At 39.5% G+C, this 56,832-nt stretch overlaps 3 protein-coding genes across 4 annotated transcripts; 2 read left to right on the top strand and 1 right to left on the bottom strand.

Annotated features, from left to right (window-relative positions):
• Positions 1 to 801: 801 nt before the first annotated feature.
• Positions 802 to 17,258, bottom strand: mvb12a (multivesicular body subunit 12A). Its single transcript, XM_084711294.1, has 10 exons — positions 17,130 to 17,258; positions 14,476 to 14,565; positions 12,072 to 12,155; positions 4,406 to 4,505; positions 3,491 to 3,620; positions 3,192 to 3,332; positions 1,845 to 1,948; positions 1,700 to 1,758; positions 1,539 to 1,592; positions 802 to 1,436 (listed from the first exon to the last, which is right to left on the bottom strand). The coding sequence occupies exons 1-10, from the start codon at positions 17,247 to 17,249 to the stop codon at positions 1,350 to 1,352; spliced, it is 969 nt and encodes a 322-aa protein (XP_084567420.1). The 5' UTR covers positions 17,250 to 17,258; the 3' UTR covers positions 802 to 1,349.
• A 5,798-nt stretch (positions 17,259 to 23,056) lies between these two features.
• Positions 23,057 to 40,519, top strand: LOC146330956 (pre-B-cell leukemia transcription factor 1-like). Of its 2 annotated transcripts, XM_084711283.1 has the most exons (8): positions 23,952 to 24,084; positions 25,527 to 25,672; positions 27,158 to 27,231; positions 35,831 to 36,075; positions 37,297 to 37,487; positions 37,617 to 37,752; positions 37,900 to 38,047; positions 40,447 to 40,519. In XM_084711283.1, the coding sequence occupies exons 2-8, from the start codon at positions 25,539 to 25,541 to the stop codon at positions 40,485 to 40,487; spliced, it is 969 nt and encodes a 322-aa protein (XP_084567409.1). In that variant the 5' UTR covers positions 23,952 to 24,084; positions 25,527 to 25,538; the 3' UTR covers positions 40,488 to 40,519. The 2 variants fall into 2 exon arrangements, with proteins under 2 accessions (XP_084567401.1, XP_084567409.1); XM_084711275.1 differs by lacking the exon at positions 25,527 to 25,672 and having other exon boundaries at positions 23,057 to 24,084.
• Positions 40,520 to 44,385: 3,866 nt separating this feature from the next.
• Positions 44,386 to 55,814, top strand: sid4 (secreted immunoglobulin domain 4). Its single transcript, XM_084711263.1, has 8 exons — positions 44,386 to 44,543; positions 45,574 to 45,720; positions 45,811 to 45,945; positions 48,332 to 48,504; positions 52,081 to 52,267; positions 52,367 to 52,546; positions 54,802 to 55,068; positions 55,169 to 55,814. The coding sequence occupies exons 1-8, from the start codon at positions 44,495 to 44,497 to the stop codon at positions 55,171 to 55,173; spliced, it is 1,143 nt and encodes a 380-aa protein (XP_084567389.1). The 5' UTR covers positions 44,386 to 44,494; the 3' UTR covers positions 55,174 to 55,814.
• Positions 55,815 to 56,832: the final 1,018 nt, after the last annotated feature.

Genomic DNA, 56,832 nt, shown 5'->3' with positions numbered 1-56,832 from the left:
ACATTGCCTCTTGTTTTTGCCTTCTGCTGCATGTTACTATACTGTGCATTTTCAAGCTGTATTTCAAATTGATTTTCTTTCGCAAATATTCCTAAATATAGTGGTTCTGTAAGGTGGCATGCATGTAAAACCAACGTACCTGAAGTAGTGTTTCTTAGGTTTTTATTTTTTCCATTCAATAAAAGATTGCTGTACAAACCATAAAAATGACTAAATGTAAGTTTATATATTGTACAATGACAAATCATAAATATTTGGCTCTTATTCTGCCTGACAGTTAAAAAAAACAAAACAAAAAATAGATTCTCTCCCCTTTTCCTCCACATATCTTGTTAAGTATGACTGACACACAGAGCAAAATATACAATCATCCTCCTTTCACCTTAAAGCAGGATATAATATTTTTTGGAGTAATACAAACCTGTGAGAAGGCTACTCTCCATACAAGAAATATCATATACCCTACATGTAGCTAGTGTGTTCTGCAGTAAAGTTCATCCACCAATATTACAATATTACACCTCCGCTTAAGGAATTCTTAATGATTGCAACAATTAAAAATGTGCTACAATGAACAGAGCAAGTAGCCCACGTCTTCAATGGGAAGTGCACCTGCATGTTATAATGAAGCATTTTTAAGCAGACAGTTGGCATGCTGCAAATGAGTAGCCAATAATAACCTTTGGATTTGTAGCTTTGTTATGTCTTAAACCCTGCAATGTCTTTAAAGACTGTATTCTCACAAAAGCTGAACTGTATAAAAACACATTAAGACAATATAATTACAAGCATGGTTCCATTTAAACAGGCCTTTCCTTTGCAAATAAAAACCTGGAATGTCTGAAGATGGCACTGGACATGATAGATACATAAAAAGGAATGCAAGTATTATGTGAAAATGAAATAACCAAACAATGTTAAAAGGGTAGTCTGGATTATGTGACGTGGGGTTGTATGAGGTGGCAAAGTAAGGCGGTGAAAATATTCTAAATATAGCATAAATTTAAACTAACATTGATTCTTTTTGCAGTGGCTTGATCTGCAGCTTAGCTTCCTATACTGCTACACCCTCTGTAGCTAATACACAGACTATGGATAAGTAGCTCATACAACCCAACTTCAAAAAATCCAAACTATCCCTTTAACTTTTAAGTATGATTGTCAGTCCTATGTACAAAGGTAGTACCCACAGATGACCTTTAAATTAACCCTGCTATGATGAATCATTATAATTCCACTTGGACACTAATATTATAAGCCCACAGTGCACGTATATTCATGACCACCTTCATCTGTACCATGATGTGAGATGTCATGCTCAATATTGCTGCTTTGTCAAGGTTCACAGATTACTGAGCTGCTGGAGTGCCTCCTGTCACCACTGATGGTCTGGTCCTCTTGGCGGCAGATTCCTCCACGGCAAAAGTGTAGTTATACTGATAAAAAGACAATCAGTGAGTATAATCTTTGTTGGAAAACGTTTATGTTCTTAATTTAAGAATCGCAGGACTCAAATTGAGAGTCAGATGTGAGCCTACCTCGTTTTCAATGTCTCGGAGAGATTTGATGCGAATGTTGTTCAGTTGAAGAGTCTTAAAGAGAAATATGACAAAGAGAAAGCAATGTGACAAAACAAGAATTAAACTAAGGAAAAAAACGGCAATGTAACCCATCACTTTGGTGAACATGTCAAACATACCGTGCCGTTTGCCTGGACATCAAACTTTGGGTGAAGGCTAAAGGGAACTCCATCCAGAGCTACAGAGAGTGGAGGTAGGTAATATTTGAGTCAGTCATTCTGCAGAAACAGTAAGACGTTTCCAGTGTATGAAAACTTGGAGTACCTGTGATTCCCTGGATACTGCTGTCAGCAGGTTTGTCCAAGTCCTTGTTCAGACTGCAGCGTCTCTGACTCAGTTTATTATGTGGCAGTGGAGGAGGAGGGTTGCTGCAGAGACAAATGAGTAGATACTGACGTCAGGAGTAAAACATCTCAAGGACACACACTGAGCTATACTGTAGGGTTATTAAAATGCATTTTTTACATATTCTAATCTATCATAAAGAGAAACATACATTTTTTTTCTCTTTCTCTCATCTAAAAGTGTAAAATTTTGTTTCCCAATCTGTTACTGTCATTTGTTTCTCTTTGCTGCACTGTAGGACTTCTCTACACTCAGTGGCCACTTTATTAGATGCACCTGTACAATCTAATTGAAATAAAGATGAGAAATAGAAGCATCAATAAAAAAAAGTAAACAAGCAATATAAACAGCAATATGAATGAGAAGAAACAAGAGGAAATATAAAAATAGGAACAATAAAAATGAATGAATTCTAGTTTTATGAAGTTTATAATGCTCAATTTTTGTTGACAGAGCTGCAAATATGTAAATTCAACTATATCTTTATTACTGAGGTCATAGTTAAAAGGACAGTTCACCCCAAAATCAGAAGCAGAAGCAGAAGCAGAAGCAGAGGGAAGCGTGCATCTACTCATGGACAAGAGGTTACAACTCAGCTGAAGAGGACACATTTAATGGTTACAATCTCTCCTCCATGAGTAGATGCACACTTCCATCTGTGTGATGATACAGTTGGTGGATGTAGCTCAGTAAGAATAAAACAACTCTCACCAAAACGATCTAGATCAGGGGTCTTTAACAAAGGGTCCCTGACCCCCAGGGGGTCCTTACCCCCCCACTAAAATTAAAATATGCCTGAAAATACACATTGACATGATTCCAACTTTTTTTTAAATCAAAATAAATCAAATGAGATTCCTAGTGTAGGTGGATAAATAATAGGGGTTGTGAATAATAGGAAGGTGACCTTGTGGGTAACCTGAATCCTAATATGTGATCCAGATGGTTATTGTGGAAAAAGAATCTCACCTGGTGCCAGCAAGTTGCTGCAGTCACACAACAGTGCATGCTATAAGGGGTAGTTAAACATCTGTACAAGGAGTTTTGATTATGAAATGGTTTCAGTTTATAACTGATGCCTCTATATGATCTATGCAAATAAGACCATCCAAAAAATACTGGGAGAACTGCTGATCCTGCATTTGATTTTGAGTGGATTTCGATATTGAAATTGACTGAGCTGGTGTATTGGATTACTTTATCGATTGTTCGGGCGTACCTAATGAAGTGGGCACTGAGTATATTAAACACTGATAAGTCCAGTACCTGGGTCTAAGAGGCAGAGGAGCAGACGGCTGGTCCAGTGAGAGTCCGCGGAGGTCCAGGCTGACACTGCGGGGTTTGGCTTGAGGCACGGGGCTAGAAAAGTAACCCTTTCTGCACCACAGCACGTAACCATGGATGTCTCTGAGGACAAACAACATTTAATGATACTGTATAATAACTGACTTAAGTACTGAATTCACAGTTAAAAGCAAGTGATCTGAAGAGTGACCATGGGATTTAAGAAATGCCATGATAAAAGAGATGCAAAGCAAATGTTTGTATATGTGAATGCTACCAACCCCACATATGTGTGGTGCTGCAACATCATTTTGCTTTTGGCTGTCAGTTTAATATCCAACACAGCTGTGTCCACACTTCCCACTGGGACGACGCGCACACACACCCTTTTCTTCTTCGAAACAGAGGCCTCTGGACACACAAACATGAGACAGCAAATTAAATCGGGAGTGAGTAAATAAGACATCAAATACCAGGAGTGAATCAAATATCAGGAATGTGCGTATGTGGCTTGTATTTCTATCATTGTGAGGATCAATTTTAACATAGTGAGGACATTTCTACATTGTCAGGACATTCTGGCTGGTCCACACTATTTCAAAGCACTGCTTAAAGGTTCACACTTGGTTTGGGTTAGGGTTAAACAATTAGGCTTTGTTCAGACAGCTCAAATTAGAGACAGACTGTCCATGCTATCATTTGTAACTGATCAGATCAGATATGTGCGTCTAGACATCAGCAACCTATCTGCATGGGTTGCTGTGGTAACGCTGTAGGTGTCAGTAACTACGTAGTGGTGATGCGGCTTCATCATCTCGCCTTCCAAACAATCATGCTGTGAAGACAGTCGTTCTCTGTGTTGTCCTCCAACACACTTCCATCACTCCGGATTTGACGTTGTCTTTGTGTTCCTTCTTGTGAGCGACACAAAAGACATTCTATCCTATTCCTATTCCTATATCCTATTTGAGCAAGTCAGAGAATCTGGATTCAGATGCATCTGTAGACATCTCTTTGGAAATACACGTGCATGTGTTTTGTTTTTTTTTTGCTGTCCAGACTTTCTAAAATTAATATGACTACACTCTGGATAAGCCAAGAAACAGATTTGGGCTGGCAGTCTGAACAAGGCCTTAATTATGTAGTTAAGGTCCTCACAAATATAGGAAGTATAGAAAATGTTCATGTGTACTCACTTGGTTCGAGGTGCTCTGCTATATAGCAATAACCGTGAGGAATAGAGTCCTTGTCTGAAATAAGCTGGATGTCTGACACAACCATACCACCTGCCAAGTCCTGTGGAGAGAGAGAGTCTGTTTATGCCTGGTGTACACTAGAGGATGGGGTGGAAATAACCAAGAGCAACTACTTAAAATCACAACTGAGTACTGAGTACAATTTGAATGAATATCCAAACCTTTCATCTACATTTTTTTTGGGAATGAGACTATCCAAATGCAAATGTGTCAATTACAACCACGACATATAGACAAAAAACCCAAAACACTGCAGCAGGCACAGGTCTGGAGAGGTTACCGCCGACTGAAGATTTGGAGGAATAGACACCGCTTTTATTGAATGGCTGCTACTAGGGATGCAACAATTATAGATTTTGATTGTATGATCATAGTCTGAGGAATAATCACATTTTCACGATTATCACGATTATTATGCATTAATTGATTTCACAACACTACCAATGAACTAATGTATAAAATCACATGAACATTCTTTAGAGATTTTAATGTGTTATTTACTGCTGTCAGAAATAACACAGTAATTAAATAATACAGTACAAAATAATAAATAAAGATAAACAAAAAGTCTGTATCTTTCTTTGGAATTACATAAAAGTGACCTCTGCTCTGTAAACAAGCATGTCAGTATTTCCCTTTTGAACAAAACAGATGGAGTCAAAGGCTGCAGGATCTCTGTCTGCACAGCTCTTTTGATCAAAAATATCACTAAATTATTTAGTATTTTCAGTTTGTGTATTCTTTCTACATTTCTTTTGGACCTGAGTAGAGAACTTAAAAAGATGGTGGAAAAATATGTGAAATAAAGTATTTTAAGTATTATTATTAATATAAGACTAAGATTAACTTTACTTATTAAATGATTAAATCCTGTCTGTTATTGTTTTTTGTTTGTTTGAAGTTTTATAATAATAATAGTAATGGATTACATTTATATAGTGCTTTATCACAGACAAGCACTTCACAAGTTTTAGTAAAAATAATAGAAATATGCTTAATCAATAAGAACTGAAATGCAATTAATTAGATCCCATGGTAGAGTGCTGGAATTTTTATTTTTTTTAATTTTTTTTTTATTAATATGTGATAGAACAAGAACAGTGACATACTCAGTTGTATACTTTAGTACATCAGAAATAATGGGACAGTCACACCTCCTTTTCAAGTTCACATAACAAGATTACTGTGGTAAGAAAAAAAAGGGTGAAGAATAAATAATAAAATAAATAAATAATTACAAATAAATAATGAGTGAATAATTCAATAAAGAAAGAAAGAGAAAACCATATTAATAGATGCAAGGGGTTTAAGATGAGTCAAATGTTGTTAGCAGAGAATACAGTTTAATTGCATGGGGGTTGTTTATTTGTTTTAGACATTGTTGTAATAAAGAAAGTTCATTTCTAAAAGCAGGCCATGAGGGGGGTGATTTAGCATAACGACACTTGTGAATGTAGTATATTGAGAAAATGATCAAATTATTAACTAAAAATTAATTATTTTTATTCTTGAGGAATACACCAACTTGAATATCTTGAAAGGTCCAGAAATCTATGCTGATGGAACTGGATGATATGAAGTCATGGAGAGATTTCCATATATTTTGAATGGTATCACATTCAAAAAATAGGTGCTCTGTCGTCTCTACATTCGTTTTGCAAATATAACAGTTATCTACAGCTAATTTAAATCTTTTGTTAATGAAATCATTTGAGGGATAAATATTATTTATGGTTTTAAAATGTATTTCTTTACATTTGGGAGGAATTGGGAATTTTAGGTATTTTGTATAAATAGCTGATATTTTAGATTTATCATAATATTTAAGAGAAAGTGTGCTTTTTGCAATACTTGGATAGAAAGTGTTTACTAAGTACTGTCTTAAAAATTTATTGTTACATTTCTCATTAACGAGGTCCATATCCTCTATTTTAATTTTGTGTAATTTTGGAGTTGGTATGTTTAAAATATTGTTCTTTATTGATTGAATGAGGACTTTTGGAATATTCTGTGTGACTTTCCTGTAAATCTCAATAGAGCAATTAGTGTTATATTTAGCATTAAAATCATCTAGTACAAGTATGTTTCCATTCCCATCCATTAAATGAGTAATAGACCAAATTTGTTTTGCCATCCAGTCTTCCATAAACATAGATCTCCTCCTGCTCAGTATAACTCTGTTGTTCCACAGTGGGACATTATGGGGGCCGAAGTTATGTTTGAACATCATTTTCCATTGTAGTAAAACCTGCTGATGAAATTTAGATAGTTCAATGGGTAGTTTGGATATTTCAAAAATCACATACTAATAGAAGTTCAATACCTCCAACTTTGTTGAAAATAAGATTGGGTAAGGAGAACCATATCTGATCACCATTTCTTAAAAAGGATTGGAGCCAATTAATCTTTAACATTCCATTCATAATTTCGAAATCAATTGCTTTTATGCCACCATCCCCATAGTCCTTTATCAAGTCCCCATTTCTGATATAATGATGTTTGTTTTTCCATATGAAATTAAAGTTTATTCTATTAATTTCTTTTATAATCCTCTGTGGATTGCTAGGGAGAATGCTGGATAGATTAACCTGGATAATGATTCAATTTTGGTTAACATCGTTTTACCAAATAACGTTAAATCCCTTTGCAGCCAATTGTTCAGAATTTCTTTACATTTATCAATGTTATTTCGGATATTCTTTTTTTCACTAGTGTCAGAGAATTTAGTTATCCAAATTCCAAGATATTTTATCTCATTTTTGACAGGCATATCATACAGTGAAGACTCAGAACAGTTATGTATACTCATGAGTTCACACTTATCCAGATTCAGATGCAGACCCGAGGCTTGGGAGAACAGCTTAATTGTTTCTAAGGCCAACGGAATTTTTTGTTTGTTTTTAGAAAGATTGTTGTATCATCAACAAGCTGACTTATGATTAATTTGTGATTACCTATGTCTAATCCATTAATGTCTGAATTTATAACAGTTATAGCTAGTAATTATGTGGCAACAATGAATAAAAGAGGTGAGATGCTGCATCCTTGACTAATGCCTCTTTCTACCCTGAATCTGGAACATGTACCTTCTGAAAGGGAAACACAGCTGTTCATATCAGTATATAACATAGCAATCATGTCAAGAAATGCATTACCAAAACCAAAATGTTTAAACGTATTAATAATAAAAGCATGTTCGATAGAATCAAATGCTTTGTGGAAATCCAGAAACAACATGAAACCATCATCTTTAATTAAGTGATTATAATCAATAAGATCCACAACCAGGCAGATATTATTATGGATTGACCTTCCTTTAAGAAATCCTGATTGAGTTAAGCTAATTATCTCAGAGATGCCTATTTTTAATGTTGTCGCCAAGACTTTTATAAAGATCTTGTAGTCTTTGTTTAAAAGTGTTATAGACCTTAGGTTGCTAAGAATTTTCTTATCTCTTCCAGGTTTTGGTATCAATTTTATTACACCTTGTTTCATTGTTTCCATTAGTTTTTTTTGGCTAACACATTGAATTAAAGCTTGGAACAACAGGAGTTTTGTCTTCCCAAAAATGTTTGTAGAAGTTTGTTGTTATTCCATCTGGCCCTGGTGAGCGGTCAGATGCCATGTTTTTAATTGCGCAATCAAATTCTGTAATTCTTAACTCCTTGTCACAAGTTTATTTAAAGTTATCATCAATTACTGGAATCAAATTACTAATTTTGTCGAAGAAGTCTGTGGCATTTTGTTTTGAATATGAAGATTTATATAGGTTACTGTAAAAATCAAAAATCTGTGCATTCCTCTCCATTAATTGATAGACTACATATTGAATTATATTCTTGTCTATGTTTTTCTAAATTGCAAAAGTAGGCTGTATTTTTTTCCTCTTCTTCTATCCACCTGGCTCTGGACCTCACATATGCAACCTTGGCTTTATTCAAATACATCACATCCAGTTTGGATTGCAAGTTATTAATTCTTTCTTTTTCTTTCTCAGTCCAATTCAACTTACTATAAAGATTCATGAGTTCTTTAACTATATTTGTTTCTTCTGCTCTTCTGTTCTTTTCCATCTTTTTACCAAATGCTATTGAGTACTTTCTAACACTAAATTTTAAATATTCCCATTTTAATATTGGTGTACTTATTGTGTTATCATTTTTTTTAATATCCAAAATTAACGCTTTAATAGAGTTACAGTATTCCTCAGTCTTTAATAACTGAGAGTTAAATTTCCAATAATCTTTAAAGATATTATTTTTATCTCTTTTTTTTAGTTTCAAATTAATGGTACAATGATCACTTAAAGGGGAATTAGAGATTGTTGTTTCTGCAACATGTTCTGATATTGAGTTTGTTACCAACCAATAATCAATTTGTGATCTAATTTGGCCATTAGGTTTGTGCCAAGTAAATTGTTTAACGTCTTTGTTCAGAATTCTCCAGATGTCATTTAATTTATTATTGTTCATGAAATTTTCCATTAATGGGTTTTTGTATTCCCCTGAAAGTCTTGAGGGCCATCTATCCATCTACTCATCAGGAGCTAAGTTGAAATCACCTCCAATCACTATATACTCAGTGGGGAATTTTACCTGTAGTTCTTTTATAACCAAAGAAATCTGATGCAACAAGCTCCTATTTTTTTGATCATTGTTGTAACCATAAATGTTGACCAGGATAATAACAATGTTGTCCATATTCAAAGCACAGGCAACCCAATGTCCATCTTCATCTGCCTTGTTACACAAAATTTTACCAGGACATCTATTAAAACATATGGCAACTCCAGCCGAACGATTTGTCCCATGACTAAAAAGGATTTTGTCCCCCCATTGCTGGGACCAAAACTTAACATCAGAGTCGTTAGAGTGGGTTTCCTGGAGAAAGATGCAATGTGCTTGTTGTCCCTTGCAAAACAGAAAAACAGATTTGCGCTTAATTGAGTCTTTAAGTCCCCTTGTATTAAGAGAAACAAAAGAAATGTCAGTTTTTAACTGGAACATAGAACACATGAACAACGTTTGGAAAAGGTTTAGGGAGGTGGAGTAGAAAAACCTTGAGTGGTCCCATTTTCAGAACTGTACCACTATGTATTCCTTTTCAGAATCAAAAATCAGTCCATACCTGAAGTCTCTTCCACAATTCGCTTGCCTTCAATGAACCCAAATGGGCCTCTAAAGCCCGCAGCCTTGCCCTCCTTTCTAGCCTGCTCGATTTTTGGCCATAGTGCTTGTCTGGACCGCCAGTCCTCCCGGAGCAGGTCTTCAGCAAAGTGAATCCCTTCTTCTTTACATGCCAGTGATGTCCTCGTACGTCTCCAGATGTCGTCTCTCGCTGTGCATTTCACAAACAGGATGATAATTTGACAATGTAGGTTTTCCATCGCTCTCCCGACTCTGTGGACCACGTCGACCTCTTCGTCCATCTTCTCCTTTAGGTCCGGAGCAATTTTTCCCAGGAGCTCCACCACTTCAGCCCTAATGTTCTCATTGACTCTCTCCTTTTTGCCTTTAATGTGGAGGCACCATTGTCGCCTGTATCTTTCTTGGTTCAATAAACGATCCTTAATGTCATCCTTTTCTGTTGTGAGTGACTCGATTTGTTTTTCCATGTGTTTAATTTTTGTTTTGCATTCTTTTAGCTCCTCTGAGTTAAACTGCACCGATTTAGCGATGGCAGACAGCATGGAGCTATGTTGTTGCATTTGTCTGCTAACTTCAGCCATGTGGTCGTCCACACGTTTTCCCGAGGGAGTCGATGGCTTTCAATATGGTGTCGGTTGATGTGGTGCAGTTGTCTTCTTGAGACATACCTTTCGGTTTCTTGTCCATGTGTGTTTTTTCAGGTGTGTTAGCCGGACTTGTTCCCCCTCTATCTCGTTTGTTGCCGCTAGCATTTGCATTAGCCAACCTTGTTGAGTAGTCGTGCTCGTTTGTGTTCAAACGATTTGTGAACGGGAGGTTTTTCACTGCCGCAGGCTTCGTATTGTTGGTTTTGTTCATCATCAGGCTGATTTTTTTTTTCTTTTTTCTTCTTCCTGTTTATGATAGTGGACTATATAACTTCAAGAAGTTTTAACTTCGGGACCCCATGCGGAGCTCAGGCAGATGCGACTGCACAGTTCGCCATCTTGCCGGAACCCGAGTGCTGGAAGTCTACAAGCTCCTGATGTTATGTTAGTGTTTTACACCTGGTATATTAACCCACAATGCCTAGAGTTTAATCAACACAGACAGGAAGAAGCAACCTGTAATGTTAAATGGTCACTGACTGAAGTCCTTGAGAAGAGCACTTTTATCTTCCACAGAAAAACGAGCTGCTTTGCTGCTGTTTGTTTACGCTGAACTTAAAGCTCAACTCTCACCGCTACGCCACTGATTGTAAGTGACATGTTTATATTTAACTCCCTACCAGCTCAGTGTTTCATTTAGTAACTTAACAAACGTAATTTAACAAATAATAATTTATTATGTGTTACCTTTTCTTTGGCGTGTAAAGCCGGGTGGTGATCCCACAAATGCTGCATCAAGTTAGATGTGTTTTTGACCCTTTAGCTGCAACTTTTTTTCGGCAGGTTTTGCAGACGGGTGATCCATCGTCTTGAATGACTCCCTGGTCATTCTTGGTGTATCCCACATGTTCCTACACTGCCGCCTTCACTCTTTTCTTCGGTAGAAACAAAGCTTTGCTGCTTGGTCCTTCTGCCTTTGCTAAGCTAATGTAGCATAGCTTCCATGTCTCTTGATACACACCGCACTGTAAGCAACTGCACCTCTGGTGTAACCTTGTTTTCGTTGTGCAGGTTGTGCCAAAAATAATGTACCAGCATAGTGTAAATTTTTTGCAAGTGAGAACAGAAAAACTCTGTGTAGCGGAGCCTTGGGGATTAAATAACCACGATGTCTTAAAGCACGGTTAATAGTAAAATCGGTTAATCGCTGCATCCCTAGCTGCTACTGCTAATGCATTAAACATCAATGGCTAAAAAGTAACTCCAACACCACACTAGCAGTTTTACTTGTACTTGAGTAATATTTCAGTATTATTTTAGTAGTATTTTAATCCTAACAATTTCAGATTGGTGATTCCACGGACTTGGCATCTCACAGAAATTCGCATGATCTCATTGAACATGGAGGAGGACTGTCTGGGAAGACAGAATCTGCATGGTTTATACTTCGTGCAGTGAAAGCTGAAGGTGACTTGGAAATAAAGATTTATTAACATCTGGTTTATGACAATTCCTAGTCAGCTCATTCTCGGTGGGTGGGCACCTGCTCAATATTCCATCACTGTTCTGTTCACAGATCAGGAATCTAACATGTTTGACATTTGACTTACAAAAATCAATCATATCAAACATGTTTGATATTTAGGATTTGAAATCAGCACTGATCCAGCTGGTAACATTAAGACAGTATGTCTGTGAACCCCTCACACTACAAGATTGTTTGGGCAGATAATCTGTTCAGACCAGCCTCAAGTAAGGAACGCCTCCGCAATTGTAACAAGGGACCTAAATTCTGCCTACTTATCCTCTATTGTGGGAGATTTGAGGGACATGTGCAGAGAACAAAAGTTTATGGGAAACATGCAGCGTTACCTTGCTGTAACAGAGGTAATATCCAGACTTCATCCCAAAGCTGCGTGTAAAGTTCGCTGCTGCTCCGTCTTCTGTGATGCTGATCTGCAGGAGAAAAGTGCCACAGTTAGATACACCACAACTGACATCACAAACATGACTGAGAATATGTTTATTTATTTTTTTTTCAAAATTTCAATAGCTATCATGATAATATTATTATTGTGAATGCCTTTGGCCATAATAATCTTATCGTGAAAATCTGATATTGTGACAACCCTAAAATACATATATCAGATCACTGAATATCACTGGGTTCAATGGAGGCTAACAATGATGGACACTAAGAGAGACAAAAACTTAACTGTGAGCACGCATGCATACATGTGTGCATGCGTGCATGTGTGCGTATGTGTTGGTGAGGAGTGGTAGCCTACATTTGCGTTAATTTTGGAATATTTGAAACACTTCATTCTATTATATATCTCTTCTCTTTTATATATTTTCCTTTGGGTTCACATTAGTGAGGCAGTGCTCTCATCTACAGCAGTCAAACTCACCCTAGCCAACAAAACAAAAGTGTGGTTGTACCGACCAGGTCCTCAGTATGTCGCTATTTATCAGACGCAGGCAGCACTTAAGAAAAACAAGTGCTCAGTTCACTTGAGGACAAGATGGCTAAAGTTAAGTGTTAGCTGAGTCAAATTCTGAGTTTAAAGTCAGAACCAATGGGTACAATTATGCCCATAATTATAATTAAATAGCGGGTTATGATGCTAGTCATTACAGTGCTCAAACACATACAGGAGGCTTTTACAAATTCAGTGGCTATGCAATTTCCTGTTTTCACCCTGGAAAAGAGTTTATGTCACTCCTAAACAACCACTCTGTTTCTCAAGGCCATGTTTCCTTCTCATCAAAACACAACTGTCCTTAACATTTCCAACAACATCTGACAGACTACGAACACAGCAGCTCCCATTATCATACCACCACTTTCGTAAGCCCGTCTGGTCCTCTTGTGGTGTGTTTTCTTTAATTTCAAGATTTTACTCTTTAAGCAGAGATTGGTTTTGGCTCCACAGTGCATGACAGTACAGAGTGGGGGGAGGGTCTTAAAGTGTGTCACTTATTTTGTAATTCTCGGACAACTCCGACTCCGACACAAACTGTTTGTTTAATTCTGGAGTTAAATGTGAAATTACCTGATCCCTTTTTATTTAGTAAGTTTCTAAATGGTTTTAACATTGTCACACCGATGGAAACAATGTACAACCCCAATTTCAAAAAAGTTGGGACACTATTTAAAGTGTAAATAAAAAGAGAATGCAATGATTTGTTAATAATTTTCTACTTATATTTAAATGAATGTAATAAAAAAGACGTATTTCATGTTCAAACTGATAAAATGATAAACAGATAAACTGCTGATTATGATGCCTGTAGGACATACAAAGATGGAACAAGGGCATGTTTACCACTGTGTTACATCATCTTTACTTAACTTCTTCACTTAACTAATTGTTGAAATTTTCTAAGTGAAATTCTTTCTCATTCTTGCTTGAGAAACAACTTCAGGTGTTCAACAGTCCGAGATCTCTGTTGTTGTATTTTTTTGAGTCCTAATTTACCTTTACGTTTATACGTTTATATAGGGCACAGTCCAGGGTCTGGACTGCATGCAGGTCAGTCTAGTACCTCAACTCTTTTACCATGAAGCCAGGCTGGTTTAACACATGCAGAATGTGTCTTTGCATTGTCTTACTGAAATCTGGAAAAGACATCTAGATGGCAGCATGTGTCGCTCCAAAACTTGTATGTACCTTCCAGCATCAATGGGGCCTTCACAGATGTGACAGTTACCCATGATGCCATGGGCACTAACACACCCTTGTACCATCACAGATGCTGCTTTTGAAGTTAGTGCTAGTAATCTGGATGATTCTTTTCCTCTTTAGCCCCGAGGACATGAAGGCCATGATTTCCAAGAAACAATCTGAAATGTGGACTCATCAGACTGGAGCACACTTTTCCACTTTGTCTCACTCCATCTCAGAAGAGCTCAGGCCCAGAGAAGTCTGCAGAGTTTGTGGATGATGTTGATATATGGCTTGCTCTTTGCATGGTGCAGTCTTGTATGTGTTGTAACTGTTAAACTGTTGGCTGTCGCAGTTTTTCACAAAGTGGTGAACCTTGCCCCACCCTTGCTTGAACAAGCCTTTTGAGAATGCTTTCATATCCAGTCACAATACAATCATCTGTTACCAATTAACCTGTGGCATTTTCAAAACAGGGTTTTTTGAGTATACAATTGAGTATAGATTGAAAACAATTTGCAAATCATTGCATTCTGTTCTCATTTACATTTTACACAATATCCCAACTTATATTGACATTTGTATAAATCCTTCATTTCTGTTCCTACTAGGTTGAAATCTTTGGGGCAGGTGCTGGTGTTGGAGGTCCACGCCACTGCCGTAATTGGGCGGACACCACCGCGCTCGATCAAAGACATCTGAGGAAAACAAAAAGACAAAGATTACAGTAAACAAGGACAGTACAGGGCGCCTGGAAGGGAGGATAACAATATAAATGTGGGTGTTTTAATAGTGGAGGCAAACGTAAATGATGAATCAAGACCTTTCAGTCTTCTCATTTACAGAAGAGGTTTTTAGACAAATTACACCTCAGTTTTTGAGAGAGTAAGAATGTTTTTTGCTTTGGGATGTATTGGCATTGTAAGAGCCAACTTGATATGTCCATGCGACGAAAACTGAGGACTCACACAGGTAAACAGGCTCCCATTCAGTCTAAGAATTCATGTTATGCCTAAGCTTCATTGTCTAGGACAGAAAGACCTTATTCAGTCTAAACAGTCAAGTTATCTCAATATGTTCAAGGACAGAAAGAAATAAACTATTCAGTGCATGAATTTATTCCTAGCTACAGCAGTGAACTGGAAGTTCATGCTGAGTTTCCATGTTTATTTTTTTTATGTTTTACCAAGCAAGCATCTGTATTCTTGTAGAATGTAGGGGTGGTTGATATGGATAAAAGCCATAAATAAATCATATATAATTTTTTATCACAATGAAGGTTGTTAGAAATATCACTACTTTTTCAATATCATGTGATTAAAACAATCTGTTAATTATGGTATCAAAAGTAACAAAGCTGTACATTTTTTAAATCTAAATGCCTATTAAAGACCTCAGTTCATTTTTTTGTCGTTTTTTAATACAATTAATTGCAAATGTTTTTTGGCAAATCTACAAAACAACATATCTGACAAAAGGGCTGGACCACAGGGACAAAATCAAATGTTACAATATTTTGGACCAAATTCCTAAATATCAGTTGATATTGTGACAATGCTGTGGAAATGACTATTGGTGCTGTCACAAAATTTTAACATTTTGAGATCTGAGATAAATAATAATCAGTAATCTGAATATAGTGACAGGATGGGTGTTCAGAAAATGACATCACATTACTGTAAGGCAGCCCTCAAAACCAGGAAAAGGCAACATTTATGCCAAATCATGATGTAATGATACCCAAAGTCTAGGATTTTCTATAGTCTCATATCACAATGTCAACATAATATTGATATATTGTACAGCCCTACCTGAAACTCAAATTACCATATTAAGCTGATGTAAAAAAAAATAATAATCATGCAATGTACAGCATTGCTGCTTATTGCTGTATATCATTGGTCACAATGGCCTAATACACCCAGAGACATTAAAGGCAGAACACTACACTATACACGGTAAGACAAATTCCCATTGTCTCATGGTACATGATCATATAGCCAACCTCTGGTAGAACCTGTTTCTGTCGCCTGAAGCTTTTTTTTCTTTTGAGTCCTGTAAAAATAAAGAGATATCTACTCTTGGCCCTCAACAAAAAACTTTGTTACATGGTGAACACCACTGGCTTGACTTGACTTAAGAATAAAATATCAATAAACTGACTACTGTCCGCAGTTTTCACAAGAGGTAAACCCAAAACCCAAAACAGCATGAGTGATGAATTTTAAATGACCATTTTCAGAAACTTCTGAATCGTTTTTTTAATTGAGAGAATCTCATAAATCATTTATCATTCTTGCTTAAAATCAACTATTAAGAAAGACAAGTACAAAACCAAGAACAAAATTCAAAATCAAGCTAACTATATAAAAGAATCTGATGAAAATAGACAAAAGGAAAACAAAAACTACAACAAAAAAGAAGAACAAGAACAGAAATGACACAGGTGAGGAGAGATTTAGGGAAAGCTCGAAAGAACATCTTTCAATTTACATTTTTCAGTAATTCACTTTAGACCTCTAATATGAGAATTATTTTGTCTCATATTTGCAGCCAAGACATAAATTACAAAATAAAATAACCAGGTCCTATGGTATTGGAGTACTGTACCCATTTGGCCCTGTACAACTGGAATCTACTTACTTACAGCTTTAGAGAAATGTCAGCTTTTTCATAACATAAATAGCCTTAATAATTTCAACAAATTCTTGTAGTACAAGTGATTCTGGCTGTAACCATTTTCTAATTATGGCTTTCTTACTTTCAGTCAAAAATATTTAAAATAAATACTTGCGTCTTCTTAAAATCATGCTTTTAGAAGCATTAAGTGTGAAAAATGAAGTGATGGTAGATTTATTGATTTACTCACTTACATCTACCTTATACTGACGTCACATGCCTATTGTTATTGTGTGACAACTTTAGTATCAGGGAGGAAAATTACTACCAGACAGATGCAGGTAGCTGAACGAGCTTTGACAGTTTTACAGCTTTAACAGCAACTTAAACATCAACTTCTACCTGTCCTAACAAGTTTACGTGTGTTGTACTACAGCAATTAAAGATAAAACACGAGTAAATTATTAACCAACACTAGTCTGGAGACATTTTCCACGTACTTAACCTAAATGACAAACCGAGCTTAACTTACAATAGTAGCTACGGTTCCATTGACAAACGTCGCTGCTTTTTGTTTAAAATGAGCTTAGTTCCTTTTGTTTCGGAAGTTCGGAATTAAACAATTAAAATAATTAAAACTTACTCTGTCTCTATGTTCCCTTCTTTCTCTTCGAGGTAAAACGATTTGGCAGGCGAACAACTTTTTAGTCAAGAGCCGAAATTGTTCTGTCTTCCTTGTCAAAGCAGGAAGTACCGAATCCATTCTGACTCCAATTCCCGTCAAACCACGGAAAACACGTCAGGTCAGAATTATATGCCTACTCATATCTGACCACAAGGTGGCAGCATTACAACACTCAGGGGAACTACAGAAGGGAACCCCAGACCCGCGAAAGATCTCGCGAGAGTGATGGTCATTTTAACCCAGGGGGGTCAAACTCATTTTGGTTCAGGAGCCACATACAGCCCAATTTGATCTCTCTTGAACCAATAAAATTAAAGCATAATCTATTGATTATTCTGCCGATTAATCTAGTAATCAGATAAGAAATATTGCGTGTTCTGCAATTTTTCTATTACATTTCTTTTGCTTTATTCAAGAACAATGGTAATATACAAAAAAGAGAAGATAAAACAGGTCTATTAAATGAACAACTATAAATTGCTAAAGTAAAAATACTCAGTAAAGTAACTTCACTTTTACTGTAGATTTACTTTTACTGTTTTTACTTTACTTTCTACTTTTTTTCAAGTACAAAGGTAAAAGTAAAGGTAGTAATGTCTGCAGAAACCACAAACAGAACTAACTCTTTTAACTGAAACAGTCACCAGAATGTTTTGTTCACATGTTAAAATCACAACATTTTTCTTCTGGAGCAGGACAGACGCTCCCAGACCCCCAGAGGACAGGGGACTGGTTTACCAACATGTCACCTTTTTCTCCTCTTATGAGTTTGCAGGTCTGTATTTAGTCATCAAAAAATAACAATGATAATACCATTAAAGTACAACAACAGCAATAAAAATGTTGATTTTTCAAAAAAGGAAACAATAACATGCAAGATTTTTAAATTGTAATGAAGTATTTTTACATCGTGGTATTAGTGTTTTTACCTAAGTAAAGAATGTGACTATTTTTTCCATCACAGCAGGTCAGTGATCAGTGTTTTTAATCACATTAAAAACATCGACACCACGACATGATTTTCTATTTTTGGAGCTGCGCACATTTTTCGGTCGTGTCTAGAAGGTAACTCTTTACTGAAGAAAATAATTTCACTTAAAAGTGAATATAACTTAAGTCTGTCTAAAAAAGACCACCAGAATAATTAATCAGGTCATGCAAAAGCATTTTGAACTGACAGACAAACTGCACAAGCCATACATAGGATCCAATCTAAAAACTGTACTATTTTAACCAAAGCCAAGGCATTAAATAATCGTTTCGTCGAATTTTACAATGACGTTTACAAACTGAAAGGAGAGGTAGATACTGCTGCATTAAATGAGTTTTTAACAAACGCTGGGCTTCCTAAGCTAAGTGAGGAGGCTAGGGATTTATTGGAAGGGGATATCAAATTGGAAGAGATAAACAGGGTTATCAATCAGTTACCTAATAATAAATGTGCAGGACCAGATGGTTATAGTGCTGAATTTTACAAGGCGTTCCGGGAGACATTCAGTCCTATAATGCTTTGCATAATCAAACATTCCAGACTCCACACAGAAACATTGCCAGAAAAACGATATTGAAACTCCAGAATGGATCTGTATTGAACAGGCTTCCTGTAAAGGGACATCTCTGTGTGCATTGATTAATAGCCCATCTACAATGGAAACAAATCTGTATAGTGGAAATATTGTTATTCTTAATACTTTGAAGATATGGAAACGGATCAGGTCATGTCTGAAATTCCCTGATACATATTTGAACAGTCCAATATGTAATAATCATGCATTTATACCTGGTATACAAGATAGAGTTTTCACTCGGTGGAAACAGAAGGGTCTAGTGACCTTGCAGGATCTGTATGTTGCCAATAGTTTTGGATCATTCACTCAAATTAAACAGAAGTATGACCTTCCATCCACCGACTTTCCACGCTAGGAGACATCTCCATAACTTTGAAAGGATCAATACTCATTCAGTTATTGAAAGCATAAACATAAGCACAGACAAACTTAAAGAAGAATGGGAAAGAGGGAAATGTCTACCCAGATAGCTGAGGAAACCTGGGAGGAATGTCTTGGCAATATCGGTGGGTGTTCCATAAATGTCAGGCATGTATTAATCAAATTGATGATGTATCCAGCAGTATCTCCTGTCTGTGGTAAATGTAAGATATATGAAGGTACACTGCTCCACTCACTGTGGTCATGTCCAAAAATTAAACCATTTTGGAGGAAAATATTTGACTTTTTGTCTGGAGCATTTTCCATCTCCCTGAAGCCAGATCCACTAATAAGTGTCTTGGGGGCCACATTTAATAAGGCTGATGAATTCCAATCACAAGCAGGTTCATTTTGTAACAACTCTTGAAGGTTGAGACTCAGGTGCAGAGAACACACAGGAGGCAGAGTGAGGTTCAAAATAAAAATCACTGTCTTTACTAGAGTCCAAAAGGCAAACAAAAACAGACAGGAAAAAAGGCACAAAACTAGAATCCCATAAAAAGGCGAAGTCCAGACAAAGTCATGGAGCCAAACACAGCAAAACAAGAAGCAGCACCACTGACAACAAAGACAATCTGGCAAAGACATGTGGAGCTGGTGGGGGTATAAATACACAGGGAAGGCAAGGAGGGTAATCAGGGGCAGGTGAGTTAGTGGCCTCAGGTGTGGTTGATGAGAGGCAGGAAAACACAGGAAACTGAAAAGACACAAGAGGTAGAGTTACAAAATAAAACAGGAAATGACATGATGAAAACCAGAATGTTACACATTTATTATGTTATTGGCAAAGAAGGCCATTCTTAAGATGTGGAGAGAGGAGTCAGCGCCCACTTTTGAGATGTGGCTCAGGGACCTGGGCAGTGTATTACATCTGGAAGAGCTCAGATACCATTTATGCAAGAATATTTGCAAAAATTTGGAATCCAGTTAAAGCCTTTATCGATAGTAATGTATGATCACCTTAAAACCCACCAGTTATTTTGGTTTTCTTAATACAAATGGGCCTTGCTCATATTAACATCCCTCTATGTCTTTGTTTGTTTTTTTTCTTTAATGAGCCTCCTGTCTGTTTGTGCCCTGTGTGCCTATACTGCCTTCAGATGCCTCATAAACATTGCCAATGGGATATGTCTGCCATCCAAAGCCCAAAGCATTTTTAGCCTCTTTGTTTGTTAGTGAGTTTGTGTGTTTGTTAGTTTACGCCTGTTGGTGTAAACATTTTATTCCAGTGGGTTAGAAGAAGAAGAAGCCTTTTTTTTTTCTTTTTGGCCTTGTAGGTAACATTTAATTGTGCACTTGCAATCTGTTGGACATACTGAAAATTTCATGTAGACAGTGAGTATATTGGGTGTGTGTGTGTGTTGGGGGGGTATTCTGCAAATACATTTTTTTTTTATTTATCTAAACCAACATATATGTATTCATGTCAGTTAAGTTTGAATAAGTTGTTCACATAACTTCACTTAGAATTGCAAACTACAGGGTCCATTTTTTGGTTGTGTACCCTGCTGTAAATGTTCTTTGCGGAAAACAATTAACATGTATAAAAAAAAAAAATATATATATATATATACATATATATGTATATATATATATATCCTTCAGCTGAAGGGAATTACAATGATGCTGCGTTCACGTTTCCTGATGTGTTAATCTTACTGCAGTTCATAGAACTAGAATATTATGCCCATGTATCGATATGATATCGAAATTAAGCACTTGTGTAAAAATGTACTTAAATAAAAGTAAAAAGTATTGCTCTTAATGGTATTGCATCACATTTTGCATCACATATCTGTTTCCATCACATTATGCATGCTTTCCTGAATAACTGCATTTGTATGAAATGTGAATGGACACACTGGCTCACTCCAGCTAGACTGAAGACTGAAGAGCTCAATACGTCATCAGGAATAAGGCCCTTTATTTGCTATAGACAGTACACACTCATAACAGACACAGGCACTCCTCTTAATCTACTTTGATGTTGTGTATATGTGTGTGAAATTGAGAAAAAAAGGTACTTGATTGGAGTATCCAGAGGTGCTCAGGTCCCTGTTGGCATGGCAACATGCAGAGCAGACCACAGGGGGTGGTTTTATGGGGGGTGGGTGGACTATTCCATGTCTGTGAAAATAGAAATTAGTGTTTACTCAGAGCATTTAGCTTTATTGGCTGATTGGTCAATTAATGAAAATGAGCCAGCTACAATCCACTGAGACAAAAGCAGACGAGAGAAGAGGCAAATTGCTAGTGAGTGCTTCTGTGTGTGTGTGTGTGTGTATGTGTGTGTGTGCGTGTGCGTGTGTGTGTGTGTGTGTCTGTGTGTGTGTGTGAATGCCTGTACATCTGTGTGTCTGCTTGGTGGGGGAGCATGCAGCTGCCTGTGTGTGAGTGGTAGTAAATATGAGAGTGACAGACTGCGTGACAGAACACGTTCAGGCGCTCTGGTGCTTCCTACTATGATTCATTCATCTTTTCCATCAAGTCAGCTTCCTGTCACACACACACACTCACTGAGCTCATGTACAATCAAACACACACTCCTCAACAGCACAAAGACTCAGTCACACTGAAATGAAATAATCTACACCAAGTTAAAGTCCTGAGGCCTCATTTAGAAAGTGGACTTACAATTATTTTTGATCTTAAAGGGATAGTTCACCCAAAAAGGAAAATTCTGTCATTATGTACTCACCCTAATGTCCATTGAAAGTTGGGTTTAGTTTTTTAATAATCACAACATTGCTGGAGTTTCACGGGAAAACAGTGGTCCAGTTTCAAACAGAGAAAAGCAACGTTTTAAACTATTAATTGTTAAAAATCTGAAAATCTTCTGTGGGCCAACCAAATCTTTAATCACGGGTTTGATTGTACCAGTGACAAGATATCAGACACATTCTGTTGGGTAATTAAATCTACGGCAATGTATTATATTCTATGAGATAGGTCAACAAGAGCCAAAAACGCAAAAACCAAACAAACAAGAGCAGCCCTGTTTTCAGCTTTGTTACGATGTATTTTCCAGCTAATCCAAGAAGGATTTAAAATAGTTTATTTATACTTTATACTTGAATAAATGTAGTTACTTTGCACTGATAAATCAATTGCAAAATCATCTAAATCTTTGGGAGCTGGTCTCTTTGGACGCTTTCAAGTGATTCTAAATTATTTAGAATCAGGAACATTTGGCTCTGTGTGTTTTGATATCTTAAAATTCTGTAATTTGTTCTTTATTTATTAATTTTGTATCCTTTTTGTTTGTCTCATGTCTGAAACATGCTATCTGTGCTGTGCCTGTCTTAGCCAGGACCCTCAATGAGTCTTTTATTCGTATTTAAAAAAGGTTAATAAAAATAAAATAAGTGAATTATTATGAGTAAAATTAATAATAATTTAAATAATTTAAAAAGTCATGTCTATTACTTCTCAGTGATGGGACCATTGTGTGCTTTGAAATTCTGCTATCAAAACAATCTTTGGATGAACATAAACATAAACATGGCTTGTCCTTGTCATTATTGAACTTGAGCTTTCTCTGTTTTTCTGTGTTAAGATGTATTAATTTGAAAAGTTTGAGCGGAAGTCGTCCCATTTCATCTTGTGCACCTTGACAGAGGACGGCAGTGCTCCGTGTTGGTGTTTTTCTCTGGGTCGTGTCTAGAAGGGAACCATTGATTTGCAGAACTATCGCGAGATTTCTCCGCATTGTCTCTTTATTCTGTACCTTGTACAAAAAAAGATTATGTTTTTAAAAGTGATGACGCAGTGGTTAAGATCTGTGTATGATTAGAATCAGAAAGCAGACGGTTGGAGATAGAGAAAGATCATGGTTTGGGTTATGGGTTTGGGTATGTTCGCTCTCGCGAGATCTTTCGCAGGTCTCGGGTTCCCTTCTGTGCGCTGCCGTTTTTACTGGGAGGAGTGGAGCAGCAGGCACAGAGCCGAGCAGAAAGAAAACAGCAACAACTAACTGTACACACCCCGTACAAACCTGGCAGTGTGAGACTTGGACGGGACCACATAGATGAAGAAACTACACCGTCTTTTTTAGGCGACCGCGTCGATTCACACTTTTAATGACCGAGTGAATAAAGGGAGAACAGGCGGAGGCGGCGACGTCAAAGGGGCTCCCGGGTCATTGTAGCTGCACCGTTGGCTCGTCTACAAGGTTTTTTCTTTGTTAATTCTCTAACATTTGTTGAGACTGCGCTTTGGAAAAGGGCCGAACAACGTCTCAACAACAGGAGTGAGTTTCATCTTTCAAACCAGCCAGTTGTTGTAATTGCGTTTTGTGGCTCATATTAAGCCCAGTCTCCATCCCCGCTGTTTGCACGTATGACCACTCAGATACAAACAAATACCTTTCGTTACCTTTTGCAGCTTTTCTCCCCTTCAGAGCCTCCTGGTTCAGGGGATGAAAAGATGTGCGCAGGCGCGTCAGGCTACTCTATAAAACAACAGTATCTTACTATAGGATAACCGTGCCCTCTCATACCAAAGAGCCCTATCCGAGTTTCGTTTATATAATTTCCTTAAAGAGTAAATTGTAAAACCGCCACACTTTGTCTCCTTTAGTGGTCAGATCAAGACAAGCAGGTCTCTCCAGTTGAGACAACATTGTCCTCAGTTTTTGCTTGTTGTTTCTTCGTGGGAAACTTTCAGCCTCACGGTTTTCTAAGTGTTGAAAGTTGGAAAAAGAGTCCCTTTGTGTAGCCCTTCTTCCCCTCCCATCTCTTCATGGAGGACCAGGCTCGCATGATGATGGGTCACACTGGACCAACTGGCCTGTCTCCGCAGGATGTGTGTGATCCTGACAACATCAGGAAGCATCACAGCCTCGGTCAACCACAGCGGGACATCGGTGACATCCTCCAGCAGATCATGGCTATCACAGATGAGAGTCTGGATGAGGCCCAGGCCAGGTAATAAAAGGGGGGCCTGACAGAAGACAGAATATGTTTATGAGCTGGATTCTGGGTCTGCACGGGGGGAAGTCATCATCATCACAGCATCTGCTAAAGCTTGCATGGTGTTACACACACATCACACTCTGTAACACACTGTTATAGCATTCCCCTCATCCCCAATACTGCTGGACGTTTTGTACCCACTCCTCCAGTTGTGCACCACCACCCTTCACCCCACAGGCCAGAGTACAAAGCTGAGCCGACACTGACAGAAGGTGATCTTAATGAGCATTGATTTTGACTGAGGGTCTTCACCGCATTTGACCCTGAGTCTGCTGTAAATATCTCCTGTGACCCAGAACCCCATCCCCTCACACACAAACACATAGAGTCATTCATAGATCTTCACTGGTGTTTTTAAGGTGTAGCATTTACCATCCCTTGAACATTACAGTAAAATTTTACTAATCCCTGTGACACTGCATCATGACCAGACCTGTGGGTCAGTGCTATTAGACCCTGAAATCATATGATAACTCATACTGCTGGGTAATAATTTAATGTGATGCAGTTTTTCATGTTATCTACTAGGGATGCAAATTGCAAGCACTTTCCTTCCTCAATCATTGATAACATTACCGATCAATTCTCGATTAATTGTAATTAAAAAAACATGTGGAAACTCTTCCTATAACAAACAATACCAAACCTGCTTTTTCTACTCAAGCAAAGCTTTATTTCCAGAACAACATATAACATATTCTCTGGTAGTTTTTCATCATGTATCAAACAGATAAAGCCGTAGGCCTGCATATTAAAACTCATATAACTGGATATCAACATGTGTGATCATAAAAACAATCTCTGCTAAACAAACAAATGTAAAACTGCAACAGGAGAATAACAAACAGGCTCAATGTACCGATATCAGCCTAAACAATAACAAATGCGTTTTTTTCCTTAATCAAGGTTTAATTTCCACAGCAACTTCTGGCGGCATCTCATTGTCTGTGAACCATATATAAATGACGTAGAGGTCTATATGTCAAACTCATATATCGGAAAATACGCGGAGCGCGATCATAAAAAATGATCTCCGAGAGATGTAGTCATGTAAAAAGATGCTCAAAATAATCAAATATAACACTGCAACAGGAAAAATAACACATCAGACTCACAGTGTCCCGTCTTTTGCCTACTTGTTCTTGTTGAGGAAAATTAGCATGTAGACATGGTCTGGGGTCAGACGGGAGTGCAGCCTGGACTCAATTAGTCCAGCGGCTGAAAACACCCATTCAGATGGTTCTGATGTGGTGGGTATACAAAGGTACTCGCGTGCCAGCTTTACCAGCCAGGGAAATCTCCCTGCATTGACTTTCCACTGGTCTGTCGGCTGTGTATCCAGTATGGGGGAATGTCCTGTAAAAAGTTCTCAACTTCCATGTCCATGCTAACAGGTAATGGGGTAAATGCTGCTGATGGAGCCACTGGACTCCGTTGACATCACTGTTGTTACACACTTCAGCGCGGCTAAAACTGGTGCTGTGTCCTCAATGAGTCTCCAGTATTCCTCTTTCAACTCCAGCGCCTTAGCGCTTACCAGGTTGGTGACAGTCCGGTCGGATAGGATGGCAACCACGGTGACATTTTTCCCTCTCAGTTGGAAATGGTCCCACACAATACTTCTCTTCGTCCGCTTCATTCTCCAGAGTTGCCGCTGTCCGGAGTCAGACTCTAAGATGGCCGCCTCACTTTTTTGTCATAAAATAGTTTGATTCTGCCCTCTGTTGGTGACTCATCGAAACAACATGCTTTGAAAATACACCTTTATTCTGATAGCTGGAGGAATGTAATAGGAGACTGTTATACGTTGTTGATCTCTTTTTTCATAGGTCGATTAAGTCTTACATGATTGAGAAAATCCTTAACGACCAATTAGTCGATCTTTGATTAATTGTTATCATCCCTATTATCTACCTACATTTTAAAAATAACAGGGTTTCCCCCAGCAAAGTTGTTAGGTCCACTGGCAAGTATCTTTTGACAGCGGCTGGCAGCCATGTGTCTTTTTATTGGCAGACTGGTGCATTTCAAACTAGAAGAGGTCACTCAGTAGAGTGCAGATCTCTGCCAGGCAACCCGAAAAGAATATGTGGATGTAATTTGTAATTACCAACATTTTGATTAGTTACTGTAATTTAATTAGATATTCGGAGCCATGGAAATGTTTTTCAAAAACTGTGAATCACAGAGGTCATTCAGTAACCAATAGATGTTGCTAGTGACCTTTCCAACCATTATATCTATGTTTCCACTCTAACTGTTGTTTAAAAAAAAATCTTAAAAATAGATCCCCTGAAAATAGGATTCCCTGATGTTTAGGCCAGGTTGGGGGTCAACTTACGACCTGGTGGGCTACCAGACTTTCAATACACTGAGAGAAACCCTGTGACAGTGGCAGAGGAAAGTCCTCATTAATGTTATGATAATTTTAAATGTATTGCCCAGCTCTAGTAACGTACAATACAATGCTATCACAATAGTTTGCTCAAAATAATATCTCAGTACTACAAGAGGAAGCAGCCCTGTTCTGCACAGCACGGTGAGAGAAAACATCATGTACAATGTTTCACAGAGCATTTTTAAAAGCAACAGAAGTGTGTGACAGTATCTATGAATTCTAAAAAGTCATAAATTTGCAAAAAGTTGAACTGCCAGAAAACAGCACATGAAGAGAATGAAACAGTAACATAACAAAGTGTTGTGATACTGGTGTCAAAGAATCAATATTGTGTCCTAGAAAACAGTGATTATTTGGTCTCTTCCCAACTGCATGTAGACACAGACTTGTTCCCTGTTAAGTTTTCCAAATGTTTCTGCATGATTGTGTCTTGTCTCGTCTTGACAACACATATGGTTGATGATCTGAACCCGGTCTGTTCAGCACTGACCTGTTATGTGTTTGTCTACATGATCTATTGTTGATATCAGTGCCTGTAACCTACAGAATAGAATATAAACTTGACAGTCTTCAACCTTGTAACTCAACGTTTCTGTTTTTCTCTCTGTCATTCATTTTCCATAACAGGAAACATGCTTTAAGCTGCCACAGAATGAAGCCCGCCCTCTTCACTGTCCTGTGTGAGATCAAAGAAAGGACAGGTAAGTTGTCCATTTGCTTCTTGATGTTGACATCAGCCAGTGAGGAAAAAAGGTTGAATACTGATAAGAAAACTTGTTTTCACTCTTAAAGTGCCTCCATGATTACAATTGAGGTTAAGCACAGATTACTTTGAACTCACCGTTGCTTGTAGCATTTTCATCATTTTAGGCCAAATGTAGAATATAAGGATAAGAGTTTTTTTTAAGGGGAAAACAATATGTCTTTTTTTTTTACATTTTATTTATTTCCCTAGCTTTGACCATGTTGCTACTTGTAGTTAATGCATTGTCTCTCGTTCTCCCTCTCTTGCTCTTGTGCTCAGTCTGCCACAGTCTTTCAGTTTGCGATGGCGTGTTTCTAAAAATTATTCTTTGTCATCTCACTTAAGAGATTTTGGGTGATGCTCTCTACCAGAAACACTCACACTTTAGACTGAGAAATGCAAGAGAGCAATAGAATCAATAGTCTAATATCGGAATGTGTGACAGCATTTAGGAAGATGTAAGATAAGATAAGATAGAACTTATGAATCCTGAAAGAAATTCTTGTGCCAGATTGTGCCAAAAAAGTACAGTAACATAAGAATAAAATACTATATTAAATACAAAGTGAAATATAAAATAAAAAGTGTGTAAGGAGTAAATGCAAAGGGACAGTACCCAATAGAATAACAATAGAAGTAAGGTAAGTTAGCTAAAACAGAAAAAGTAGTACTGGGAATTATACTGGTTATTATTATTGGTATTGATATTGAGAAGTAATAAAAAGTTATATTGCACCAGATATAGAATAATGAAAGTAATATTCCACACGATAATGAAAACTGCACATGATATTAAGTGTATAATGCTTCATAAATAGTAATAGCAAGAAAAATAATATTGCAGTGCTGATATAGTTTAATTGCTTGTGAATTACATGAATAAACTAAGAAGTAGCCGGATGGATTTTAATCTTAGTTGTCCTTATTCAGCCCCTCTCCATTAGAAAGAAATCATCTTTATTTTGCTCTGCACTAGGGAGGGAGGGAAGATGTACAATACGTTCAGTAGAAAATAGTTCGGAAAGAATCTGAAAAGAAAAAATTTGTAATTATAAAAGAGCGATCAGATGTTTCTCCTGCCTTTCTCAAACAAAGTTGCATTTACAGCTATAATCCAGGTGTTATTTTACCCCATGAAAACTTGTCATATCTGAGTACTTCCCTTTCCTTCCTGTAGCTCTCAAAGCCCATTAGTTCCTACTGAAGACGTAAATCTTTGAAATCAGGTCACAAATTATAGTTTAATTTTTTAAAAGTTACTCAAGCAGACATAAATGCTTATTCATTCATTCATTTTCTGTAACCGCTTATTCCGTAAGGGTCGCGGGGCTGCTGGAGCCTATCCCAGCTGACATAGGGCGGGAGGCGGGGTTCACCCTGGACAAGTCGCCAGTTCATCGCAGGGCTGACACATAGACAAACAACCACTCACACTCACATTCACACCTACGGGCAATTTAGAGTCACCAATTAACCTATGGAACCTTGGACTGTGGGAGGAAGCCGGAGAACCCGGAGAGAACCCACACAGACACGGGGAGAACATACAAACTCCGCACAGAAAGGCTGCTGGGGGATCGAACTCAGGACCTTCTTGCTGTGAGGCGGCAGTGCTAACCACTGCACCACCGTGCTGCCCCATAAATGGTTATAAATAGTACATTTGTTGGAAAACCAGGCTTGTGTGAGTGGTGATGACCCATATTAACCCTTAAGCATTCTATATATGAGATTTTGAACATATAGTAGCAAACAGAGTTTGTGATTGTTGGAGCAGTGGAAAGATAAAGCAAGATGGTTTTCGCAAGTTTGTGTGTTGTGTTTGTGTCTTATGATGATCCATGAGGTAAAATGACTGATTTTGTTAATGGAGTCTGGTGGCTTTGAGCAGATCAATGCAGTGGCTCTTTTTCAATATAGTCTGATTGGTAAAATGTGCTTTGAACTAGGGTTGTCACAATACCAGAATTTCATTAGTTGATACCAATACCTGTGAATTTTCACGATTCTCGATACTAATTCGATACCACGATAAAAAAAAAAAAACACAAATGCAGAAACTCTCCTACTGCCCTATTCAGCTTTTTTACCTCAGTTGAATTTGAGTCATATTTTCTGTGCCTTTCAAAAGCTTCAGTGATTTTTGGCTGTGTTAGTGTGCGACTTTCCTCCTGCTTCTCCTGGTCTGGCTCACACTGATACTGTAAAGGAAAAAAAAAACTTTTAGTTTAAATAACATAAGAGACTGTCAGACAGTATCTCATCATAACACCTTACGTATAATGACGCAGACCGTATCGTTACATTACGTTAAACGTCATCTACACGAGGGAACGACTGAGCGAGAGAGTAGAAGCCTGCACGGCTGCGCTTCAGCTGACTTTCATGCCAAAATGACGGAACGTAGCAGGCATATTCGGGTTAACGTATAACATGACAGTGACAACAGTGATTGTAAACAGAAACTCACTCACTTTTAATTCTCTAAACAAGTCGGGGTGCCTGTCTTTGAGGTGTTTGGCCAGGTTTGATGTGCTTCCTCCTTTCGTTTGAAAACTTCTGAGGCACTGTTTGCATGTCCGCTTGTTTGAGTCTAGAATTGCTCCATATTCATCCGCCTCGAATGCAAAATATTTCCACACGTGACTCTTAGTACCTGTCTTGTCGACAAGCCGACGCGTTGTACCACTCTCACTTGCTGAAGCTATTTTTTTCTAAGACGGCAGGTTTTATTCTTAAGCGCCACTGACTGCTCCGTGCTGCTCACGGCCCCACGTCAGTTCCGCCAAGAATCGACATGGCTCGCCAAGGGAGAAGTAGTATATTCGGTTCTGACGGTACCAGAAAAAAGCAAGTATCAAATTATTTTTTTCGTGTTGGTATCGAATTGGTATTGGAAGTATCGGTTCTTGTGACAACCCTACTTTGAACCCTTCGTCAGTGTCTTGATTCTTATGGAATTTGTACATGTTGATTCACTCTCCTTCCTCTTGGTGTTTTGTTGCTCCTTCACACTGATTTGACCAATTTCATTGTGCCCAATAATTAACTGAAAATTCTTAGAGCAATACATTTATCTCTGTGGTTTTCTGGGATTTCAGGGGGTCTCTGTATCCAGATTGTTGTTGAAATTTAAAACATATATCACTCATTTCTCCCTTTGTCTGGCCTGAGCTTGTGCTGCCTCCCTCCGTCTGCTGTCATTCTCTTCCTCTCCATCCCAAGTTAGAGCCATTAAAAATAACTCTGACTGACAGCAGCAGTCCAAAACACTTCTGCTTTATGAGGACACAGTATAGCTTTCCTCTGGATATATCTCTTTGTCATCCTATATCTACCTCTCCATCCTGACTCCTTGTCACGCTATTCACAATACAACTCTCTATTTTTACCATCCCTATTTTCTGGGAGTTTTCGTGAGTATTTCAACACATATAAGAGGACAGAGACAAAGCAACAAAACAACAAATGACTCACGAGGCAAAGGGACGCATAGCTGCAGATATGGGAAGTGCAGAAGAGAAGAGAAAAGAAAAGTGGCAAGGGAGGGACAGATTGATGGATGAGTTGGAATGGGAGGCTGCAGTAATGGTTGTGTTTCATGGATTGGCAGGCAGTCGATAATCTCCAGACCCCAGAGTGTTGTCAGCCTTCACTACAATCACAATCTCAGTTGGGGACAGTTTGCCACCCATGGCCTCACCAAAGCTGGATTTACTCTGCCAGAGCGCTCTGCTCCACAAGACGTTATAGAGTACAGCTCATTTATCTTGTGCATTGTGTGTGTGTGTGTGTGTGTGTGTGTGTGTGTGTGTGTGTGTGTGTGTGTGTGTGTGTGTGTGTGTGTGTGTGTTAGTGTTTGTACATTACACACAGTCACTGGACAATCAGAGAGGCTTGGACACACTCTGGACTAATTATGAATTAACAAAAATGGAACCTGGCCCCTTTCTAATATAGTTGTCTGTTCTCTCATCCACTGTCATTGACTTTTACTTTTTTTTTTTTTTATACTTAGCAAGTAAAACAGCCTTGCACTGCTGCCCTCATGAAGGTTATGATGTTCAGTGTTTGTTGAAACGGTTTAAGAGAGATGTTGATTGAACACACATTGATTAAAGCACTTATATGTAACATTTCTGCAGTAGACTATCTAAAAATGCAAAGACTTATGTATTATATTTTAGTGAGTTGTGTGCTGACATTATCTCAAATGTTTCCAACAAAGGTCATACCCAAAGAATTACATCATTTATTCTAGGTAACGCTGTGTTTCCTTCAAGCTGCTAGTTGCTATAACTAACACAGGATACATCAGATCAGAGACTGTCTTGTGGTCTGTGTGGGTCAAATTGACCACTTTATTTTTTTCATGCAGATTACCATCTAATTTAACATGTCCATATAAAGTAATAAAATGGGCATCTTTTGCTATTCTTCTCTCACCAAGGGCACACTCAAGGGGCATTACTTGAACAGGCTTTAACCACAGCTGCTTTCACCATGAGGGTTTGTTTATTTGTTGGTTTTCTTCTCCTTTTTTATTGTTTATCCAATAGCTCTTAAGATGTTAAGTGTGTGTGTGTGTGTGTGTGTGTGTGTGTGTGTGCATGTGTGCGCGTGTGCGTGTTTGTCTGTGTGTGTTAGTACACTCAAGATTTAAAATAATTTTCTTGGGTACTTTCATACATACAAAAACAAAAGCTGCCCCCCCCCCCAGCCCATTTCCCGATAAAAAACAACAACAAACACAACAATGCAACCAAAACATATTCAACTCAATCACATAGATTAGTAGCATGGATCAATAAAGTGCATTATGTTAAAATAAGTGCATGTTATAATTTTAAAAGTCCATGTTTGAGTGTCATAACTCTGTATTTCAGATTTAAAAGTCCACGTTTCAATATAAAAAGTGTGTGTTTCTGCTGAAAAAGGCCATGTTTTGGTTTAAAAAAGTGTGCTTTTCAAATTAAAAAGTACATTCATTTTAGGGGCTTGCCTAGGTTTGGGGGTTAAAGGAACTCTCCTTGGGTGGGGTGGACATGTTCATGGAGAGGCCCAGTGTATTGGTAATCCTGACTGCTTGCAGGTAAAGAGTGTTTATCATTCTGCTGGATTTGGCACAGATGCTCCAGTGTATTATACTCACGTGTAATATTCCATCCATATTACACATATTAACTATGTTATTGCACCATAAATGCACTAAATTGGATACCCTAAATGTAGTGCACTCACTGTGCTGTAATATAGTTTTGGAAGTCGCTAGCATGTCTGAGAGATTGCCAAAATTAGAGGTGATCACTGAGTGTTAGTGCTTCTGAGTGTGTGTTTGTGTGTGCGTCTGTCTGATGCAGAGGCTGCCATCACCCTTGTTGCAGGATTATGAATGTGAGACGATCTCTGGAAGTACCTTGTAATTGCCAGCTAATTTGCATAACTGTGCAAATTAACGACCTCTCAAATGAGCTTTCATTTTTCACCCGGTCTTTAGTCACTCCTTAAGATCTGGCTTTAATTAACAGCTCTGTCTGCCCGTGTGTATGCTTGGATGCTTGTGTATTTGCGTCTGTGTGTCTTTGGGCTTGGAGATGCCAAGTAGAGCTGGCATTGCTACCATACACATATTTTTGCTGTGGTCTCTGTGTCTGTGTCCTCTCTCAGTCACTTACCCCAGCAGCAGATAGAGGTCTGTGGTAGGTAGTGAGGAGATCAAGTCTTAACTGGTGTCTGTACGCTGGGACATGTGTTTGTGTGTCTGTCGGGGGGGAATTAATTCCTCTGCAGCTTTTTCTAATGTCTCACTATCATTACCACCTTATGCTCATTAGCTGGCTGTTGCTACATGTTTTCTTGGCAGAGACTAGGCCAAGCCAAGGGTGTAAATTAAAAACAGGCTTGATTCTTGTGTGCAGAAAATAATTGGCAATGTTTTTGTGCAAATACAGCTTTCTACATTGTGTTCCAGGACTTTCTGCTGAGGGACATTAAGGAACCAAATGTTAGAAAGCAACAAAAAGAAAGAATCTGTTGTGGGTCTTGCATTGTGAGATTGTGCTCTCTGCTGTCTGTGAAGGTAACAAAAACACACATAATTGGGCAGTGCTATTAAACTCGTAGCTTAACTACATTTCGGGCTATATTTATATTTTCATTATGAAGTGCTTGAATTACTTTGACACTATTTGTATATTTAGCTACTAAATCTACAAACAATTTTGATCAATAAAAGGAAAGTATTTTTTTTTTTTTAACTTTACTATTGCTTACTATTGCGTTTATATTGACTGATGGATATTATATAAAACCACAACCGACATTCCTTGCACTTTCCCATGAATAGTGGGATATTTTATGTTTTTGGGAGTTATGTATGATTGTATTTTTTGTTGGCACTGTGCCTGTAATTGTTTTGTCTCACGTTGGATTTCCATACAGGTGTTTTGCACTAGTTGCAACTAGCTTTCAAAGCTATGCTTGCAAAGTAGCTTCCCAAATCAGTCCCACTGTTGGTACTGGGGTTGGGCGATGTCTACTGATGTCCACAGTCAAGCACCTTGATGCATGATATTGTTGCTGAGTCTTAAAGGGTCATGTGCAGTTCATAGCTGTGTTTAAAAAGGAAATCATAAACACAGTGTGGACACATCACACAGCAGCAAGAGCTTCTTTGTAATTTCTCTCCCACATGTCAGAAACAGAAGGTAGACAATAACTCTGTGGCGACTCTGAAGACACACTACCTAAAATACAGATTGCTTTTAAATCACACTGTTACAATGGTAGAAGGCTCAGTGGTTGATGACTGTAAGCCATCATGATTGACGATGACATTGACCATTCTGGTCGGTACTCAATTTGGTGTTGCACTGTTAGTACACTTGTTACAAATTAATCTGTATACTGTGTGAAATATGCAATCATTTTAGACATTTTACAAAAGAAAAAAGATAATATTGAATGCTCACCAAATAAGCAACACCTTTTTTTTTTTTTTTTATTCAGGGATCATGCACTTACTTCTGTGTGTGTGATCATTGACAGATTACTCTGTTTAAGTGTGATAGCTCTGCAGATCTATTTTTTTAACTGCTCTGTTTTATACAACCACCGACAGCTGATGTCTCACTATTCTTAATCAGCCACTAGGGGCCACAAGTGATCAACAACTGCTTCAGATTGAAATCTTGTTTCAGCCAGAGACAACATATATTGAGGTTATGTTAATCTTGGCAAGTCTCCGCTGGTTGCATCTGGCAGTTGTGGTGGTATTGCAGTAGGTGCTTCACCATCTGTTGACTGGCAGTGGTCTGTACTCTACTGAGTAGGGGTGGGAATCTTTGGGCACCTGCCGATTCGATTACGATTACGATTCAGGGGCTACGATTCGATTATAAAACGATTATTGATGCATCTTTATGTATATTGATGCACTTTTTCACAAACACATTTCTTTTTGTCTCATTGAATAAGCATTCGTCACTTGCAATTTTTAAAAACAGCGCATTTGTAATAAGAATTCATTTCGATTATATTTTATTAAACTATTGGAAATATGTGCAAACTGGAAAGTACCAACAGTAGCCACTAGTAGCCGCAGCAACAGCAGCCTGCCGTCTCCCCGACTCCTCCGTCGGGTGGAATCGAGTTACGGCTTCTCATGTTTGTTGTGTTGCCAAAGTATTTTATTTTAGCTCGACACAGCTTACATATAACGTGGCTCTTGTCCAGTTCGCTTCCGCCGTCGACGTTGTAGAAGCCGAAGTGTTTCCACGCGGCTGCTTTTAAATTAGAAGGAGCTGTTCGGACCTCATGGCGAGGTGGCTGCCGGTCGGCCATGTTTGTTTTCCGCTGTGCGCGTGTCGCTCCAGGTGCGCGTCCCAAAGTGTCCCGGCGATGACGCGTACCGCGCTTCTTAGTTCCACATTATTTAGAAGCTTCTGTATCACTTTAATTAACAGATTTAAATAATCGAAATTTGGACGTTTGTGAATCGATTCAGATTCGTCCACGTCCGAATCGCGATGCATCTAAGAATCGGAAATTTCCCCCACCCCTACTACTGAGTGTGTGTTTTTGCTTCAAATGGCACTGTAGCATTTATTCAGTCAAATAATAAAATACAACTTGGTAAAAACTGCAAATAATCTTCAAATTGTGTAAATTGTTGATTAAAAAGTTTAAACTTAAACTGAAACAGGCCTCTGATCAGCAGGATGTTTGGAAGTGGCTTCAGTTTGTCTCAGTGTCAGTGATTTGTGTGTCTAATGTCCGCTAATGTTTTATAGTCATTGGTTACATGTGTGCTTCCTGTTTTTCTAGTTATACATGACTGAGGCAGAAATTCTGAATGAACATCGCAGAGTTACATAAGCAGGCTGTACAAAGTTGCTGCTTTTCCCATGAATTCTCAGAGTACAGCAGTAGTTGAGTGAGTCAGTAGGGTGTTACGGTCTATCTTAACTGGAAGATGTAGCCTTAAACATCTGGCCCACTAACATGTCCTTAACATCACATCTGATGCCTGTGCTTGTGTCTGTCAATGTCCACAGCCCTGAGTATCCGAGGCATGCAAGAAGAGGACAGTCCAGACCCTCAAATCTTGCGACTGGACAACATGTTGCTAGCGGAGGGGGTTGCGGGTCCGGAGAGAGGCGGGGCCTCTGCAGCTGCGGCAGCGGTTGCTGTGGCGGCTGGAGGGTCGCCTAATGATGAGAGCTTGCAACACACGGAATACAGAGAGAAGCTGGCACATATACGACAGATGTACCACAGTGAGCTGGAGAAATATGAACAGGTGTGTATACATCTACATCTCTTTAAAAATGAAAAATGTCATGAGGTAGTGTAGAAGTATGAAGATGTCTACATCTTAAAGCCCCTCCTCTCCACTCCTGCAAAAAAGGTTGTCTTTCACTTTCCCACCCAGATTTGGCCTGCCGGCCAGGGGATTAAACCAGCAACCATCTGGTCCGAAGCTTGTTTCTTTGTTTTATCTCTCAGTATGCCTGCAGATGATCTTTTGCTGTGACTTATTAGCTGGAAACACAGCATTTAGGCTTGCCTAGTCCTAGGTTTAATTTCATTTCAATTTAGTTTAATTTTTGTAGTGTCAGATCATAACATAGTTATCTCAGGGCACTTGTCAAATGGAGCAGGTCTAGATCGCAGTCTTTATAAAACCAGTTGCAAGCAAGCACTGAGGAAACTATAGAGAGGAAAAACTTCCTTTTAAGATGTAGAGACCTTGAGCTGGTCCAAGGTTTTTATTATTGATTTCAAATGTGATAATGTGATACCACAGAAGATTAACTTTAACATGTTTTTGTGTCTAGCTGTTTTTTTTTTTTTTTTTTAAAAAGGCCATTTGAATACCCCTAAAAAACTATCTGCTTCAGAGTAACTGAAGCATAATCACAATATAGAACTTTTTCCGTTTTTGAAACTTGTACTTGTGCATCTAATGGTGTCAAAACAGGTGCTATGGTGGAAAAGCAGTATAAATAAAAAGCAACTCATACCATCTAAATTTATACAGTTTGCCTGTTCATATTACATATAAAAATGACTAATTGTAATTTTAGGGATTTCATTGGCTATACCAAGTGCAAGTCATCTGCACAATCTGTTTCAGTTGGCTCCATGTTTACATGAGAAAAAAGAGGCAGATACTTCCAGTCAACACAGACTCTTGTTTGCTATTATGGGCTGTGGATAGGACATGGAAGCTCTTATTGGCTTAAATGAGGTGTCACTCACAAAGTCAGACTGCGGTGGCCATGTTGAGGTGAAGAGATAACTTTTATCTGCATGAAAATTCCAGACACACAGGGATTAATGTGGACAATTATGACATCTGCTGGCTCGTTAGTGGTGTCGGAGTCAAACTGAGCCACGAACTTAGCATCAGAAATGCGTATTTACTAAATATAGTATTTCTGATAAAGAAAACAACATCTACCATTTGCCTCTGCCTCTTAACTTCATACCTGACCTGCTCACCACTCTTTCTAATCAGGCTTGCAATGAATTCACCGACCATGTGATGAACCTGCTGAGGGAGCAGTCCCGTACACGTCCCGTCTCACCCAAAGAGATCGAGCGCATGGTGGGAATCATCCACCGGAAGTTCAACACCATCCAGATGCAGTTAAAGCAGAGCACATGTGAAGCTGTCATGATCCTTCGCTCCAGGTTCCTGGATGCCAGGTACATTTATTTTCCTGCTTACTCTTAACTTTCAGTCTTCCGGTGTGTGACAGCGTACTCACAACGCTGTGAAGAAGAGCATTTGCTATTTTCCAATGGTTAATTGTAGCAATCACCCTCCTCTGACAGGCGTAAACGAAGAAACTTCAGCAAGCAGGCAGCAGAGATTTTGAATGAATATTTTTACTCCCATCTGGCCAACCCCTACCCCAGTGAGGAGGCCAAGGAGGAGCTGGCCAAAAAGTGTTCCATCACGGTGTCTCAGGTCAGCCTGTCAAACACACACTAGAGAGAAAAAAAAGACTTTTGAACATGAATAAACCAATATAACACACATATACTTAAACATGGTGAAGTATAGTGAAAAACAATTCCCTGGCTTGCTTTTGATCTTTTTTTTCCTTCGACTCAGGTGGCCAACTGGTTTGGAAACAAGAGGATTCGTTATAAGAAGAATGTCGCAAAACTCCAGGAGGAAGCTAACCTGTATACTATGAAGTCAGCTGCCAGTGTGTCTTCACAGGCAAGCCAAGCCAACTCCCCAGCCACACCAAACTCAGGTACACACACACTTCAAAGGACAATTCTCTTGTGTGTCTAAGATCTATGCAGAGTTATTGACAGAATATGGCAGAAACAAGGTTTATGATAGGATCCTTAGGCCTGTTTCTTTTTTTTTTTTTTGCCAGAGCCCCTCACTTATTTTCTCTAAGTGGGTAAATAGATTATTCGCACTTTGCATTTAATCTGTTTTTTTAAGCCCTTTAAGATCCAATCATCACTGAAGTTTAAGGCACCAATCACACATCAGTCCAGTTGTTTTCTGTAGAACAGCAGTCACAGCAGAGAGGCACTGAGAAGGAGAAACACAGCATCATGTGAATTGACTGCTGTGTAATATCTTCAAGATGATGAAAGTGTTGATGAAATCTAACATTTGATCATGTGGTCAGTTATAGTTGACTGATGTATGTAACCTTGCTACCTGAGACCAGTTTTTAAATGACATGAAACAAGCCACACTTTAAGTGTCCGTATGGATGCATGTGCTCTGGTACTTAAACAAATACCACCACACAAAAGTCTTGTGTAAACTTTGGGCAAAAATGGAATATAATGTTCATAAGTATATTTTCAGTAGTATATCATCACCTGAAAATAAGAATTGTTTCTTGAAAGTTTTGCCCCCACTGTAGAAGGGAAGTGGATGGTAAGCTGAGGCGTTCAATCAGCAACACGAACACATAAAAAGATGCACATTAAAAATGAATTAAGTTATCAACTCTGTGTGTGATTCAAATGAGTGGAGGAGCAGAATAACTTGTTGTCTAGCATGCTGTTGTGTTTCGTCATGCCTCTTTTGATTCTACAGCTTTAGCATGTCACACTGGGGCGGCTTCATAGCAGCATTGTTTGGTTTAGTTTAAAAAACAAAGGCAGCAGAGAGGCGAGCCTCGGTTGTGGGAGGATTGTGCAATCTATGTGTAAAAAGGGCTAAAATGAGGAAGATCTGCTGGTAGTTTTGTATGTCAATTAATTGTATCAGTCATGTAGTACTTTGTACTCTGTCAAATTCTGCATTGATCATTTTATCTTTGGTGGGAGTTAACTGGTTTCCCATTCTGTATAATACTTAATTAAAACTGATAATACACCCAGGAAAACTACTTACATACAACAGTAAATAGAAGTCACTGTCAAAAGTCACTGAAAATTTTGATGTCCTGGTCAAACGACCACTGGTACCCCTGAGGGCACTGATCTTTTTACAAAAATACTGTATAGCAATTACAATAATTTTATAAGATTTTCTGTAAGAATTTCTTTAACTGAAATTATGTAAAGATTTTACTTAAAGGAGAAGTGTGTGATTTCCAGTGGCATCTAACCTTAGATTGCAACTAAGAGGATTTACCTCGACACCGCCCCTCTCTCACCAAGAGTACGGTGGCCGTCAGCAGACAAAATGGCAAGCGAAAGCTATCTCACAACAATCTACAATTATGTGTGTAGGATGAATTACCTGTCCAGCAGAAAACAGGCAACCTCAGCGTCACTGTGAAAACATTTGTCCTCCATCAGCGATTTCCATCGTGTGAACGCTATGCCAATGTTGATTCATGTTTTTGCTGTTTCCTGTCATGCTTGCGTTTACTTTCTTCGCGTCTCCGCTTCTTGGATGACGGGGATTCACTGTCCGCTGCTTTTTGTTCTGGTACAGTGTATGTATGATCCTCCATTTGTCAAAACTGTGCCAGTCAAGGTTCACAACGCTAAATGGTCTGCCAGCAATCACCCGCGTCTACCCTCCCCGTCTACTTCCGTGTTTACGCTGTGGCGTCTACGTAAGGTCGCCATGGGCTTCCCAAGACTCACTGTTAGTGCAGTTTGTCCGCTCTGCGCTGCCGTAGACGGCGCAGGATGATGATCTCCGTAAGGCGACCCGACCGTATGTAACTATAAATGGCTATTTCTAAAGTAACGGGAACATATAGATTATGAGTTTACGTTGATTGATAATAATAAATAACATACTTATATATAATATATCTCGTTTATGTACATAAATTCCTGTAATTATTACACACTGGTTCTTTAAAATATTTAACTTCACTCAAATTCTAGTCCAACTTCACCTCATCAGGATTATTTCGTCTTTTCAGTCGTGCTGAATCGGCGCCTCATTTTAAACCACCCCTTTAAAACACATCTGTATAAAGTTGCTTTTAATTCCAGATTCTGATGCTTTGATCTTTCTTTGGCATCTCATCTCGGTTTTATTTTGGTTGTTACTTATTTATTTATTTTTGTCTGCATGTCTTTCTCATTAATTTTATTGCCTTGCTCTGTTTCACGTCTAACACTTGCCATTCTGTTTTATATATAGAAATTTCTTCTTCTTATTATTATTACTATCATACTTCCACTGTATTAACCAAAAATGTCTGTATGCCAACAGGAGGATACCCAGCCGTGTGTTACACTCCTGATGGGAGGTAATGAGGCCCTGGCTGAAGGAAACTCTCCCCTCCATGTGAGTAGCCAACGTTACACAATGTTGCTATAGTTACACACCCTCTAACCCAAGTAGTCATGGCAACAGGCTCTCCCTGTGTTAGTTGTTGGTGTGGTGCAACATGTATTGTAGTGCTTGGTGATGTAGTTCAAACATGCTGTTCTACATCTGCTTATTGTGAAGCATCATATTCAAAGATAACAAAACGTGCTGCGCCTGTCTTCTTTTACATACAAGCAAACAAAGTGTCCAAACTGGAAAAACATCCCCACCCCGGACTGCAGTTTAGATTCAGTTCCTTTCTCAAAATCTTCTCAAAATCTTTCAGCTTGTCTGTAATGATAAATCAGATTCTCTCACAGTTGCGAGCGAGGGAATCATACTCAATGGTTCCTCAGTCAGAGAGTGCAAACATACACCAATAAATAAAGCTTTGAAAGCTGCAAAGTGAAGCCAATGCTGAAGTGCCTTCAAATTGTATTCTTCCTAATGGCCAGCAGGGGGCGACTCCAGTGGTGGCAAAGAAAAGTCAGATTGACAGTCCTCTGGTAAAATGAGCCTATTTCTCACTCAGTAAACAGTTTCCTAATGCATTTATGGTCTCAATTACTAGTTTAGAGTCTTTTTCATACAGCATGTCCATTTTATAAATTGTGGTCCCTTTTAGAGTCAAATAGTTGATAAAGTGTATGATGATAATAAATGATACAGTGTATGCTACAAACTACAAACTGATATATTAAATGGTCAGTGAATCTGAAGGTAGATATTTAACATCTTGTCTCACTCTGAATGTCTGTTTCTGTTGTTTGTGGACGGCTGACAGGACAGTGGTGATCCCTCCTCCAGTCAGCCCCCACACAGAGCACCAGGCAGCAAGGACCACTTCAACTGATGCTCCACCTTCCCTCCCCGCTCCCCATCCTGGTCCTCAGACTAATACCACCCAGACTGTTGGCAGACTGACTGACATCCAGTTGAGCCACAAACAGACTCTTCAGCAGTTCCAAAACTCTGCACCTTTGTGCGTTTGGTTTACTTTTCACTGACTTTTTTCTCACATCCCTGACACGTTTTAACCCGGCCTCTTTACGAATGTGTTAACACAACTCTATTTCTTTTTTGTTTCTATTTACAACTACTCACCACAAGATTATTTTTTGGCTTTTTTTGCTTTATTGGACAGTGATGGTAAAGAGACAGACAGGAAATAGGGGGGACAGAAGGAGTACAACAGGCAAGAATGGTCACCAGCTGGAGCCAAACCAGCAACGGTTGATATACAGCCACGCTGTATACGGCATAAACATTTGGCTCCCAAGGTGCTCCATTTTTCCTCTATTTCTTTTTAAAAAATAACTTTTTTAATGTTTTTAATGTACTGCTTCACCTGTGATGGGCCTGTACTGTATGTGGCCTTGAACCAGATGTGGATTCATCATTTTATTTCAAGCAATTAAAATAAGACAGTAAGAGTGCATGCAGATTTTATTATTTCTTTTTTCTTTGACTTTTTTGAAGAAAACTGTTGTGACTCAGAAAATGCACAGCAACATCAACGCAACAGCAACATTTAAATGGCAGAAATGACCAAAAATGAATAAACATATTGTCACTTCTTCAGTTTTTGTATCCTGTGATGTTGCTTTGGTCCAGAGCTGAGTTTGTTTCCATTTGTATGATTGTAAAAACAAAATGCTTTAACAGGTAATTATGTTTCTTAAATGCCATTGAAACAACCAAACCAAAGAGGCTTTAACCCCGGAGATCAGGTTCAGTATGCTCACTATTTATTAAAGTTGTTTATTAAAGTTGTGTTCAGTTTTAGTTTTCAGATCATACATTTTGGAGGGGACTGTGTGTTTTTACTCATCTGTGCCTTCTAGTGTTGAACAGTGTAGCTGCATCTAATTAGTTTCCGGATATGTTAAAAAACATTTGTCCTGCCAAATAAGGTTTAAAGAGGAATGTTACCTCCACAAACGCTCTCATTTTCTAGTTAATCTTCAATAGTGAAATCCTGAGACCTGATCAACACAGAACAGGTTTTATATCAAACTCTGTGGGGCATTTATCAAGTGGAGAAGCTGCTGAGGTAGACATTTTCCAGGAGTATCTGATAACTTTAGAGAGTGCCACACAATGTAATGACTTGTTACTTTGATAAAACACCCTTGATTTGGTCAACAATGTAAATAAAAACATTACTGCAAATGTAATTATTACATTAATTTGTGATAATGACTTAACAAGATGCTGTGTGCATATAGGATGACGATGTTGTAGTAATACATAACATCCTGAATCTTAGAGGGGTATTAATAAATTAGTTAAACTACAGTACACTCTGTAAAGAAGTCATAATAACTGTTCTATGTTAACTTTTAATGTTACATTATCCAAATGTGTTGTATTAACAGAGACAGACTTTTTATTGCTTTTTTTTAATTCTGCTAACATTAAAGTCATTTGTTACATATCCGTCTAGATGTCATCGTCCTTCCCTGCAATGAAACTACACATCTGTGACGACTGAGGATTGTTTCCTTTATAAGTCTAACAGCCAGTGGTCTATGTGACAGTATTGATCCAAACTAATCTAAGATGAGAAATTAGAGTGATCATTCTCTCACAGTAATTTCGGATGGCCCCATATGTTGTTTCCTTCCAGAATGTCTGAACGGAGGAGCAAGACCAAAAGACCTGAGGATGATTCACTGTAACGTCTCCACAGCTGAGTTTGGGAGTGATGGAAAAGTGAATTAAGTCTTTCCAACATAAAAAATATGTTGTTTCTTTTTCTGGCCGAGTGCCAGTTAGTCCCATTATATCTGAGAGTTGACAGATGTTTCTTCAGAACTCTGCAAATCACACCAAAACAAGCCAGATGAATAAACAGCACTACAGGTAAGAGAAATATATGTTTTTGTTTTTGGGGTGAACTGCCCCTTTAAAGCATTATTTATAATTTCTCTCCAGCTTTACTTCAGGTGACTAAAATTAAAATCCAGTGTCAGTTAGAAGAGGTCACTCAGTAGCGTGCAGATCTCCACCAGGCAACCTGAATAATTGGATGTAACCATTTTGATTAGTAACTGTAATTTAATTGCACATTTTTTGTAAATAATGGATTGCAATTAGATTTACTTTGTAATTTAATTACATGTAACTAGTTACATGGACACAGTAACTCTCCAGCACTGCATACAGATTGCCTCTGGCCATGGCTGTCACTGGCATGGAGCCACAACAAGGTTTTTCAAGATTTTTCAGTGAATGTCAGAGATCCTATGGCGTACTGTCATGAATGTGCACAAAAAAGAGACTGATCGGTCCAGAATGATTCAAGATTAGGTGTGGACAAGCGCCAGGTCCATTGATCATGCAAACACATGCAAGCGATCGCACGTTCTTCTCCAGGCTTATGCTGGGTGGAGATGGAAAACAGAGCAAAAACAAATACAGCTTTAATTTGAGAGCACTTTGAATCCTGTTTCATGACAGTGACACACGTCACTGTGGGCTCTCTGGTCATTACAGTACAGACACAGTACTGACTGCAGTGAGATAATTTTCTTGAAAAGCAAAGTTGTTATCTGAAGACTAAAATGCTGCAATCACTGTCCTCATGTGGTGTAGACACACTCATCAATTAACATTGTTAGAATTCCCAAAGTGACAAAGTCCAGCTTTCATACTAGCACATATCCTACAGCTTCATGACATGAGTTATTTGTAACTCACTGGATATCATCCAGGCACAACGGACAATTTGTATTTTGAAATATAACAGTTATTTATTATATTAAAAGCTAAATAACAACATAGTGGTGAATGCTTTGTACGTGACTGGCACGAGTGGACGATGTTTGATCAGTGGAAGGGGTAAGTAGGGGTTAAAGGTCGAAAGTGATTGTATGAAAAAGACAGAGACGGACAGTGAAACAGAGACTGTTGACAGAACAGAAAGTGGGACTGTTCTCTGTTCATCATGGATTTCTCACCTGCTGTTCTGATCCTGTGTTCTCTGTTATGTTCAGGTAATGAATCTCATTTACTCTGAACATTTGATTCAGCAGATGCTTCTCTGTTTCTTTGCTTTACATTTGTAGAAATTGCATATTTTTGTACTTTAAAGGGTACAAAATGATCACCAGGGTTGGTGCAAAATCTTGAAAGTTTGGAAAACGCTTGTATTTGAATATTCATGCTTCATTTCATCACTCACGAAAACTAAAAAATCTTTTAATATTTGAAATGAAACGATTGTCATATTGGTCATTTATAGCTGAAGAAATCGTCTGTTGATCCTCTCTGGAAATCAGGAAGCGCTAAATAATCATGATCAAAACAAACAATCAAAGTTATCATGACCTGCTGGTGAAATAAACAAAGTGACAATATACACTGATTTCTGTGGTTATAAAAGAATTTGCGATTGCATTTCTAGCAACACTTTAGATGTGATGGTAAAGGCTGTGGGGTGAATCTTTGGTAGATTCTGGTTTAAGAACTTTGTCAAGCAAACCCTGTCAAAAATATGTGCAAGAACTTTGACAGCAGTGTGTCCTTTTAGAGTTAGTGTCCAGATTACTCTGTTCAGTCCACAGACCTCGCTGTCAACCTTTGGAAGCTGCTGAAAGTGTGTTCTGTGGATTATGCGTAGTTCTGGGGATGTTTCTGGAAGGACACATTGCTGCTGATTTATTCTTAAATGTAGTTTTTCAATGCTGTCAGTACCACAAACAGAAATCTGGACAAATCAAACCATCTGCATGGTGACTATTTTGTCAAATTTGGGAGAGCCAACCCTTTAATTTAGTATATAAAGTTTGTCATCAGAGAAATATGAGATGAAAATGTCTTTGAGAGAATTTTAATAAATTTTTGTGTTTTTTGTTTTTTTTTGCTTTGTCATCAGTAGCTCTCCTGTTCAATCTGTGTATTTGCTCAGCTTGTTTGCTTTGGGGCTGGTGTTCGTTTACACTGTGTTTTTACCCCGTCTAGTCTAAAGGTTCACAGAGTTGCAGAGTCACATGTGTGTGTTCTTGCATGTGTTTGTTCTAACAGTGGCTGCTCAGGGTCCTGTCGTCTCGGTGGAGCCCCGCACTGCCACCGTGCGCCAAGGGGAGTCTGTCAGCTTCAGGTGCCAAGTGAGCGGCGCCCAGCCAGCTGGATCCATAGAGTGGAGGAGACCCAATAGCCAACCACTGCCAGGTCAGGGGTGAAATAACATATAGACGCAAGTGTTGTTTATACAATGTTACCATATCTGAAGTTTGACTGAATTCTGCTTTTCCCCTCCAGCAAATGTAAAGCTTGGTCCTGGTGGCTCTGTGCTGACGGTCACTAATGCCCGACCTGCAAACCAGGGCCAGTACCACTGCACTGTAGGAACCTCTGCGGGCCGCGGCTCCGCCACAGCTATGCTCAACGTCAAATGTGAGCTTGCCCTCATGATTCAGTCAGAAACTGTGTGGCCTCTGAAGGAACATGCTATGTGGGCTCCATTAAAAAATATACCAGAGTTTTTTGTGTTGGCCCCAACAAACCCCACCTCCAGCTGTGGGCCCCTGAGGATTTCACCACCTCATACTAGCCAGCCTTGTGATCGCAAAAGCAGGGAGGATTTCAAAACTAAAAATTTTGTTTCCTGCATTTTGGTGACTTTAAAATAACCAGGGCTGAGAGGGTTAGTTTTAAAATGTATTCTGACACAGTTAGTAATTACCTATTAGAAAATATAGCCAGTAACATAATCAAAATATCACAATATTAAAGTACTGTTACTTTTGGATTACTTCAATATAAAACATGGTGAGACTTAAAACCTAATATAGTGTTTTTAGGGCTGCAACTAAGATTATTGTCATAATCGGTTGATTATTTTCTCAATTCATCGATTAGTTGTTTGGTCCATAAAATGTCAGAAAATGGTGACAAAATGTTGTTCAGTGTCCACGATGACATCCTCAAATGTCTTGTTTTGTCCTCAACTCAAAGATATTCAGTTTATTGTCAAAGAGGATTGAAGAAGTCAGAAAATATTCACACTTAAGAAGCTGAGGCCGTGATCATGAATTAGCATCTGTGCAGTGTGCATGTCAGCATGTTATTTATTTTAAAATTGTAATCCTGCTAATAATCCCTATTTTTACTAAATATATCTGTAATCTGATTACATCTTTTTTTCAAATCTAAAACTGAAATGGAATACAGTTATCTTTTTTGTATCTACATTACATAATCCTGTTACTTGTAATCTATTACTCCCCAAGCCTGAAAATAACAATATAAGCACACTGAAACAGCATTTTTATATTAAATATTTTTGATTTCATGCTTAATTCTGAGGAAAAAAAATACAGAATAATTTGGCAGTATATCTCTTGCATAAACTAATATTCATGTTTTTTTGTCATGCATTATTTTTGCCTTGCCCCTAACAGAAAAGTAACATGGCAGATTTAAAAAAAAATGAATGCCTTTTTCCTTGAAAACTTAATCTGTTTCTCCAGGGAGTCTGGTTTGATGTAGCTGTGTTGTTGTGGTAGAAACAGTAGACTTTTGGAGTTGCAGGGGCCACACACGCTGCACAGTGACAGAGACAGCTTGTGATAACTGAAAGGAAAAATGGGTGTGAAGATTTGTCATAAACTGGGAGAAATGCAGGAGAATTGTTATCCCTGGAGGAAATAAGGAGAGGGCATGAAAAATGAGTTTCTCCTGATAAAATCAGGCGGGTTTGCAAATATGTATTTTACCCACTAGGGGTCGCACTAAGTGTTTGAGTGCATCACGTATTAGTTTAGGGGTCTGTGATGTTAAAAAGTTTGAGAACCACTGCTCTAAACTAACAAAAATTATACCACAGATCTCCATTTGATAAGATTTTGTCCTAAAGGCTCCCCCATCTGATAAGATGTTTTATTACAGAAAGTGTGCAGCGTTTCCTCTGTACATTCAATACAGCTCTGGTACTTTGGGCAATAATTCTAGTTTTGTCTTATATTTGTTGCTGTTCGGGCCCTGCAGAGTTTTAGAGATATCAGCCATAGAGATGTCTGACTTCTCTCCAATATGACAGCACTAAATGGCACTTGGTATGTGATGCTCAAAGTGCCCAAAAAATACATTTGAAAAATCTCTTTCCAAAAATCATGACTACCTTCTTTCTACTAGAAATAAAGTAGTTTCAGTAGATCCTAAAGTAGTTCTGGTAAATTCTACTGCAGCATGAAAGTAGTTTCTAGCAAAACTGCTCACAACAAAGTTTGTGTATTATCTTCAGTTACCTGATCATGATTTTTTTTGCTTACAAACACCAGGCAGAGTACTCAAAACCACTTCTGTGTTAGGTCCTGCTACAGTAGGTGTCTCTTGGACCACATTTTGCCATGATGACTCACACACATACACAGACTCACAAAGTGAAAACAATACCAGTCACATGCTGTTGTGACTGATGTAAACCACTACACACTATCTGCTACAGTGTAGACAGACACAATGAGCAACTAGCTGGTGAACATAGTGGAGCAGTTAGAAACTAAAGAGACAGATATTTCCATCAGGAGTTGGTGGAGACTAAAACAGAGCTAGAGGAGAGTCAATACTGGATTTACACTCATCAAGTGAACACAGTCACAACTCCAAATGTATGATAATGTTGCTCTGTGACTACTGGATGTGTAAATAAGTGACTGCTAGTTCATCATATCACCTTAAAAGTTGATGATATGACAATTTACATTCCTGCTGTCCACAAGTGGCTAAAAGTTTCTGCAGGTTTAATGTGTCTGTCCTGTCCATTTGTCCTCTCTGGCAGTTGCTCCCAAAGTGCGGCTGACACCAGAAGGGCCCCTGCGGGTCAGGATGGGTGACCCCGTGTCAGTGGAGTGTCGTGCCACGGGCAGGCCACGTCCCACACTGACTTGGAAACGCCAAGGGTCCACCCTGCAGTTGGTTACCACGGCAACAAATGATGGAAACACCATACAGGTGAAATATGAGTGCATACTTTAATTTACTGTCCACATTTTAAAGCTACTTCAAGGAACCTGCAAAGATACAATGTGATTTATTACGACAAGGTTGTAAAATGAGATTTTGTGGTAGTTCTCTTTGATTGACTGATTGGAATTGAGTAATAAAAATATAGAACAAACTAATTGATAAAGTGGGGTGCTGAGGATGTATTGAGCAGTCTCACAGCCTGAGGGAAGAAGCTGCTCTTCAGTCTCATGGTGTGGCAGAGAATAATTCTGTACATGGCACTGGAATTTTGCCTTCTTCAATTTTCCTAAGAAATACAGCCCATTGTCCTTGAACTGCCACCTTACTGTGGTGAAGGGGTTTGAGAACCTGAATGATCTTAGGAGCTATGTTGTCGGGGGCTTGTTGCCCCTGGCAGGGTCTCCCAACTAAGAGCAGTTCCAATACCCCCAATGAATGATTTGAGATCAGGGATGTCTATGTCGCCTGGCTTGGCGTTACCAGGGCCCCACCCTGGAGCCAGGCCCGGGGTCGGGGCTCGCAGGTGGGTGCTTGGTGGCCGGGTCTTTGCCCATGGGACCTGGCTGGGCTCAGCCCGAATGAGCGACGCGAGCCCGCCTTCCTGTACACCCATCACCCGTGGAAGGGTTTAGAAGGGGCCGATGCAATGTGGTTTGGGTGGCAGTCGTGGGCTGGGGCCCTGATGACCCAATCCCACGACATGGAATCTGAGTGTGGAGACATGGAATGTCACCTCGCTGGGGGGGAAGGAGCCTGAGCTAGTGCGAGAGATTGAGTGGTTCACCTCCACGCACAGTTTGGGCTCTGGAACCCAACTCCTTGAGAGAGGCTGGACTCTTTTCTACTCTGGAGTTGCCCACGGTGAAAGGTGGTGGGCTGGTGTGGGCTTGCTTATAGACCCCCAACTCAGCCACCATGTGTTGGAGTTTTCCCTGGTGAACAAGAGGGTTGTTGCCCTGCGCTTTCGGGTCGGGGATAGGTGCCTCACTGTTGTTTCGGCCTAAGGGCTGAATGGCAGTGCAGAGTACCCAGCTTTCTTGGAGACCTTGGGAGGGGTGCTGGAAAGTGCTCCAACTGGGGTCATTCTGCTGGGGGACTTCAACACCCAGTGTTACCTGGAGGGGCGTGACTGGGAGGAATGACCTTCCTGATTTGAACCCAAGTGGTGTTCTGTTATTGGACTTCTGTGCTAGTCACAGTTTGTCTATAACGAACCCCATGTTCAAGCATAAGGGTGTCCATCAGGGCATATGGCACGGAGATGTCCTAGGTCAGAGGTCAATGATCGACTTTGTGGTTGTGTCAACTGACCTTCGGCCATATGTCTTGGACACGGGTGAAGAGAGGGGCTGAGCTGTCAACTGATCACCACCTGGTGGTGAGTTTGTTCTGCTGGCAGAGGAGGAAGCTGGACAGACTTGGCAGGCCCAAAGGTACTGTGAGGGTCTGTTGGGAACATCTGGTGGAACCCTCTGTCAGAGGGGTCTTCAACTCTCACCTCCGGGAGAGCTTTGACCAGATCCCGAGGGAGGCCGGAGACATTGAGTCCGAATGGACCATGTTCTCCACCTCCATTGTTGACGTGGCCATTCAGAGCTGTGGCTGTAAGGTCTCCGGTGCCTGTCGCGACGGCAATCCCCGAACCCAGTGGTGGACACCGGAGGTAAGGGATGCCGTCAGGCTGAAGAAGGAGTCTTATGAGGACTCCTGAGGCAGCCGACGGGTACCGGCAGGCCAAGCGTGCTGCGGCCCAGGCAGTTGCAGAAGCAAAAACTTGGATATGGGAAAAGTTCGGGGAGGCCATGGAGGAGGACTACCGGTCAGCTAGGCTGGGGACCCAGAGGTTGACTCATTCATCACCCAAGCTTAAGTCACTGACGTAGTTCAGAAGCTCCTCAGTGGCAAGGCGCCAGGGGTGGATAAGATCCACCCTGGGTACCTCAAGTCTCTGAATGTTGTAGGGCTGTCTTGGTTGACATGCCTCTGCAACATTGCGTGCCAGTTGGGGACAGTGCCTCTGGACTGGCAGACCAGGGTGGTGGTCCCTCTATTTAAGAAGGGGGACCGGAGGGTGTGCTCCAACTATAGGGGGATCACACTCCTCAGCCTCCCTGGGAAAGTCTATTCCAGGATACTGGAGAGGAGAATTTGGCTGATAGTCGAACCTTGGATCCAGGAGGAACAATGCGGTTTTCGTCCTGGTCGTGGAACTCTGGACCAGCTCTATACCCTCTGCAGGGTGCTTGAGGGTTCATGGGAGTTTGCCCAACCAGTCCACAAAACATGTGTCAACCATGTCCCTCATGGCATTCTGTGGGAGGTGCTTCGGGAGTATGGAGTTCGGGGCCCTTTGCTAAGGGCCATACGGTCTCTGTATGACCGGAGCAGGAGCTTGGTTTGCATTGATGGCAGTAAGTCAGACCTGTTCCTGGTGCATGTTGGACTCTGGCAGGGCTGCCCTTTGTCACTGGTTCTGTTCATTATTTTTATGGACAGAATTTCTAGGTGCAGCCAGGGGACAGAGAGAGTCCGGTTTGGGGACTACAGGATCTCATCTCTGCTTTTTGCGGATGATGTTGTCCTTTTGGCTCCTTCGAACCAGGACCTTCAGCATGTACTGGGGTGGTTTGCAGCCGAGTGTGAAGCGACTGGGATGAGAATCAGCACCTCCAAGTCTGAGACCATGGTTCTCGACCGGAAAAAGGTGGCTTGTTCCCTCCAGGTCAGAGGAGAGTTCCTGCCTCAAGTGGAGGAGTTCAAGTATTTTGGGGTCTTGTTTACGAGTGAGGGGAGGATGGAGCGTGAGACTGACAGATGGATTGGTGCGGCGGCAGCAGTAATGTGGTCATTGCACCAGTCTGTCAATTGAAAGAAGGAGCTGAGCTGAAAGGAGGGTGAGGAGCTCTGTCACCCGGGAGGAGCTCAGAGTAGAGCCGCTGCTCCTCCACATCGAGAGGAGCCAGCTGAGGTGGCTCGGGCATCGATATTGGATGCCTCCTGGGCGCCTCCCTGGGGATGTGTTCCAGGCATGCCCCACTGGGAGGAGGCCCCGGGGAAGACCCAGGACACGCTGGAGTGACTATGTCACTTGGCTGGCCTGGGAACGCCTTGGTATCCTCCCGGAAGACCTGGAGGAAGTGTCCAGGGAGAGGGAAGTCTGGGCATCCCTGCATAGACTGCTGTCCCCGCGACTTGGCCCCAGATGAGCAGAAGACAGTGGATGGTTGTTGAGCCTTCTTTACCAGGATGGAGATGTATGATGTCCATGACAGGTTTTGTGTGATGTTGATTCCCAGGAACCTAAAACTGCTCACGTGCTCCACCTCAGCTCCATTGATGTAGCCAGAGGTGTGTGTCTTTGCATCCTTTCTCAGAAAATCGACAATCAGCTTCTTGGTTTTGCTGACATTGAGCAGTAGGCTGTTTTCTGTGCACGACTCCGCAAGGCTGTTGATTTAAGTCTAAACGTTTCAAATCCATGTTGGCTGTTTCATAACTGGTTAAAAACTAAAAGAAACAAATGAAAAGAACATAATGATTGTCATCTCTTTCTTCTCTCAGTGGTCTGCAGTGCATCCAGAGGACTCAGGAGTTTATATTTGCCAGGCTCAAAACAATGAGGGGATGACAGAGGTCAAAGTTGAGATCATTGTTGAGGGGGGTCAGGGAGCCCCGGTGGCCTCAGTGAGCCCCACTGAACTGACAGCAGTGGAGGGACACACAGTCACAATAGCATGTCAGGCCAGCGGTAAGATGTTCGCATGCATGTGTGCATGTCTGAACACTCCTACTTCTTCTCTCATTTGTCCTTTTTCGCTTCATCTTCTCGTTATCTTATTTTTTCCAGGTTCCCCTCCTCCTGTCATCACCTGGTCCAAGCTACGAGCACCATTGCCGTGGAAGCACACAGTGGTTAATGGAGTTTTGACGCTGACCAGCGTGGGGCGACAAGATTCAGGACAGTACATCTGTAACGCGACTAACATACATGGTTACAGTGAGGTGTACTCGCAGATGGAGGTGGAGAGTGAGTCACATTATAAACACACACATTGTACATCCAGATTCTTTTCTTTTCTCATTGGTCATGATAAAAGTAGGGGGGCATAAGGACACACATTCTTTCTTTAATCAAGTAGAAGTACAGATACTTGTGCATGTCTCGTCTTTTAGGTCGTTTTCATCTTGTTATGTGTTTTACATCTTGTTAATGTCTGCGTGATATGCATTGATTGATACGCCAAGATTTTTTACTTGTGCTATTCAAGCTGAAACTGGTCTTGTGATTGTCTTGACTCCCCTAAAATACATTTAAACTTAAGTAACAAGCCTGCTTTGAAAATATCAGGATTAGAAAGCGCAAGTATTTGTGTTGTAAAATGTAAAAATGGAGTAGGGTTCTCACGTCATCAGATTTTCACTACACGATTATTGTAGCCAAAAGAATTCATAAGTTAAAGGTAAAGGTCAGCTTTATTGTGACAGTCTCTGCATTTATTCTATCCTATTATTAGGAGTAGTGGGCAGCCTGATGTGTTGCTGCAATCCACTGTACTTGGATCTCAGAAAAAATACCTCTGACATGGAAAAGTGCAATGGAACGGTCATTCATGTTGGAATTCTGAGTCAGAAACTCAGGAAAGATCCATCAGACCCAGCAGAACTTATCTTTTCACCAGTTCTTACTCTTGTTTGTATTGTGGAAAATGCTGTCACAACTTTGCAGTTGCTGTTTCCATTCAGGTGATTTGTGCCTGTCAGACTCCTCTGTTAGCATGTGGTATGAGCCTTCTCCTCACATCTCTTTCAAAGGGGGCTTATCTGTTAAATCAGCTGCTGGAGATGCCGTGAAGTTGTGAAGACACCAGTTTGCTGCAGGCATCAGTGTTTTTCCAAGCAAACGTGCTGAGACGTATTTAGATTGGACGTCGGCTAGACTTCCAATTTGCAATGGACTGCAGCATAAGCCTGCAAAATTGACCTACTATACATGCTCTTGAGCACCACTGTGCTGCCCATGATGATGGCCATTCATGATGACAGTATTACTGGGATATCTACACAAACATTTTTAAAAAAGAAAAAAACAAATATTATGCTATCGGTCAAGTACTTAATTTACTAAAGAAAGACAAAGAAATGGAAATTGTTCAAGAGCATACATTATATTTAATGGGTGCTGGATTATTTACACAGTGTTATCATATGTCTTTTATTAGCATATCAATCACATAGCATATCATATCTCATACAGATGCCTGAAAACTCTACTTAAAGCTGCTATGAGGAACTTTCATATTGTGTCGATTTTGGAGCCCCCTGTGGACAAACGTGGTAGTGTTTCCATCATAATAACTACAAAAAATTAAATCAAAAATAAAAATTATCTAAATAAAAATCTGTTGTTTTTTAAGAAGCAATATGTAGCAAAATTGTGCGTGCAAACAGGAGTGCAGTCCAAATATAGAGTTGGAGCCACAGACTGTATATTTAATAGGTTGAATTCCTTTTTAATATACCTGCCACCTCCTCCCCAGACTTGTGGAAGCTCTGCAGGCTGCAGGAACACTGCAGGAGTGCAGGATGTATGTAAACTGACAATAGCAAGTGATGATGAGTCCTGCACTAACATCTGATCAGCTGTTAATAACTGTCAGCTGTCTGTCGCTGTAAATCTAAGCCTGTTACCCTGAAAACAAAGGCTGCTACTCTGAAATTACAGACGCCGGACTTTGAGTTCAGTGCCTGCCTGCCTGTCAGATTCAATTTAACACTTATAAATGTCTACTGCTTCTAAAAGATTCTCAGTGATTTCTTAAGACTCATAAACTGACACCTACTCATTCAGCGAACATTCGGAATTAATTTAACTCTAATTAATGTGAAACAGGCAAACATTCTGGAAATTTCAATATAAATTCCAAAGGAGTTGTCAGAAACTCAAGTATTTCATCTTAACATGTTTCCTTAATCTCTGATGACATATTCCAGTCATTTTATGATTTATTACATTAAATATATTACGTATGCCTTCTTTAACTCGCTAACATAGGACTCACTGTAACTATCCCTGGGGAAAATGTAAATGCAGGCTTGTTTTATCTGAGATCAAGGAGAATCCAACAGTGGTAGACATTAAGAATAACTACAGAAATAGTTGATCTTCTTGCAGATGGTCTATTTAACTTATGTAGATCATCAGTAATAAACTGAGATGGTTTCACAACCAGGTAAAAATGTCTTGCAGTAGCTTTAAGTACATGATAGTAATCTTCTTTTCAGGTCCTCCATATGCCACCACCTTGCCCGATCAGATGAGGCTCCAGCCTGGAGATGCCCTGCAACTGCAGTGCCTCGCCCATGGCTCTCCTCCCATTAGTTTCCAGTGGAGCCGGGCAGGCAGGGCGAGCCTGCCTCCAGGAGCAACGACCACAAGGGATGGGAAGCTGCTCATAGCCCACGTTAAAATGAGCGACAGCGGGACGTACAGATGTGTGGCCACCAACCACATCGGCTCCAGTGAGGCACAGGCCAAAGTTGTCATAAAGGGTGAGCTGGTGTTTTCGATGAGGCCTTCAAAATAACTGATCTAAGTGTCTCCTCTTCCTTTTCGCTCTCTAATCTTTCCATTCTTTGCTTATTTTTACAGCTTAATCCACTGTGGACACACTATGTCCACATCTATGCAATATAAACCATCTATGCAGCACTTACAACTTCTGCAAGCCTGCTCTGAAGCCATGAAGATGTTCAAATTAAGTTAACCCTGAGAAATCAGACAAATTATATTTAATAGATTCATATATGTTCATGTATTAAACTGAAATATATGAATGCTGTTCAAACCTTTGGTTTTATTGTGCATATGGGGATAATTTTGTATTTTTTAGAGAACTGATATTGCTTTGACATTGCTATTGTTGTCCATGTCTCATATCTGCCTTTGGGAAGCTTTTCTCCAGCACTATGAGTGGACCAACATCCTCCAGTATGTGCATGTATGCGTTTCTTCTGCTGGAGTGTCTCTGTGCCATGAGTCCCTCCCTTCATGTTGTCTGCTAAGTCTACACTGTGCACCACATACTGTGCTTTTTAAAATTGAAAGAAGGGTACAAAACAAGCAAAAAGTTGATCTGACAGGAAATGCAACAAAGACCAAATTAAAAAAAGTTTCCTTAATAAAAATGAAAATTGTGTTGTAAGCAGTCAGTCAGGACTTTATTTATCCCATCATAATCAGTTTTTAAAGCTATAATATGTAACACTTCTGCATTAAAATGTCTAAACACAGTGTATATTTTGTGTTGTGTACATATGTTATACCAAATGTTTCCAACAATTGTCAAACCCACAGAAATCTCTCAAGGTAATGATGCATTTCATACTAATTGCTATAACTTCCAGAGAGACACTGAATACATCAGATACATTAGAGAGTGAAGACAGAGGGGGAATCTGACTAAACATTACCTTGTCAGTGAGCATGATTTCTGCCATGTCAGATACACTTTCATCAGCTATTGTACAACAACTCCCATGATCCTACACTACTTCATCATCATCAAACTATGTCTTTTGTTATAATTTTAGACAAGTGGTGCCCAAATGTTTTCAGGTCAAGAGCCCCTATAACAGATGTACATTAGACAGACCTTAAATTTGAGAGAATTTTGTCTTGTATTTTTTTTCTATTTATTTTTAGGTTTGAAGAAGTCTTCATAGTCAATAAAAAAACTAAGATCACTATAATTTTCATTCCATCAAAATGGCAAACCCCTGTTGTCCCAACATACAAAAAATGTAATAAGTTAAAATATTCTATTCCTCATTAATTTTGCTGGGGACCCCCAATAAGCCACTCAAGTCCCCAGATCCCAGTTTGAAAACCACTGCTCGAAACTCCCTAAAACACCACAATGTGTCTGCATGTGATAGATCCTTTTGCAATCCACTAGGATAACCCAAATGCAGAACACAGACTCAAAATGCAGAGTGACAAAAAGGGGTTTTACTGCAATAATAGTGAGTGAGGCTGAAGGGGAAAAATCCAGGGGAAGGAGGCTGAGGGGAGCGGGCTGATGGCAGGGGAACAAACAAGGTTGGAGGAGTTTGGCTGGCTGGAAGTGTGGCAGAAGGACGGGCAGGCGGGCAGGTAGACGGTGATCCTGTGACAGTGGAAAAAACAAGGTAAAAATCCACAAAAACTTCATGAGCAAAAAACAAGGTAAAAATTCTGTTTTCAAAAGTGGCCTGGAGTGTGACTGTACCACAGTGGTAGACACAACGATCTGGCAAGGACTGGAGAGGAGAGCC

Source organism: Lutjanus erythropterus, chromosome 3, assembly GCF_056507025.1.
Source record: "Lutjanus erythropterus isolate fLutEry1 chromosome 3, fLutEry1.hap2, whole genome shotgun sequence".
Lineage (NCBI taxonomy): Eukaryota > Metazoa > Chordata > Actinopteri > Lutjaniformes > Lutjanidae > Lutjanus > Lutjanus erythropterus.
The sequence above is the reverse complement of the archived record's forward strand: the minus strand, read 5'-3'. Positions and strand labels throughout refer to the sequence as shown.

What these genes read in the sequence shown, in the direction of transcription:
- sid4 (XM_084711263.1), top strand. Translation starts at nt 44,495, where the DNA reads ATGGATTTCTCACCTGCTGTTCTGATCCTGTGTTCTCTGTTATGTTCA. An exon ending in ATGATGGAAACACCATACAG is followed by an intron (nt 48,505 to 52,080) that starts GTGAAATATGAG and finishes TTCTTCTCTCAG; the next exon opens with TGGTCTGCAGTGCATCCAGA. An exon ending in CTCGCAGATGGAGGTGGAGA is followed by an intron (nt 52,547 to 54,801) that starts GTGAGTCACATT and finishes TCTTCTTTTCAG; the next exon opens with GTCCTCCATATGCCACCACC.
- LOC146330956 (XM_084711275.1), top strand. Translation starts at nt 23,900, where the DNA reads ATGGAGGACCAGGCTCGCATGATGATGGGTCACACTGGACCAACTGGC. An exon ending in TCCAGGTTCCTGGATGCCAG is followed by an intron (nt 37,488 to 37,616) that starts GTACATTTATTT and finishes CTCCTCTGACAG; the next exon opens with GCGTAAACGAAGAAACTTCA. An exon ending in GTTCCATCACGGTGTCTCAG is followed by an intron (nt 37,753 to 37,899) that starts GTCAGCCTGTCA and finishes CCTTCGACTCAG; the next exon opens with GTGGCCAACTGGTTTGGAAA.
- mvb12a (XM_084711294.1), bottom strand. Translation starts at nt 17,249, where the DNA reads ATGGATTCGGTACTTCCTGCTTTGACAAGGAAGACAGAACAATTTCGG. An exon ending in CAGTATCCAGGGAATCACAG is followed by an intron (nt 1,759 to 1,844) that starts GTACTCCAAGTT and finishes CACTCTCTGTAG; the next exon opens with CTCTGGATGGAGTTCCCTTT. An exon ending in TCCGAGACATTGAAAACGAG is followed by an intron (nt 1,437 to 1,538) that starts GTAGGCTCACAT and finishes TCTTTTTATCAG; the next exon opens with TATAACTACACTTTTGCCGT.